General features: G+C 40.8%; 3 protein-coding genes across 6 annotated transcripts; all 3 read left to right on the forward strand.

Moving 5' to 3' along the window:
* The first annotated feature begins 364 nt into the window (after positions 1–364).
* On the forward strand, positions 365–29340 carry SNX6 (sorting nexin 6). Of its 4 annotated transcripts, none has more exons than XR_010614069.1 (15): positions 365–434; positions 595–642; positions 6340–6444; positions 7250–7360; positions 8984–9105; positions 11108–11231; positions 12227–12322; positions 13638–13743; positions 16213–16288; positions 17575–17614; positions 18788–18874; positions 19813–19972; positions 21008–21093; positions 25843–26182; positions 27462–29340. XR_010614069.1 is itself a non-coding variant. In XM_065686312.1 (14 exons), exons 1-14 carry the CDS (start codon positions 429–431, stop codon positions 25758–25760), a joined length of 1185 nt encoding a protein of 394 aa, XP_065542384.1. In that variant the 5' UTR covers positions 404–428; the 3' UTR covers positions 25761–25836. The 4 variants fall into 4 exon arrangements, 2 of the variants coding, with proteins under 2 accessions (XP_065542384.1, XP_065542383.1); XR_010614068.1 differs by having other exon boundaries at positions 402–434; positions 592–642; XM_065686312.1 differs by lacking the exons at positions 25843–26182; positions 27462–29340 and adding an exon at positions 25746–25836 and having other exon boundaries at positions 404–434; positions 592–642.
* A 222-nt stretch (positions 29341–29562) lies between these two features.
* EAPP (E2F associated phosphoprotein) lies at positions 29563–35036 on the forward strand. The gene is made up of 6 exons (XM_065686313.1): positions 29563–29706; positions 30165–30346; positions 31389–31487; positions 31831–31954; positions 32805–32924; positions 34441–35036. The coding sequence occupies exons 1-6, from the start codon at positions 29633–29635 to the stop codon at positions 34703–34705; spliced, it is 864 nt and encodes a 287-aa protein (XP_065542385.1). The 5' UTR covers positions 29563–29632; the 3' UTR covers positions 34706–35036.
* A 2491-nt stretch (positions 35037–37527) lies between these two features.
* On the forward strand, positions 37528–42000 carry SPTSSA (serine palmitoyltransferase small subunit A). Its single transcript, XM_065686317.1, has 2 exons — positions 37528–37713; positions 40752–42000. The coding sequence occupies exons 1-2, from the start codon at positions 37611–37613 to the stop codon at positions 40853–40855; spliced, it is 207 nt and encodes a 68-aa protein (XP_065542389.1). The 5' UTR covers positions 37528–37610; the 3' UTR covers positions 40856–42000.
* Positions 42001–70578: the final 28578 nt, after the last annotated feature.

Here is a 70578-nt window from a genome sequence, read left to right on the forward strand (position 1 = left end):
TGCCTGTTGTGCACGTTTTCAGGGGCTCTGCACACTTGCTCTCGGTGTGCAGAGCTGTCGGGGTTTGTACACGTGAACAAAGCCGCTCTCCGCTCTGCAAACCGCACACGAGAAACACCCACCATCGAGGCGCGGACGCACTTCGAAGGCCAGGCTCCGGGCGGCCGCCACAGCCTCCGCGCAGCCCCAGATAAAACCGGGCCGACAGTGGGCCCCCCCCCCACCCCTCGAGCCGCAGGAAGGGCCCGGCTCCCGGCCGCGCTGCGCGCCCGGCGCCCTCCCCTCCGCAGCCGCCCCCGGCCGGCGCAGGGGGGGCAGCGCCGCTCCCTCGCGAGAGGTGCAGCTCGCCGCAGCCCCGCCCCGCCCCGCCTCGCCTCGCCTCGCCGCCGGGCCGCGGGCGGGCGCGCAGCGCAGCGCGGCGGGCAGCCATGATGGTGGGTCTCGGGGCGGCCGCGGTGCCGGGGCGGGGCGGGCGCGGGCGGCCGGGTCGCTAACCTGTGCGCTTTGTCTCCCCCCGCGCCGTCCCGCTGCTGGCCGTGCCCCTCCGTGCTCCCCCGGCCCGCTCCGCCTCCTCCTCCTCTTCGCCGCCAGCAGGAAGGCTCGGACGACGGCCCAGATTTCCTCTCGGAGGAGGACCGAGGTGTAAGTGCCGCGGGGAGGCGTGGGGGACCCCGGCGCCTGGGGGCTGGAGGTGGGGAGGGCGGGTTAGCCCCTTCCCCCGGGGCCCAGGCGCTGCTGCCCGGCCCGAGCCCACTGTTGGGTACCCGGAGGGAGGCGGGATGCTTGGCGGAGGCAGGCAGCCGGGGCACGGGGTGTGTGTCTCCCGGGGTCTGCGGACGTGGGTATAGCACGGCCTCCCCCTGGGGCTGGTGTCCGTGTGTCTTGCCGTGAATTTCTCATTGTTCTGTCACCCGAGTTTTGGAAGGGCAGTTCTTCCGTGCTTCTGTGGGGCTGGCCTGCGAGGGGATGTTGTGTCTGTGCTGGACATTCACGTCCCCTCTCTGTTGTCCTTCCCTGCTCTGATGTGGGCCCTCTCCCTCCGCACACCCCCAGGTTGTCCGGTGCTCCTGACCAGGCTGACCAGCCTGGTGGAGAGCACCAGGTTCCATATTTATTCCTGAGCCAGGGCCTGTGTGAAATAGCCCAGCTCTCCCCTGCCCTCTCTTTAGGCCCTAGGGGCTCTCCCATAGATAACAATGGGGCATTTACAGGCACACGCTGCATAATAAACTCTTTATTGGAAAGAAGTTCTGTCGCTGGGACAGGATGCCACGATTATGTTCCTTACTGAGAAAACCTTTCCTCTGCACTGCTGTTTCTGGCCTTCATTTCTCTTCCGACTGCTGCATCCATCTTTCTTTAACTTGCCTGCCTTATTTAAGCAACAAATCAGCTAATCTAGTATAACTTACTCAGACTGATTGCCCCTATTGGTTAGAATCTTAAGAAAGAATGACTGAGCCAAGGTAGGAGAGCAGCTTCAGGGTTGCCTAGGCTGTTGCTGGTTATTAAAAGTGGCTGCATCTAGTACATTGCTAAAAATACAAAACCTGAAAAAACACTATGTTGGTATATCCTGTTGTCATGCGTGCCATACTCAAGCATCAAATATAATGTGAAGTATTAAGCATTTTTTGACTGTATATATGTGGTAGGAATTCAGTGTGTTTTATGTTCAGCTTATGGCCAGAAACTAAAAAAGGAATTCAAATATTGTGTTAGGCCAGTTCAAGTCACCGTAGAGCTTTTGTCTTTAATTATACAGCTGCTTAGTAAGAATACTGGATGAAAAAGAGAGAAAGTGGAAATTGTCCTTTGAGCATCTTCAGAACAAGGACTGAAGAACTTGTTATCTATGGAGTGGTATTTTACATAGGTTATCCCTGGTGTATAGCAACAGACACTGAAGTGTACAGTTAGGTTGTCTTTTTACCTGAAGGTGCAGGTAGAACATAACAATGCAGATTTGGTCCTGTGTGAAACGTGTTTGTTTGTTTGGTGGTTGTTAGTTTTCCCTCTAAGGCTATGGGTAGTCAGAGTTCACAAGGTACTTTGAAAGCCTTAAGAAATCTCTTAGCAGTCTTGTTTGTGCTGTTGGACAACTTACATCATCTCAGTTGGCCAAGTGCAGCTCTTCATTTTTCTTCCCCTCCCCCATCTTCATCCAGCACTGAGGAATTGAACGAGAACTGTGTCCTCCTCCTTTCGCTATTTTTTTTACGTTGCTTATTTTCAGTCACTGGGGTTTTAATTTTCTCACTGCTGTGTAAATCCCTGGGGTTAAAACACAGGGTATTTGCATGATTTTGATACAGAAAATCTAATCAAAACCAATACTGTCAGTCTGTTAATGAATGGAGTTGCTGTGCTTTAATCTTCAAACCGGTAACTTTTTCTTAGCAGTAGTAAAAATAAGCAACTCCTCATAAAGTGTTTCCCTCATTCTTATTTGTTGTCTTTCTCTGTTTGCAATTAAAAAAGGAGCGGGTCACGCCTTTATTTGAAGGCATGGATGGCAAGTTCTGGTTAGAGTAATAGAGCTTTTCGTTTTGAGAACAAGTATTCTTTCCTCTCTAGAATTCAGATGTTGCTATGATCATATGATTCTAATTCTTCAGAATCATTTTGGTCAGCTACAGTTGTGTTAAGTTTAACATGGGGCAGTGGGATAGAAGGTGGGCTGGAAATTATGCTGATACCACATAGAACAGTAATTCTTAAACAGTTGTATGATACCATATGGAGCCTTTTCTGGAGAATTGTCAGAGCACTGAGAATCATCTTTGAGGAAGTAGCAGTGGGTGGTCTGTAGAAGGAACTTACTATAAATGGTTTGCATAAAATGAACTTGCTGGAATTGCTTTTCTGAATCTGGCTTAGGAAGATACTATTGAGTTCGCTTGGAGTAACTCTGTTCCTATTGGGTTTTTTTTATGCTCCCTCTGCTGTAAACAATACATGCTTTGAAAGGTGGTATAGTGTTGCTCTACTGGTATTGTCCTGTGTCTTTTATATAGATGTAAACTTAAGCCGACTTGGCTAATGCTCTTGTCTAGTCATTCAGGGAAAACGAGCTACCCCTTGGAACAGGTCTGCTAGGAACTTAATGCTGTGAAGACACTGTAATCTCTTGCTGTAAAAGTATTGTTTGTTTCCTTGCCTTGTGTATTTATCTGCCTGTAAAGAACCCACTGAAGGAAGAGTGCTTTTTCTCTTAACAGTTTTGAAAGAACTTAGAGTACAGAAGTTACTGTTGTTAATGGACGACATTAGCTAGGAATGTAGGGTTTGATTGTTTCTCTTGTCTCTACCAGCTTCCTTCCATTACCATTTGAAGTATAATTGATGCTTGAGCAAGAGCTAAATCCTCTCCCTGCATTACCTTCTTTTAGTACTCTAACATTGCTTAGCCCTTGGCTTCTCGTGTTTCCAAGACTCTGAATAAAACTGGGACTTTCTTGGTATTGCATAGGAAAGTGTAAAGCACCTAAATGAAGTTAGCTTTTGTTTTGCGAGTTGTTCAGCATGGGTGTAGACTATGTATCTAAGCATAAAATTACTGTGCCTTGTTGTATGTATAAGACTGGGAGGGAAGGGCAAAATACAAAGGGACTGTATCCCACCTCCATTTTTTCCTGAATTGAAGGTACTTCCATTTCCGCTTTCATCCAGATTAGATTTTTCATCCAAATTGGGTTTTGTAGTGGGGTTTTTTTGGTTTTTTTTTTTTTTTTTCATTTTCTATTCTTTGTGACTAGAAAACCATGGTGGCGGTTTTCTTGTGGAAGGTAGTGATGAAGAGATTGCTTAAGTTTGTTGTCTGATGATGTTGTTTGTGAATTTAATTGCCAGTAATACAATGTGAACCATTGTGCCCCATGAATACATATAGTCTTTCAACTTCCTGATTGTCTTTGACACCTTTCGTAAATGCTTCATTACCATTGCAGATGAAAAGGTTCCCTGTTGGCAGTCAGGCTACACAGCATAATTTAACATACGATTAAACTCTTCAAAACTGTTACAAACTTAACTAGTATGAATCAAATAGTCCTTTACAGTTGTATGTCATGAGTGAAGTTGTCATATTTTGGTTCTAATTTTCTCAGCACTGGTAAGCGTGTTGTTTCTGGAGTTGTGTATAGTGCATATGGCCAGGGTCCACTGCGCTAGAGACTGCATACACATTAGTGACAAACTCGAACAGCTGTTACACTGAAACTTAGAATTTTGTATTGTACCAGTTTTTAAAAAAGGCGGAAAAAACCCCACATTGGAGTGGAAACTTTTGTGACCTGTGAAAGACTAGAAGATCCTTTTGGATAATCCAGATTATTTGCTGAGATTATTTGGTTAATGTATCCTGGGGGACCGGTGAAAAACAAACAGCACCTCAGACAGTGTGGCCACTACAAAGCTTTTTGCAAGCTGAAAAATGTGATGTCACGGCATAAGGCAGACATTGGTATGTCAGATTATATTTTTCTTTCCTAAATTAGACGGTAAACACATTGGAAACTCAGTAGGAGCTAGGAGATTCTGCCTCTGAGAAGTGATCTGCAATGGATCGTTGCATGATAATATGCCTTTGTGTGAGGCTGTGACCCCCTAAACCTTGGAAGAACAAAACAAAAAGCGATGCCTGAATCATGTGTCTGAGTATGTTACTGTGCAGTGGTTTTAATGATTTCCAACTTTGTTGTAAGGAAAAGCTATAACTATTTGTGTAATAGCTGTTGAACTGTTATATTTTGCTAGTTTAGCAGAATATGCTAGACCGTATGATTTCAGTTTTACTTTAATACATTAATTCTAAGATATGCTAGTCTGGTTGCTGCTACATAAGCATTGAGGTTAACAAGAAAACTAGAATGGGTGCTGACCACTGTGATTTAAGATAAGGATTAAGATAACTGGTGGAAAACAAGATGTGGCAGTTGATGCTTCTCTCCTAGTGCTGTTCAGTCAGTGCCTTGAAGAGTTGCCTTCTAAATTTGCTCATTTTGTAACCTTTGTACTCTTGTGTTGCTGATACTTAAAGCATTTTTGTACTTGAGTATTGACTTCAAAATGCAGTCCTGAGAAAGCTTGTGAGGAAAAAGTCTTTATCCTTGTGTATCAAAGTATTTTTATGCTGTAGAATGTAATGTAGAATTTCTAGAAAAAATGCAGCATAGAATAAAACACAGGGTCTCAGTAAGGAGTAGGCCTCAGGAGCATGGCATTGAAACTTTCTTTTTTGACACTGATTGGAGAAGATTTCAGAGTTAGCCTTACTACTTATAACAGTATTCTGAAGGTCTGTTGATCATGATGATGAAATCGTCATGGGACAAACTGCTCTAGAACAGTGAGGGTGCAAAGGTGGGGGGACTCAAATTCCTGGTTGGGGTCTAGATGAGGTTAGTTTCACCAAATACTGTTGAAGCCTTTGTCCGGTTACTGCCAAACATTGCAGTGTTCAGTCATCTTCAAATTTTTCTGCATTTGACCATTGTCTCTCTCTTTTTTTCTTTTTTTCCTTTTTTTTTTTTTTTTTTTTTTCCCCCAGTGCGTCTTCGGTATTATTCTGTGAGACAGTTCGGGTTTCATGTCTTGTGGGAAAAGAAGTGTGTATTCCTTGCACTTTTGCCATTACTCATGCTGTTCTTGAAGAGATTGAAATCTTAGTTTTAGTTGTTTGTGTGTTGGGGTGTTTTATCTGTGTGGGAGGGTTTTGGTGGGTTTTCATTTTTTTTTCCCCCAGAGAAATATTTCCAGAGAGATTTAGGTCTGTGAAGTTCAGGATATTTTTTCTTTTTTTTTTTTTTTTTTTTAAAGCTTTTTCAGTATGTCATGGGAAATGTTAAACAAAAGAATAGTGTTAAGACAGTGTGAGTAAACCATGCCTTTAGTAGCTCTTGCTCCTTTGGAATATAGGACCACTTTTCTCCCATAATTACCTTTACAAGTACATTTATTTACAGCAGGTTGTCAGTTTGGGAGAGTAGGGGGAATGAAGAGAGAAATAAATAAAAACACCTGAACTTGCTGCTGTCTGTAAGTATACTTTGACCATATCATTACTAGCAAGTTAACGATACACAGAAATAAAAATAGTGTGCTAACAAGGAGTATGGTAAAGGAAATTGCTTGTGTTGTCATTGTATGCCATAAGGAGTACTACTGGATTTCTTTTTCTGGTGGAAACTATCTTTTAATGTTGATTTTTTTTTTTGTAATCTTCAGTCTTTTATGGATGTTCAGCATTGCAGGATCAGAGTTTTTCTCAAGGGAAGAATATGGGAAATATAATTAACTTTTTTTAAAATTAAGCTAAATAGATTTTTCTTTGTTTAGCTTAGAGCAATAAATGTAGATCTCCAGACTGATGCTGCTCTGCAAGTGGATATCTCAGATGCACTCAGTGAGAGGGACAAAGTGAAATTCACTGTCCATACAAAGGTAAAAGCTTGGGTTTGTACAGTGAACAACTTCTTAGTTATATAGAAGAGAAAGTTTATGTATTGAAACAAATGTAGCACAATCTGGATGAAGTGAAAGGTAGCTTTATGTCGTGTTTAAGAGACTGTGTAGCTGCAGTGCTGAAGTTGGCTAAAATTTAAGGGGTTAAAAAACTGTTTAGAAAAAAATGACATTCCGGTTTTTGTACTGTTACGTTGTCATGCCATTCCCATGCTTATAAATTGGACTTATTGCAGGTAGAATCTTTAATATATCTCAGTATACTTCAGTGTAGGTTTTTTTTCTTTGGGTTTTTTTTTTTTTTTTAGCTTAACTGTGGTTTCAGATACTAAAATGTATTTCATAATGGAATTACATTCAAGACCAAGTTTTAGTTACTGCTTTTTTTATGGCTTTTTCTTCCTTAGATTTAAATGTTTATTGATTGCAGAATCACAAAATAGTTGAATAAAATTTCTGGAGATCATTTAGTCTCATCTCCTCCCTCCCTCCCACCAGTTAATTGGGTGAACCAGAGCTCATTGCTCAGAACTTGTCCATTTGGGTTATGAATATCTCTCAGGGTGGAGGCTCTATAACCTCTTCGGGTAGCTCATTCCAATTGACTGCTGTGCTAATAAAGATGGGGGTAATTACTGTTGTATGAACTTTGCTTTTGGTCAAATCAATACTTGCATGATTGGGTTATTTTTATTTTTACAGAGATATTCTGTTGTTCCTTTAGGGTGCTTTTCCTGTAGTAATGGAAACCTTTTCATTATTCTTCTTCCTTTTTCCTTTTTAGAGTTCCTTACCAAATTTCAAACAAAATGAATTTTCTGTTGTCCGGCAACATGAAGAGTTCATTTGGCTTCATGATTCTTTTGTTGAAAATGAGGACTATGCTGGCTATATTGTAAGTATTACAGTTCTTTTGGTTTAGGTGCACTGTTTTCTATAGGATGTATCTAAAGTACTTGTGGCTGCTTTTAAATGCAATGGAAGTGGCAGATGTTCGTTCCTTCTAAAATCAGATCAGGTGCTCTTAATACTTCATTTTATGCAGTTACACAAAATTAATGGTTGAAGCAAGGCTGGAGGAAAGTTAGTGTAGTTGTCATACTTTCTTGCATTTCTCTCCAAAGGACCAAGTAGTTTAATCTGTATCCAAGTATATCTTCAGTCCACCATGCTAAAATTGTGGGAGATAGGTGAACTGTATAACTTGGTGGTATTGTTTTTGCAAGCTAATGTTTAACCTAGTTACAAGTTTCATGTTGCCTTTGTTTTAGTTGGAACGGCGGAGTACAGTAACTGAGCTGTAGTGATTACACTTTTCCAGTTTTCATGATGAAGATCAGAATCATTTCACCATAAATCAGTTGGAGGGGAAAAAAAAAAGGCAATGTAAATAGCATCTAGAACTACAGAGAACCTTAATACACAACTGAACAATTTATGTTTTGAAGTTTATTTCAGGCCTCTAGGGAGCAGATGTCTCAATATAGTCACCTTACAATGCTGCCTATTAAAAATGAGTGCTGTTGGTCATACTTTGATTACAAATAGTGATTTTTGTCATCTTTATGTGAAAGCTAGGTATTAATTCTGTTTGGGCGAGAGTGTGTCTACTTATTCACAAGGTAAACATATTTCTAATTGACATGGGGTACATTATGATGAATATAATCTGTAATGTGTCATACCATTCTTGAGCTAGTCTTTTTTTAGTCAGAAAAACTATTTGAAGTGACTAGACCTTCAGTGTGGCAATAACTAGTTTCAGACAGTTGACTACATTGATGCCAGATTTTTGGTTTTTTTTGTAACACGTTAATGTAACAGACAAATACTGGTGACATGAAGTTTAAGCATAGCTTAACTTTGTTCTGTGTCCCTTTTCTTACGGCAATTGAGGATTAGTTTGAATGCAGTGTTTTCTTTTTCAATCTTAATATACTGTATTACAAGATTAACATGGAGACTTTTTTACTGTGTGCTTTGTTATTTCAGCAGGTGTATCTTTAATGTCAACAGTGCTGCAAGAAAGAACTAGTGCCTGCAAACAATATGGAATGGGTTTTTTGGTTTAAAGTTTTGGGGGGTTATAAATGGATGGTGTGAAAACAGTTGTGAATTAATTTTTATTTTTTTCTTTAAACAAGAAATATTCTTACCAAATAAGCTAAACCAAAGCCAACTGAAAAATAACGATTTCAACTTTTAGTTCATTGTCATGGGAAAGCTAAGTATCTAGGTATTGTTTAGTTTCTCCAGTTATTATCCATTGAAGCCGTGAATACATTAATAAAGTATTAACTAATATTTTCTTAATCTTCAAGAACACTTGGCCAGAATTGGTATAGTAATGCAGCATGTCTAACTCATGAATGAGGCACTTTATCCATGAATGCTGTAATGAGTGACGAAAGAGAGCGCCATGTATTAAAAAGCTGCAGGCAATCCACAGTTCCTGTACTGAATGGGTGTTGTTTGACTGAGAAGAAGAGCAATTAAAAGAAAACTGATTCAATTCCAGATTCCACCAGCACCACCCAGGCCTGACTTTGATGCCTCAAGGGAGAAATTGCAGAAACTTGGAGAAGGGGAAGGATCGATGACTAAGGAAGAATTCACCAAGATGAAACAAGAACTGGAGGCGTATGTAAACTTGGTTACTACTTTATTCTTTTTCTTATGTTTCTCAACTTTTAATGCTGTCATGCTAGTTCATGTTTCTGATTTCACTATAATGGTTCTCTGTGAGTTATAGGCTTGAGAATCCAGTTGCTACATAACCAGGGTTATCTTAGTGATCATGATCAGAGCCATCAGGAAAATTGTAGAAATTTCATGGAAGATCTTTTGAAGCAGGAAAAAAAAATTGGGCTGTTCTTGAGCGTTCTTTTATAAGAAAGACTAGTTAGATCCCTTTCTTCACAGAATGTATGCAAAGGGAGGAGGTAACCTCTATCTTAGTTCTGGTCTTCCACAGTTTATAAGCAGAGTGAGACTTTTAAGGTTTATACATGTAGTGACTGAACTAGGGAGTTTTGGATGTGGTTGGTACTGCAAATGTGGATGCCAACTTTCTATTCCCCAAGAAATATGAAGATTACTGGAAAATACTTTTTTTTTTTTTTTTTGTCTTCTGGCACTCCCTTTTTCTTTCTTTTTTTTTTTTTTTCTCTTGCACAAGGAGAATGTACTTCCTCAAAATAGTATTTTCCTTTACTGTGAATTTAATATGTATTGGAATACCAGCTCTAAAGCATTTTGTTTCATTCTGAGTTACACAGTGAAGTTTCTCCTTGCTTCATCCACTTTCCTTATCATGCATTCACTTCTTTGATCTTTTTCCTGTCATTGGTTTCAGTTTTCAAGTGTATATTTACACTGCTTCTAGACTACTGCTATTGAGAGCTCTGAATTGGCAAGAAAAGTACATAGAACTCTTAGAACTGCTGCTTTCTCTCCAAACTCCAGCTGCTGTGAGCAAATGTCTTAAAAAGCTCTGTTACTAGTGTTATGTACACAACATAATTTATAGCAGAGTAGATATACACTTCATATGCAGAAAACTGGAAATTAGCAAAACACTATAGATTTTAAAGAATCTGTGGTTTTCCAGCGGCCCTGATCATGATTCTCTTGTGGTCTGGTTAGGGGTTGGATAACACAGAAAACTTTGGGTTTCTTCTACTGCCACCTCCATCCTCTGCATCCTCCTTTTTTGTCTTCACTGAATGACTACTACTCTCACTGAGATCAAACATCTCCCAACACTGGCCCTGCTGGTTTGCTGGTATGTAAATCTTAACCTCCTTGCACATAGTGGAAGCAAAAGTGTTAATTATCATTTCACCGTTTGACCTCAGAATGGGGAAAGAAGCCCCTTCCTCATTTCTAGACAGGTTCTATCTTACTGAATTTCCAAAGCAAAATGAATTCTAGCAAACTTGTATTGATAAGAAAGCCTTCCCATTAAATTACAAATGCTTTAATCTTGAGTTGGCTCAGCTGGGCAACTATGTGATTGTCATGGTTAAATGTGATTTTTTTTTTATTATTTTTATTTATTTTTTTTGTTATACCTGCCAAATGCAGCACTTAATTCCGCTTTTAGAACCACTATGAAGCAAGACATCCATGTAAGCTTTGTCCCCAGAGGCTAGGTGCTTTAACATGGAATGAAAGACTTCCATCTAAACAGCTAACAAAACTACAAGAACATTTAAATGAGTAAGGAGGGTGCAAATAGGCAAGGGGATGGAGATGGGGAGGAAGGAATTTGCACATCAGCTATATTGTGCCTGTTGACTGTATCTCAGTTTTTCTGTTTTTGGTGAGTTGGGGAAAGGACGATCAAATGAGGTTACACTTTCAGCAAACCTATGTTAGCTAGCCCTAAAAATCAGAATGCATTTGTTGTGCCTTCATTAAAAGCCTCTCTGTAATGTGTTCAGGCTTCTGATTTCCCACTAGTATTAACATTGTACTATTTATTTATGCATATATCAAATACTGGAGTGATAACCTCTACTACATCAGCTTATAATTTTGTAGCCTTACTGAGGATCCTTTAAAGATGCTCACTAGGCTTACCTGAAGCTTAATCACTTTGTGTTTAATTCTTATGTCTTGTCTTGTTTCTTGTTTTCAGTGAGTATTTGGCAATATTCAAGAAGACAGTTGCAATGCATGAAGTATTTTTGTGTCGTGTGGCAGCACATCCTATTTTGAGAAAGGATTTAAATTTCCATGTATTCTTGGAATATAATCAGGATGTGAGTATTGAAAACTGAATTGCTGGGAAGAGAAATCAAGATGTACTTTTATGGTAGGATGGAAAATTGATTAAGAGGGCTTTACCTCCTGGAGTAAATGGCATCAATTCCTTCATTCCAGACATACTTGTATCATAAAAGGTAGAAATTCATTTAGGCTGTATGCGTTCGTTTTCCTGCCCCCTGGAGAACCAAATGCATTATGTGCTCTAGCCTCAGCTTCAAAAATACTCATGATAATCCAGTATGTTTTGGGTTGGTTGGTTGTTTTTTGTGGGGTTGCTAACAAAACTAGAGATGATTTCTAATGAAATGTTCTGATAAGTAGAGCCTTTTTGTTAATAATGTAGGTGAAAATTTATTCAGTTTTCTGATACTGGACTACTGTGGGTATCTGCATGTTACATACTGAATTGCTGTCTAATTTTTGAGATAATGGAGACTTACTGGATTCATGATGACTGGTGTCAGTGATTGCTCATATCCTGCGAACAGTTCTTAGTTGCTTTTTAAAATCACAGAAATTGGCATTAAATGTTGAGGAAATCATTGGAAAGACTGGCTCAACTGAATACATGCGTAACTTCAAAATATGTTACAGGGGATCCTCTTGTTTCTTGAGGTAAAAATGCTTACTGGTTTAGGAACTCAGTTTACTTAAACTGGGCAAATTTAGATAGACAGGAGGAGTCAGAGACTGAAACCAACATGTTCAGTGCACTGAGGAGTAAATGCTTTCATAGAAAGTCAAAGATCTGCCATTTGATAAATACTGTATTATTAATAACTGAAATGTACATCTTGCACCTTGGTGTGATTTGTAGGTGCTAGAATGTTGCTGGGTTTTATGTTGTTTTTTGTTGTTGTGGGTTGTTTGGGGGGTTCTGGTGGGTTTGTTGGTGTTAATGCAGAGTGTAAGACTATCTATTATTTTTTTTAAAGCTTCTGTTGTCTCCAGAAAATGATCCAACTTGATAAATGAATTTGTTTTTCAGTTGAGTGTTCGTGGGAAAAATAAGAAAGAGAAACTCGAAGACTTCTTTAAAAATATGGTTAAATCAGCAGATGGTGTCATTGTTTCAGGAGTAAAGGTGATTACTGCTTAATTTGTCAAGATTTAAAATATATTAACTTTGTTGTCCCCTTTTTTTAATGAAGCAGAATTTTACATAGCTACATGAAATGGATTTTTCTAGCAATGTCTAACTTAATTCTTAAGAGGCAGAGTATGGAAAGGAACCTGTAGCCCCAGATGCAAGATAACTGAGAACTGTCTGAGGGCTTTCAATACTCTTTCCCCTGATTTATAAAATTAAACCATTTTTAAATCCATATAAAATTGATAAACTGTGTTTTTTTTGTTCTGGCCTGTCATTTTATATATTTGGAAAGCTTTCCCAACTGCTGCAACTCAGAAGTTACTAAAACAAGTGTGCATTTTACCAGCCTTGTAACATCCTTCTACCGTGTCAAAACTAAGAGCAGTGATAAAGCTGGCACTGTTTTTCCCAATAGATACAAGAATGTAACTGAGAAAAAAAAAAGCCAAAAAAGAATTTTAATGAAAATTCCATTTAATTTTGACTTTTCCAAAAGTGGAAAGATTGGTTTTGTAACAATCATAAATTCTGCAGAAGATTATTTTGATCTCCTTTCTTCCTAGTGCTTTCAATTTGCAAGCCAATTAGAGGAGCTGAAGTTCCTAGTTGTAAAATCTTGAGTTTTGGAACTGCTGGGTAGTTTCTGTAACTGTCAATTATGACTCGGAGGAAAATACAAAGTCCGAATAATCAGGGGGTTTCATAAGCACATTGTTTAAAGCCCATGTTGCAGGCTATTCCATGGTAATGAGCATCTGTGCTATTTTAGAGGTTTTTAAAAATAAATGTAAGTTAAATATCTACAGAAAATATTAAATTTTACCTCTGTTACTAACTTGAAAGAAATCTGTCATCAAGATCAGCGTTCCTGAGCTAGGAGTTCATATTGTCTCTGCTGTGACTTCAGCATCTGTGCAACTGGGTGTCTCTCTTTCCCCTGTCCCCCTTCCCGCACCACCCCCATTTTTCTAGGTAAATGTCCTTTTATTAAGTACTTGACATTTATTGTATTTTTCTGTCATGAAAGTGGTAGTTAACAGTTAACCTATTTCCTTCACTTCAGGTTTAGCTATTTAGACCTTTAAGACAATTGGTATGAATTCTTATTGAGTTCTTATTAAATTCTTAGTAAAACTTCAGATCATAACAAAATAAATGAGGAAGAAATCAGTTTACATAAATGGTGTTTCAAACAATAAAAATAGATTGCATTTCATGTCACAGCAACAGCAATATATGCAAATTTACTCTGCAGTTGCTCTGTACAGAGTGAGTGTAATCCTGTTTTTTAACTTGTTTTTTGTAGGATGTGGATGACTTCTTTGAACATGAAAGAACATTCCTCGTAGAATATCACAACAGAGTCAAAGATGCCTCTGCCAAATCTGATAAAATGACAAGATCACATAAAAGTGAGTTCTTTCTCCAGGGTGAAAATAACACTGGTTAAAATGTACAGAAGTGGTTCATGAAGAGTAGTGATTTTTAGGTTTTGGTTTGCATGTAAAAAGTGAATTAATTTCTCCAAATGTAGTCTTCAAAAAGCCTCAAGAAGTTTAATCTGACTTTTATTTAGCCTTTGTTGTAATAGACTAGATGGAGTAAGAACAGCCTGATGCAGCACTGAAGATATCTTAATGCTTCATGTTGTCCCTCTGGAAGAGAAACACACTTTCAGTAATAATATTTTTTCAGAGTCTGATTCTTAGTCTTGTATGTGGTGGTCTGCAATATAGCAGTATGTGTGATTTTACGCCCACTGAAGTTGCTCTTAACTGAATGAGCTTGCATTCATCAGAGCGCAATTTCTTGCCACACTAAGCATTGCATTACCTTGCTGAGCAACAAATTCCTATTTGGGCTCTTAGTTCTAGACCGGGAAGTCAGGTTTCCATTTTTCAGCTTTTTAGAATGGAAATGGGAATGTGTACATGCAGTAGCTTGATTTGCAGGACCCCTTTTCTTACTGAGGCAAGATTTTCCACTTAGCTTCCTGAGCTGAGTGCTGGCTAATGTGATTTCTGGAAGCTCAAGATGGTCCTCTAAAGTGCAGTGCATTTATTTGCAAAAATGGGAAGTCTTTGTTTTAGGATTACTGCGTTTGGTTTAGGATTACGGTGGTTTGAGAAGCTTGGAAAGTAGCTGACCTTTATTGCCCCTGACTTTGAGCTTTTAGCGTTGATAAATCATAATTGAACAACTACTAGATTCCATCTACTTTCTTGGAAGTTGTGTGTGATTCATAGATTCCATCTTTGCTATCTATGGTAACACAGTTCACACAAAACCAGGCCACAAACCTTTTGTGAATCTTCATTGGTAAGGACTCTAAATGGATATTGAATGAGACACTAAACTAAGAATTTACGGAGCTCTTCAGATGTTTCTCTTGCTGTTGTATGAAGAATGAGTCTTCTGTAGCTTTAGTGTTTATGTTAGGAGATGGAGAGAGTCATTTATAGCTTAATGAATTACTAAGGGACCCTGTGTCTTCATTCAGTTCCCACCCAGTGTGGCTTCTGGTGTATTGTTTGCTTTCTTGAAATGAAAACTGACCTTCATTCGTGGTAGGTAGGTGCCAGACTTTAGGTAGTGAGAGAGTGTTTCACGTTGGTTGTAGAACCAGGAGAATGGTTAGAAATTAGGTTGTAGAGGATGTGATGGGAAAGGATTGCTCAAACTTGTGGCAAAGCTGCACTGGTTTTCAAGCTCAAATCACCTAGGATGTTTACTGGTAACTTCTATCAAACTGCAAATTGAGAGAAAGGGCCCCTTTAGGAATTCTGGATAGTGGAGTAGAGCAATGACTGGGAAACCTGTTTTGGAAATGGGCAACCTGTAGTAAAAGTGTAATAAAAAAACCCAAACCCATGTAAGTGTGGATAACTTACTGACAGATAGCTGCAGGGCTTGCAAACACTAGCTTCCTCTTTCCAGCAGAAAATCTATTTTTACATTTAAATGGGAGGAATAGAAGGGGAGATTAATGGCTTCCTAATACCATTCTGCACTGTAACCGACTTCATTGCTTCCCTTGGGATCTATGAAGTAATGAATTGGGAGGCAGGAGACCCACTCAATCTGTTAAAACAAGGTTGTGTTATTAAAAAAAAAATAAAATAGAATAATTCTGCATGAAGGCATATAAACTTCAAAAATCACAAGCCAATGTATTTTCCTGTTCATTGCTTGGATCTGTTAATGTTTTCATCATCCACTGAGTTTATACTAAGAGCTTTTCAAAAAAGCCATCTGTGCAAAGATTTTATGATTATTGTATAGTAATACCTCACTAGTAAAGTTATGCAGCCTTCTTTATGAACCCTGCTTCTAATTTCATTGTTTAAAATGCTTTAACACTAATGTTATTTCAAACAGTGATCACTTTTTCATGAGGTAAGGGTTTCCTGGAAATGAGGTATGCACTAGAAAGTGGTGTGCATATAGCACTGTATTGTGGTAGTTAGGAGTCTGTATTCAGTTTACTGCTCTCAAGCACACAGACTTACTCTTCATTATTGTTGGAGAGTGATTATTTTTTCTAATAGCTTTAGACTTCAGATTCAGATTTAAATTCAGAGTTTAGCCATTATGTTTGTACATCTTCCATCAAAATAAAGCCTAAGTTGCACATAAATTTACCCAGCAGGTACTAATTGTATTAAATAAATTACAGACTTCACAATTTGATGGGAGCACCATGTTTGTTGTGTGAAGTTATTCTTCATAATAAATAACGTGATCGGAATTTTACTTCTACTCTTGTGTTATAGCATGTTCCTTTTAGGAAAATATCTCTGCCTGGAGAAAGAGAGCAACTTCAAAATTTTCAGAGAGAGGAGGAATGAAATAGTAAAACTAGTGCTTACTTGTTTTTCTAGATGTGGCGGATGACTATAATAGAATTGGTTCTTCATTGTACGCATTAGGAACACAAGACTCCACAGATATATGCAAGTAAGATATTGTTAATAACTTACGGGGGAATTTGCCAAGTAGCAGTCTAAATGGTGGCCTGCTGGGATCAGTAGTTCTCTTGTTATGAGAAAACCAGAATGTATTATGGTTATATCACATGAAGAGATTTTCTTCTCTAGTATTTATTTTCTGTAAAGGCTGCTTTAATATTTTTGCTTTACTCTTTGGAAAAAAAAATGCTGGTTTTTGCAGTTTGTAGAAAATAACACGGATGAGATGCAAAGTCATCATAGAATAAGAAAAAAAGCCCAACTCACCACACTTTTTTTTTGTAAGCATTTTAAGTGCTTTGACATGTGCAGCAAGAACAGGTCGTGGGCTGAGTACACTGACTTTTGTGGGTGTTTCCTGCACCAACATCTTGAAAAGTAGTTTTGCTGTTCTGGCAACTTTACTGCAACTTTCTTGGAAAAGAAAGGGATCTACAGAGATCACTAGAACTCTGAAAATAGAAGAGGGTCTCTATGTACAGCTGTTTGTCCTTTTATCTCTCAGTGGTTTACCTGAATATGAACTTTGATGTATCTGAAAGTAAAACTTGGTTCACTCGATTAAAGATGCTGATGCTTGTGAAAGTATACTCTTAGTAGAGTCAGTGTGGTGACAGACAGGAGATTGGTATGAAAGGTAACTAACTTATTTTCAGTAATTTACCTGAATTACCATGATACAGTTCCAGATCTGGTGATAGCTTACATAGCAATTACTTTGATAGTACTGAGATTTGATGGGGTCTGTTAGGAATTTTGCCTGACTTGTATTGAAACAGTATGATTTGACTGTAATTGAGTCTGCTGTCACACTGAACCCTTGTATTGTCTCCTGTGATAGCAATGTGCCACATTGTTGCTCAGCCTCCCTGAATTCCAAGTTGGCTGTGCGTCATGTTTACTGTGTGCTGAAAAGCACATTCAAATCTAAGTGAAAGACACTTGGTAATAGCATAGGTCCATTAACCAGTGTGGTGGTGGTTGGGGTTTCATTTACAAAAGCATAAAGAATCCCTGAGGAGTTGTGCAATTATTCTTTGGTAAAAAACATCTATCCCTTATGCTTTTGTCCCTTATCTTTTCTTAAGTTGTACAATTCCCAGATGTTTGAAGCGCTGCAATTTGAAACCATTATGTTCTCAGAGTTCTGTGAATTACAATTCTGAGCAGTGCCTTTACAGACTTTATTGCCAGATACAGATTATATTTTGAGTTCTAGAAAGTAATTAGACTGTTCAAATTAACGTTTTAATATAAGCTGTTTCCTTTGTGCAGGTTTTTTCTGAAGGTATCAGAGTTATTTGACAAAACAAGGGTATGTACTATGAAACCTTTTTAGATACATTCTTTGTGTACATCCTGCAAGTGGCAGGACATCTTGTGTCAACTAGATGTTAATATGTGGATGTCTTATGGATTCTTCCATATGAAGCATTTAAGCAGTGTGTAGTAGGGAGTGAAAAAGCATAAGATTTCAGTCATACATTTTGTAAGATGATTGATCTTTACGACTCTTCAGACTATTACACATTTCTAAGCAGTCTTCCTTTCTTCTATGTAATACACTAGTAAAGCTGCTGTTCCTTTAAAATGCTTCGATACTTGTTATTGGTTTCAATACTTGTTATTGAGTTATCACAGAACTTGCTATGGAAGAAAAAAAATAATCAGGAATGTAATCCTTAATCAAAAAAATGGTAGTCATGCTGCTTTTTTTCTGGAGCCAAGATCTGTTTCTGCAGTTCTTTGACTCAAAAATACTACTGCTGATGCTCCTAACTAGATTTTCAAATATTTTATTTATTTTGCCTTATTTGTTTGGCTTAGTAGAGCAGGAGATGCATGCCATGTATCAGGAAGACTTTCAAATACAAAATATGTACATTTCCTAAACACAAGCAATTGTATCTGTATAAGTACATACTTTAAAGAAAATTAAGTTAACAGAATTATTTGCTTGACCTAAAATGTCACCTCTTTGATTAAAATGTTCCTGCAGACTCTGTTTCTAAATTCATAGAAATGTGTTTCAAATACAAGCAAATAAATGGTCCAAGAGACCAATGACCTTAATACATGCAGTTACACAACTAGTCTGCAAAGGTGCCTTAAAAATTTGTTTTCCTTTGATCTCAAAAACAACACAACTTCTTGCGCAACTCTTTGTACTAGGTAAGTTTTTGTTTCTCTGCTGTCTTTCTAGTATTTGACACATACAGTTGCAATTTGGAAGAAAGCATTCATTAAAATAGAAAGTTGTCAGTTACTGCTCGTGTGGTTGGTTTTTGCTTCAGTTTTAATACAAAATCATAATACTGCCTCTCATGATGCATTTTTTAAGTATTCTGTCACAAATACATCATCTTGGTTTTTGAAAAAGACAATCTGTCATGTATTATTATATATTTTATATTTATTTACATCATACAAGTGAATACCTAAGGTCTGGATGTTTTTAAATTGATGCTTTTACTTACTGTTTTTCCAGAAAATAGAGGCCCGGGTATCTGCTGATGAAGACCTTAAACTTTCTGATCTTCTGAAATACTACCTACGGGAATCTCAAGCTGCTAAGGTGAATTTATGGGCTTTTGTTCAGTGCAATAGTATTATTTAAAAAAAAAAAAACAAGGGGGGGAGGGGGTAGAGATAAGGGAGCATCTTGAGAAATACACAGTAGGTAGGTTAAAATAGCTGCCACCTCTAGCCTGCAATTTATCCCTCAAGTGTAAAACCTGGATCTGTGTTGTATATAAGGGGTAACAGTGCATTTGCTGGCTGCGAGACTGCTTGGAACTGGCTTAGAACTGTGGATCCACTTATCAGTGCCAAATTGTGCAGTATAATTAAAAACAATGGAAGATTTGTTGGTGAATTTTTCATGTGTTTGCTGCTTGTAGACTGTAAGCAGTTGGGTTTTTTTTTTTTATATTAAAAGTGGATGTTCCAGATGATCTGCAAGTGCTGATACAAAAACACGTGGGCCAAAATTGATATTCTATACCTACAGAAAATTTCATTCTTAATGTTATTTAATGTAAGGTAATTAAGTAATATGACAGAATTAGGAAGCATTTGACAGAAAATGTGTGTAGTTGGAAGATCACAGCAATAACTGTTGCACAAAAAATGCTACTGCTATTTCTTGGGCCCTGTGTATATTTCAAATACATAATCTAAATGTAGTTGGTTTCTAATCTAAGAAGCTGTGAAATTTCCCGTGATTGCCCTTTCTTAGGCTTTTTGGAGTATCATCTAAGCCATCTGTTGCTAGCCTCTGTCAGGCAAGATGTAGACCAAACAATATTAATGTTGCATGTCTCATTTGGTATGGACATTGCTGTGACTTGCAGGATAAAATAAAGTGAATGCAGATAATTCAGTAGGAGCTGAAATACAGCAAGAAAGACTAAATCTGATATTTTCATATATATATATTCAGGGTATACTAAAATTGTTGGGTAGATTCTTGTAAACTCTATATAACCTTTATGTGCCTTTTTTTTTTAATAGGATCTCTTATATAGAAGATCTAGGTCACTAGTGGATTATGAAAATGCTAATAAGGCATTGGATAAAGCACGGGCGAAAAATAAAGATGTACTGCAAGCTGAAACTACTCAGCAAATATGCTGTCAGAAATTTGAGAAAATTTCTGAATCTGCAAAACAAGGTACTTGGTGGTCTTTGATTGTATGTTACTACTTGAAAATTAACAGATTTTAGACTATGATTAGTGAGAATAAATTTTTGTTCTGTTTCCTAAGCAGAGCTATTATCTTTGAGTCAGTATTTACTTATCTTAGGAAGTTGAAATATTTTCCTTTGGCTCCTCACAGCTCCATTAGGTAGACCAAAGTCTAGGTGCAGATTATTTATTAACCACTCTTTTTTTAGTATTTATGCATGGTAATTGCTAGCAGTAATGGCAAGCCTCATTTTTTAATGCATTGTTGAAATTCCCCCTTTGGTTTTATGCATTCTACTGTGAAGGCAGCAGTCTGTCACAGAGATGATACTACATACATGATAAAATGCTACTACATGATAAAAAAGGGAGAGACATGAAATGAGATTTCACTGAAGTTGCAGATTTACAGTGGCTCTAGAGAAAAGGAACCTTGTTTACGTGTTGCCCTTTTCCTGAGAATTTACTTTTTTTTTTTTTTTTAGTCTGAAATTGTTTTGAATTAGTAGTCATCTAGCTCATTAGTTGTGGCAGATTTGTTAAAGGCTTAAACACCATGCTCTTCTGTTTTTATCATTTAAGAGTTGTTTGAACCTATAAATCTTGCCTAATGATTCCTATAAATGAGACAGTGGAGAATGAGTGATCCTGTTAGCCACTAAAGTATATGCATAAAGCATACGTGCTAATTTTAGCTTAGTGTCTTCCCTAAAGACTTTTACATAAAGCCTTGGAAGAGCAATGCACATGGAATAAGAGAATTAAATGTTTAAAAGCACGCACATTGCAGTTTTCTTTCAAAAGAACTTTGTGTCCACAAAAGGTTAGCTGGAGATGAGGAACTGCAATGATGATCTGCTTTCATCCAAACAGCATAGCAATATCTTTAGCCTGGCATGTGCTTGGGTTTTTTCCCTGTTGTCTTCTCTCACCCTTTGCTTATCCATCCTGAAGAAAGTCTGTCAGCAGTTCAGGGCACTAGCATAATACTGTTAATGAATACATTTTTATTTTCTACAGAACTGATAGACTTTAAGACAAGAAGAGTTGCAGCATTCAGAAAAAATCTGGTGGAACTAGCAGAACTGGAATTAAAGCATGCTAAGGTAATTGTGATCCTTTTTGGCCAGTATTTAAATTATTTTTAATATTATATACCTGAATAACCAAAGCAGTTACATTTGTTGTGTGATATGCACTTCACTTTCAGGAAGTGGAATTCAAAGGTAGGCACCATCCAGAAAGGTGAACTTTCTTGAATAAGGGGGGCAGTGGGGAAGCACATAGTTGAAATATCTCTGAGGGACTGGTGTGTTTGAGGTGCCTTTGGAAAACTCATCTCCTTGAAGACAGTTTTGGCTTCAGTTTTATGTTTCTCTACCTGTTTTGATACTTAAAAAGGCAAAGTTTGAATACCTGCCTATTTTTAAAACCCCATCTTGCCCATTTTACTGTGAGATAAGAAGTGGTTTCTCCTGTTGTCCAGATGTTGGGGACCTGGTGTATAGGATAGGGTAACTATTAAGTACGAGATCACACAGGAAATATCTGAAGTCAGATCAGTGTTACTCTGTTTTTTTGAACCTTTTTGCCTTTAAACTCTAAAATGCTAACAAAAGAGGAATATTGCAGGTAGCCTTTTCAGTAAAATAATTTTTTGCAGGAAAAAAACTAAGGGGCATGTACTATCCTTAAATTTCACAATATATTTGATTCTTCTAATCCATATGAAATTATTGGGTTTGGTTAAATGGGGTTAACTGCTCTGGTTTCATAGACAAGTCTGTTACTTTGACAGTCCTATACGAGGAGGTGGCTTTCTTTTAAAAAGGAAGTTCTTTATCGTTTCTCATTATTATCATAAATCTGAAAGTGTGTTGACTACTGGCTTTTGAATTAACTCAGAATGTATCTGTTGAAAGGACTAGGTAAGAGTGTATAGTGTTGCTGAGTTAATTTGTTACTTCTTCACACTCCTTTCAGCAGTGTTGCCAGTGTCATTCTTCATTCTGCCAAACCCATTGTTTGTAAAATTAATGCACTATAAAAAGGGTTCTTTTGGGGACATTTTTTTATCTTTGTTAAGTGTAAGTTCAGCTTGATGGGATATTTTGCTGGTAATCAGTAAGGTTTGGAATACTCTAAACCCTGTTCATCTGAAAAAGGAATAATGTGCTATATCAGAAATTCAGGTATATTTCCCCTGGAGTTTTCAAACTTCTCATAATACTTGGCACTATTCAGCCTTCCTATTTCTCTGTATGTAACAGTTGTCTTTATCCAGGCTTGAGTCTTCCAGAAATCCCCGTGTCTGGTCACAAATGTACCAGTTACGTGTTTTAGTGAGATTAATAGTCCTAACAGTCATACTTGCCACAGTTTTTACTGATTTGCTGTTACCATGTTTTAGTAAGGGAATGAATCCACACCAGTTATGTCTTACTTTAGTTATTGACTCTTCATCATCTCTTGTAACTGACCCTTGCTGAAGTCCCCGTGTGCCCTCAAGTAGAATGTTTTGACAATGTCTCTATCTTCTAAATTATCTTTAAAGAATCATTGTGTTAACTTTCTGTACAAGTCAAAATCTCGTAGCAATATTCTGTTGAATTTTGAGAGCCAATAACTGCGGAAGGCAAAGGGAAAATGGTTGATTTCTGTAGCTTTCAACTTCCTTGATACATGCTTCCTGATGTCCTTAGTTTACCTGGAAGAGCTTGAATCATTTTTAGCCATTCTTCATTTGTCACCACAGTCCATGTTTAAGATGGAGGTCTTTAGATAGTCTGTCCTGTCTCAGTCTGTGACTTGTCTTTGTCTTAGTAAATTTACTAACAAGGAGTATATAAGTCTATATTAGAAGTTTTGAACTGTAGTCCTGGTTTTGAAGGTAAACGTTTTCTTTTTACTGAGCCTTTTCACCTACTTTGCTATGGAGCACTGTAAGATTCACTAGACAGTTTAGAATATTTAAAGCTTTACAATATAAAAGGCCATTTGGACTAAAAGTGAAGCTTTTTGAAATGTTAACAAATACTGAATGAAAAGATAGTTTGTTTCTCACTAAGTTTGAAAGTTCTGTGTTTTCCAAGCCTGTGTTTCGTATTTATTCAAGGCAAGCTACTACAGATGGGTCACTTTGGTTGCTGTGCTTTTGTTTCTACAGATTTTGAGTTGGATTATTACAGAATTTACAAGTGCAATAGATCATATTTTTCAATTTTATGTAATAGGAAATTTTATTATTAACACTATAACCAGTGTATTTGAGCACAGTCTTATGGATGGGGTTTTATTAGTCAGTACAGTGTATTAAAGGATAAAATGGTTTGACGGAGACTTTCTGAGGTAGTTCCGTGAAAGGAACAGAGAAGATATGAAAAGACTAGTGGGTTATTTTGAGGTAGGGGAATATGAATGTTTCTTCTTGTCCCCGAGAGGATGTTTTTATAGTTGTTGCAGTGCAAATCATGAATAGTGCTCCCACTGAAAAGAAGCCAAGTGACCCTGGTTTTGGCTGGGCTAAGCTGGGGTGTTTGTAGACACCCGATTCATCTTGCAGTAGAGTCGAAAGAGGGCTGATGGAAGCAAAAAGAAAGCTGCTTTTTCAAGTAGGTAATAAATTAAGGCAGTCAAATTAAAAGCTCCCTGCTTTTAAGGTTCTGGACAAATGACTTTGCTTGATGCTGTGGCAGTCCCTGTCTTCATGCTTTTGCAGCTACAGGAGGCAGGTGAAGTTTTAGCAACCCCAAACTGGGAAGTGCTTGTCTTGTCAATGGCATGTGAAGCACAGCACTCCCAGGCTTTACAGCATTATCTGTTACTCGGGTGTAAGTGCGCTTTCCAGCAAAAGTTCTAACTGGTGAGCAGGGGCTGGGGGCAACAGATAACACTGCTGCAGGTTTTCACTGCAAGTCTTCTATTGTGGTGTTTTGTCGTTGGTTTTTTTTTTTGCTGGAACAAGTACCTCCAGACTAGATGTCATGCAGAGGTATCTGTCTCTGAAGCAGTCTAGCTTCTGGACTTGGAGTTGCTTGGCACAAAAAGCAGTGGGTGCTGGAACTCACCTGAGAGGCTGTCTTTGGGAAGAACTCAAGTCACAATGAAGGCTGCTACGTGACTTACTGTTAAAAGTTATTTGCTCTGTGCAGAAAGAACACAAATCCCAAAACAGAGATAGCTGCACCAAAAAAGTCAAAATGACCAAAGTATTGGCACAAGGTTCAGAGACACAGCTTGCATTTCCTGAGCTGTGTCTGGCTGTATGGCTGTAAAAGCCTGGAGGGTGATAGGGAGATCAAACTGTTAGTAAATCAAGGACACTGTATATCCAAATACTAAGCACAGTTATGTTTATAACACTTCCTTATAAAATACTTGCTAGTATCTTCTTGTCCTTTCCTGATTGCAGCTCCAGCCTTTTGAAAAAGCTAAAGATTAGACTGTGGGTTGACACTGCTTTAAGTTGATGCAAGTGCAGACTGCTGCCAGGAAGGATGATGATGATGCATAACTCTGTTCCTTTCACTGATGCTGGCACTATTATGTGTGCAGCTGTGTACTAAGATGGAGCTAAAAGTTGCTCTGTTTTTTTCTGAGCTTTACTTTCAGTCTTGTTTTCACAGCATCCCTTGTGTCAGAACACACAGTTTTGGCTGGGAGGGTCTGGGATTAAAAGACAGCTGCTTCTTAGCAGCAGCATGTACCCTAGATTTACTTAAAATAGCTGTCAGACTGCAGCTTCAGGTTCTGCTTGGTCTCTGACCTATACTAAACAGATCGATGCTTCCTTTTTAGGGCTGTTCTGTCTGATTATCCCCCTAGGTAGTGTTTAGCTTCTGTTTTGCTAGCTCTGTGTTTGTGGCTTCATGCAGCTGTAGCTAATGTAAGACATGATTAAGTGTTTTGACATTTAGTGCAAAAGCTGCATTTAAACCTATTCAGTATTTTAAATGGTTGGATTTTGTGGAATTCCTGTGTTGGACTTCATGTTCAAGAAGGGAGGTTTGATAGTTGGTGAAACAGCTAAGGCTATAATCATATACTTAAAGCATTTGTAGCCATGGCTATACTTTTAGAATCTTTTGACATATGAATTGTAACTGAGTAAAATAGCTGCTTCCCTCAAATAAAAAATTCTCTTTCCACAAATATTAGTATTTATGCTCTTGCCTTTGTGGGTGTTTTTTTGGAAAAAGAATTAGTTGTGCTATACGTGCAACAGATGTCTATTTGGAACTGAAAGAAGAACAGAGTAAGCAAAATCCAGTGCTAAGGGATTTGGTTATATGCTTTGTCAGTAATCCTTTCTTTCTAGAAAAAATGTTTCTGTCACGATGGTTTTGCCAGTAACTGTAATATGTAGAGTGTAGGAGACTGAGTTGACAAGAAAGGCTTTTCTGAGTCTGAATTTATAGGACTTTCTCAAGCTATGTGATGTAAGTCAAGTATATCAGATTTTGCAGCCAGAAAGAGTAATAGCTCACAGCCTCTATTTTCCTTGATTTATTTGAATTTTAAGAAGGTTGTTCTTGTGAACTTTGTACATTTGATCTAATGAAAATGAATGATGTGCCTGTTTGGAAAATTTCAGTAGACTGGCTGGCTAAGTCTAGAAATGACTGATGTGTAAAGGATGTCCTGGTACCATCTTTTCTTTAGGGTGCTACATAGTGGCCTGTGAACTGCAAATATACTTCCTGCTGCTGCTGAGCTATAAAGAGATGGCTGAAAGATCACTGTCATGCTTTTGTTATAGGTAACTTGTGCGTAGTCCACAGGTGTACGTCAGACTGAAGTATTTCATTTGAAGACTGAAGACTTCAGACTGAAGTATTCCTTTTTATTCATTACAGCCAATAATCAGCTTCAGTAACAGAGGCCTTAGATTTATGCATCCTCTACACAACAAAGATGGGCCACCAAGTCCCCATGCATTTCACATACATTGAACTTGTTCATCTCGCAGAAGCTGTTGAAGCCATAACTGAAACTGATGTCTTCTGGATAAAACCAAAAAGGATTCAGTAGGCACAACTGGGAATCTTCTGCTTTGAAGCCTTTAATTTAGTTAATTGCTTAAGCTGGATTATAGGAACCTTAATGGGGAGTTGAATTACTATTTCTTACCTTTCGGGCTGAGGGACAAGTGTCCTTCACTTCCACAGGTCATTTGGAATGCTTTCAACTGAAAAAGTATGAATGACAAATTCTTTAGTACTTGTGTAGACTGTTTATCAAGGCCTTGCAAATCACAGCTACTGATTAATGACATGCTTTTGTCTGTTTGAAGTTTCGGATACAAAGACTTTTTAGAAGGAAGCCATTTCTCCTGTGTACATAACTGGGCTGTTATCATACCTGTACTGTTCATTCAGACTGTTTTGTTCCTGCATTTTATCTGAACCTGATAGGAATTACTCTTCACACTGTCAACAGCCCAACACTGTTGCTTACACAGAGCTTTCAGATTTGGGAACCAGTCTGCTACAGCTATTTGATAAAGTGATCTAAGCATAAATGAATGCATGAAACAATGTGAATACCTGGTTGGGGGAGGGTGGTGGGGGGGTGTTTTTTGTGGGGGTTTTTTTGGGGGGTGAGTTTTTTTGTTTGGTTGATTTGGTTTTGGGGTGGGGAGGGGTGGGGTGTAACTGATTGCTTTTCCTGGAAAATAAATCCTGGCTTACTTGTCAATCACATACGCTTAATCGACAAGGGTATCTTTTTACGTGTCAGTTCTGTAAATTCATTCAGAAATCTGAAAGTCAGCCTGTATGTTTTTATGGTAGAATCAGAATGATTTAAATAAGATTTAAAGTTGATCTACAGGTGTCTGAAAAAAGGGGCAGAACTTGACATTAGACGTAAAACTTAGTTAATGTTGTGATAATCTCTTTGAGAGCTCCGGCTCTAATGGCTGAACTCAACTTTGATGGCTAAATCACCTGGCTGAGCACATAGATCAGTCTGTCTTTAAACGAGTCCTGGAACAGAGCTATGAGCTTAGATGGATCCTCTCCTAGTGAGGAGATCCTGAGTGCTGTGCACTGGTTAACGCTTCTTGGTGAATTCAGTATTCAGTATAACATATAAAGACTTCTGCTTCGGGAATAATATTCAAGTGACAGAGTAATGGCAATACTATGTAAAACATGAAGATTTTGTAACTTTGAACTCCATTGCTCAGAGTGTTCTGCAGTCACTAGTTTTTGTGATCAGACTAGATCTTTAGGAAGAAACATGGAAATGCTTATTTTTGAATCTCAAATTGGCTCCATTTAATTCCGAGGCACAATGCTGCTATGTTCCAAAACTCTTTAAGATAAAAGTTCCCTGCACAAATATTTCTACATAAGCTTGATGCCTGTCAGTTCTCCTTTAGTGGTGTCACTGCTATTTGAAAACCATCTTCTTTTGTCACAAGTGTAAAAAAAGTAGGGAAATGTGGTCATGTTTTCCTTTATTTTTACAGGGTAACTTACAGCTGCTGCAGAGCTGCCTGGCAGTGTTAAATGGTGACACATAAGCTACGCTCCGTCCTCCCACTGACAAGGGCTGCCCTCCTCTGGATTTTGTTTTCATGACTTTAAATAGGCATTTACAGTTCCCTGGAGAAACATTTGACAAAGTGCATATAAAGCAAGCTCCTCCTTTCAAAAGAATTAAAATGAACACCTGAAAGTAGCTCCAGACTATATGAAGCAACAGCATACTTGTTATACATACATATTCGTGTTTATTTAATCATTATATGCTTTCATTGTTCAGAAACCAAATGCTCATTTTTTGCGAAAATAGCCAATATAATTATGTTCATATTATGAATACTATGATACGGCTGCCAATCTTATTTACCTTTGTAAGTACTTTCTGAAGTTAACCATTTGAAGCACATTGTTCAAATGGCCTAAATATTACCATTAGATATTTGAATATTGTTACTATAATGGCATTGTATACACTGTCTTAGTTTGTTTGGGTTTTTTTTTTTCCCATGTACTGATATCAAGAAACTTAATCTTTTTTTCAATTGTGAACATTTCTTAGAAATTTTGGAAAACTTTGTGTAACCTTTATAACTATGATTTAAAAAGAAAAGCAAATGCGTTAGTATGTTTGCCTTAACTTGTAGACTAATCCAATTGTTGTAAAATAAACCATGAAATCAGTGATTTTTCTAAAATTATGCAGACATTGTATCATCTGTAAGCTTAATATTTTCTAGTAAATCAGATTAATTTAATTAGCTTTTTCTCTATTCATCCTGTAAAACCATTGAGCAAGTATTGGATTGGTCTGACACTACTCGCCCAGTAATTTTTCACTTGCATTCTCAGGTTTATCTGTTTGTCTGTGACTTTCCTATCCAGTGTACTTAAAATTGTTTTGAGCTTGGTGGCTGACTGTAATTTCTTTCGCAGAATTTCTTCGGCTTTTCAGAGAACTTCTTGGGTTTCTTTCCAGAAAGGGGAAATAAAGTAGCAGAAAGGAGTTCAGAAAATGGGCAAGATATCGATGAAAGGTAATACTGCCCCACTTTGGTACAGGTAAGGAGCTTCACTTCGGAACAGAAGTGAAGGTATCCAGTAAAGGAGTGCCTGGAAAGGATCTGCTAACTGGACTTAAAGCTATCAATCTGGTTTTTTATCTGTTGTATTGCTTTGTCTCTCTTAGCTGAACCATGAAACTTTTCCAAGAGGTGCTGTTCTGCTGTGTAATTTCAGGATGTTGTAAAATTAGGCTTTACTTGATGAATTGCTCTTCACAGTGGGATTCCTGCTTCATGTGGGTTTGTAGACCTTCTATGGAGCAGCAGAATTTTGGGTGAATGGGATGTTTGGAGGTGCAGATCCATGTAAGTCAATGTCTCTGTGATTACAGACTCCCTGTACTGCCGCATAGACGTGTGTGGTTTGGGGTTGTGTTGCTTTTTTTCCTGAACAGGGTGAACTGCACAGTGTAGTATGCTTATTACCCTGCTGCCTTGCACATCGGAGAGTTTCAGAGGCAGAGACACTTCTTAGCTGAACATGCTGTTTGCCTTGTGCGTCGAGTTGTGTACGCATAGCCTCAGACTTTGATTACCAGTGCCCAACAGCTATTAGCGACTCACCTGCTATATATAACGTTTTCCAGCAATTGCTACTACACTAATACTGTGCTGTTCATCTTCCAAATATAACAGGTATAATTCCTAAGGAACTCATCTATAAATAGACTATAAGGGACAAAGATTGCAATGTACATACAGTTAACAAAATTGTAAATATTTTAATTAGGATGTGGGAACAGTTTTTAGATTAGCCCTCGCTGTTCGGTGTGACTGGCTCATTAAATCTTTTTCAAGCCTCTTGGTATCGGGTGTGTCTCTTGAGGCCCCGCCTCTGTACCTGAAGAAACGTATTTCAAACTCGGCCCAGGGCTGTGCAGCTCCAGAACAAAGGGAAGCGCCCCACTGCGCCGGGCGGCCGCTACCCACCGCGGCAGCAGGCGCGCTGGCTGCCTGGCTGGCCGGTAGCCGCCGCGGCTGACCCCCGGGCCGACGCCGGGGCGGCCGGAAGTCGGCCGCCGGCAGCTGGCCGGGGCCCCGGAAGGGGCTGGGCCGGGCCTGGCTCCAGCGGGGGGCGGGTGCCGGTTGCCGCCATGAGCTGCCTGCGGGAGGAGGACGACCCGTACCTGGTGGAGGAGCCCAGCGACGAGGAGCGGGCGCTCAGCAGGTGGGGGCCGGACCCCGCTTCCCTTCGCTGCTCGCTGTCGCCTGGCGTCTCCAGGCCGGGGTGTGGGCAGCGGCCGCGGGCCCGGCGGGGTGGCAGGCGCGGGCGCGGCGGGGCCGCCCGTGGGTCGCGGCAGCATCGATCGCCGCAGCGATCCTGGCGCGGTTGCCTTCCCTGAACCCGGTGTGTTTACCCCTGGTACCGTGCGGCCGCCAGTGTGTGAAGAGCTCCCTGCTCCGACACGGAGCCGCGCTGAGCGCAGCCTCGGAGGCAGCCTGGCAGGCCGCGGCCCGAAGCTCTTCTGCATCCAAACCAGTAATAGAATATTTTAATAATATATTTCCTATAAACACATGAGTGCTTCCCAGTGCGGCCACGCAGTTCAGGTGTTCGTTCGCTGTGCGACTCAGTGTTGTAAGCTGTTTGTAATAATTTGGTGTGCAACCCTTCCAAATCCGTAGCTCAGAGGATGAGGTGGATGTGCTCTTACACGGCACTCCTGACCAGAAGCGGAAGCTGATACGGGAGTGCCTGACTGGGGAGAGCGAGTCCTCCAGTGACGATGAGTTCCAAAAGGAGATGGAAGCGGAACTGAACACCACCATGAGGACTATGGAAGGCAAATGGCAATTGCCAGAAATGGGTAAATCACGCTTAACATTCACTTGCACGTGAAATTGTCAGTTAAGTGGTGCCTGCATAAGGTGTGAAGTTAATGTATTATTCTTGTGGCTGAAGGGTGGGGTTGAGGAGGTGGTGACAGCTAAGTACTGTATTGAAGCCTACAGAAAAGCCTTAAAATGGCTGATTGTGTCTGCAGAAGATACTCACCAGGTGCCATTTCAGTGAGTTGAATGTTTCATAGAATGGTTTGGGATGAAAGGGACCTTAAAGATCATCTAGTTCCAGCCTCCTGCAGTGGGCGAGGACACCTTCCACTAGACCAGGTTGCTCAAAGCCCCAGCCAGCCTGTCCTTGAACGCTGCCAGGGATAGGGCAGCCAGAAATTCTCTGATAATGCAATATATAATATCCATTCACATAATTTATTTTACACTTGTCTTTTCTAGCCAAAATAATATTAAGTCATCGTAAAATGCCTGAAGAAGTTTGCACATCTGCTTTAGAAAGATGACTGTTATCTAGAACTTAAAATTATGGAGAATGTTTGTACAGCATTTAGATTCTGATTCATCCCCCCTTGACTTTAAGTACTTAAGCAAGGCACCCAGGCCAGGATCCTAGCAACTCTAAGCCCTTCTCTTTTAATCAATGGAAAAAAGTCTGTGAAACAATGTGCCACAGCTGTATTTCTTCCTCATGACTGAAGATCTGTGGGGTGTCTGGGATTGCATCGGTTATATAGGGCAAAGGCAGGCATATTTTATGTGGTGTCCTCAATGTCTGAAGGAGTGTACCTCAGGAAAAACTTTTCTTTGAGCTCTGCCTGAGGTTCATCTCAGAGTGAGCAGCTTTGCTCTGAGGGAGCACCTGTAAATGAAATGACATAAGCAATGTGGATGATCAGGATGTGGGAGTAAACTGGGAGAGCTATTACTTAACATAACCAGGTAAAGCAGAGCACTTCTAGCTAGAGTAACTTAAAAATGAAGGTTGGTTCTGGGCTGTGTACTTGCTGTCCTTTTGTTGGATTGTTCTTACCACTTCTCTAATTTCACACGTAGGTACATCCTCCAGTTCTGGACAGGCTGGACCTGCCGGCACTTCAAAATACTATGATGACATTTACTTCGATTCTGATTCAGAGGATGAAGATAAAATAGGTAAATGACTGAGGAGAGGAGAGAGGAGGACATCTTTACAGTAGCACTCTCAGATCATGTACAGTCTTCTTGAGGCGTTAAGGGGCTGTTCCCGAAGGTGGCCTTTTGGGGAGAATTACTAGCCTGTATCATCTCACTGTAGTTCTTGCAACTTTATGATGTGTGTACGTATCCCAATGTATGTAAGGTGTGTTAATGCTTTGGGATGAGGAGAATGAACTAGACCCTTAGATTTATTGCTAGTATGAAAAAAGGAAAGTTAAAAACTGGTATTATCATTACTTAAGTAGAGAATCGTCATATGTCTGATGGATGTAACATGCGCTTGCACAAATCTTTCCAGTTACACAGGACATCCGGAAAACCAGAAGACACCAGCAACGTCGGATTCTTTCCAATGATGAACTGCTGTATGACCCAGAGGAAGACAGTAGAGACCAAGAGTGGGTAGACTCACAGAGGAGGGGGTAAGAGACCAGAATAAGTATTTGAATTGTAGGATGCTTAACATAAGCTGAAAAATGTAAATGAAAATGGTAAATATGGAGAAAAAGCTCATGCTGTCAAGTCCATTCAGTGAAAATATTTTTATTTAGAATTTACAGCAGGTGAAACTTAAAAGCCTGTAAAATTTTTGTGTGTATGCAATGGAAATCGAGTCTTCAAAATTACACCATGCCAAAAGTTGCAGTTTTTTAAAGCTGGAGACATCCTAGTTCTGCAAGCCAGCTTTGTCAACAAATCTCATCTAAACAACTGTGCACTGGATGAAAAGGTTGTGAGGTACTTTGACTGCTGAATTAATCTCTATTCCTGCTAATTCTTGTGGTTTTAGTTCTGGAAAACTTTGATTTTTAGCAAGCCACAAAATGTTCAGATAAAATAGGAACAGCACAAAGCTGCTTTACTGAGGGGTTTTGAAGGGTGAAGTAGAAAATGATTGTTGCAGGAAAAGTAAAATTCTCCGCTTAAATCTTACGAAAAGGATAATATTAGTATATGTTCCCTGCACTTGAGGGACCCACCTTGTCGGAGGAGAGGGTCATTAGGCACAAATTCTTGTTCTGGATATATTTGTCTCACCAAATGAAATCCTTCCTACAAAATAAATGAAAAGATATTGGTATAGTTTTTCTCTGGTTTATATATTCATGTGCTTTGAGTTACTGACAAAGGTGTCCAGAAGGAGACGAGTATTAATTTATTAATTGACATATTTTAACATAAAAAAGGCTTGACAGTTGAATTGATATGCCTGACAGCAAGGGCATGTGGTATCATTTGTTGTCTCTGCTTCCTCCTTGCCCGAAATGCTAGGTACCGTAATCAAAGAAGGGTGCCGCAGCAGCAGCAGCAGAAACCCACAGCTGTTCCAAATAGTGATGCTGTTTTGAATTGCCCTGCTTGCATGACAACCTTATGCCTGGACTGCCAGAGGTAATTAATGAACAACAAAGGGTCTTTTTGTAATGTCTTTTTTTTGGCTGGTAGTATTTTTATGGTACTTAATTTGATAAATTGATTTTATCGATTCTGTATTGCAAGGTGGCACTAACAAAGAGAAGGCACATACATGTGAATCACATTTAGGGATGAATGCTATTTTGTAAGGATGATCGTCAGTTTAACCTGCAACATGGAGATGAGGAAGAACAGGGAAGAACTTCAGCCTAGTGGAGAATGTAAACTATTTAAAAAAAAATCACGAAGACTAAACAGGCAGTCGAGGCTGATTTTTTTATTTTATTTTTTTAGTATGTTGCCTTGCTATTTAGATGTGTGAAATTATTCCAGGTTATTTTTGTGTAAAAGTGCCTTGTTTAGGGGAGGACTAAGCAAAATCAAGACAGTGTAGTCTAGCTTGGTTTGAGTCTTAGCAGTTGTGGTTTTGAGTACAGTTATATTTAAAAATGCTTGGTAAGCATTTAGGTGAGATTCCTCAGTGTGTTTTGCAGCTCTCCAGTATCTGACTGCACTGCAAAACTAGTTAGTACTGTGAACCTGTGCTAAGGAGGAGCCTCCTGCACTGGGAGAAAATGAGAAACAGATGTGCGATGAGGAGTAAATGCCTCTCATTTACTGAGTATTTTTGGTGATTGAGGATGAAATTCACAGAAGCCTAAAATCATCAAAGTACTGGGTGCTGTTTCTCTCTCTCCCCTGTGCTGGCTTTAGGTACTGCTTGACCCTGTTCTACAGTTAAGTATTTCAGTTTGCTAAGCTGGCAGAAACCATATGGTTTTGGTGTCAGACTGGCCTTTGTGGGTTTAATAAACTGAAATAACTCAACCCAGCCTTATACAAGCAGTAAAGCTAGCCAACATCGAGACAGGATTTCTGCAGCCACCTGTTATGTGGGCTTAGGCTGCTGTAAAACTGCAGCCTGAGGGACCTGGTGTTGAATTGAATTGAACTGCAGCCCTGAATTTTGTTACATACTCCAGTTACACAGTTGTTACACTGATGACAGCTGAAACTGTATTTTATATTTCATTATAGACATGCTATTTTAAGTGTGGTGTGTCAATGCTTGTTATTTATAAATAAGGAATCTCAGGCTTGCAAGACATTTTAGGATATTGGTGCCAGTAGTTGAGTCATTTGCACTCACACCTTCATGATCTTGTGCCTACTGTCAGCTACACATAGCAATGCATAATTCTGTGGTACTCTGAATTGTGTCAACCATTGTACTCCGGGGTGTTTATTTCAGCAATAACCAGTGTGTTTTTTAAAATGCTTTAAAAACGGGACAGATGGCTGCAATTCCATTTTTTTTTTTAATGATTTTTATAGTTGTGACTTTCGTGTATAAAACTTCATGTTTATTCAGTGTTCAGCTCTTTGACATGGTACTTCCTGTATTTAATCCCATTTCCAGTGACGATAACAGATTTCTTGGAAGCAGAGTTTTACCAATAGTATGACTCACATTTTCTCCCCTTCTCCATAGACATGAGTCTTACAAAACACAATACAGAGCCATGTTTGTGATGAACTGCGTTGTTAATAAAGAGGAAATTCTGAAATATAGGAAGAAGTCAAAGAAAAGAAATAAGAAAATGAAGCACAGCAAAGAAACTACCTCTCTACAGTCAAATCAAGAAGAGGAGGAAGTGTATCATCCAGTACTGTGTACTGAATGCTCAACTGAAGTGGCAGTAATGGATAAAGATGAAGTTTTTCACTTCTTCAATGTTCTAGCCAGCCACTGCTAATGTACAAAAGCGGGGGGGGGAAAACCCTTCACTGATATAAGACTGTGTTAGAAATGCAGGCATGTTAGCCTTTTTTAAATACAATCTTCTAAGTGTACATTTTCATTGGAGAACAACTAAACTTTGTGCAAAGTTAACGAAGGGAATATAGTTCACAACGTGCATTTGAAAGCAATATTATTCCACTCTGTCAGGCGGTTGCATCGTTGGGGATTTAAAATTTTGTAAATACAATGTAAGTTCTGTATATTATGATCATTCCCTGTATATATACTATTCATTAACTCAATATATGTTATAACTGCTGCTTAGAATAAATACTGTATAATAACTGGTTCTCTCTATATTGGTCATTTCTGTGGCACATGGAGAACAACTTTCTGGGTATTCGGCTTCTTTACACTGGATATTCCTGGTAGATCTGCGCACAGGTAGGTTTGATAAAGAAGGAATTGTCGTATTTGGATTTTTGGCCTATTAAGATCTCAAAAATGGAAACTTTCATTTATACAGAGTGGAAGATTAGCTTATATTGAGTTTGCTGGCATGGATAATTTAAATCAAGTATTAATGCTTAGTAATGCAGTTAAGAGCGTTAAACATGTATATGTATATGTATATGGAGAAAATACTGGACTTTTCTTTCTCGTGTCCTTTTTCCTTACAGTGACACATTTTAAGAAGAAATTTATGGTCAGATCTGTGATCATAGAGCTAGTTCATATGCTTTTTCTGTTTCTTTAGTATGTTTACAGCTTTAGGGAAGCATAAAGAGCTTTTGCTACTTGATATTTAGATACCATGCTTAGTCTTTGATGCCAGTGCAGCGTTAACAATGTCCCTCTTTTCCTCTGAGCACGCTCCCAAGAGGTAAACTCTTGGGTTTTTTATTAGTAAGCAGTGTTTCCTCTTTATAGGTTGATACTGTTTTAACACTCTGAGCAGGGCTCTGTCTGAAAAAAAAATCTCATCTTTATGCTTTTAATAGTACTAGGAAGAATTTGTTACGTGTGCTTCGAGGAATTGTCAGAAATATTTAAACTTGGGAGGTAGGAGCCTGAAGAACATACTTCCTCTGTGCCTGGGATGATAATAAAATCTTGTGACTCACTGGTTACCTTTTATCCGAGTGTTCAGCAGCCACCTGGACAGTTCTCTTCTTTGTCAAATGTAGGTTAAGTTTCTGCTGCAGGGCATGCTGTCCTCTGGGTAGCTGTCTTCCCATTCCTGGTGAAGTGTGAAGGCTCTGTTGTAGCTCCAGGTTAAGGGTCTTTGCACTGAGCTACTGGAAATGTGAGCATGTGGGAATGTATGTAGTTCAAGGGCTCAAATGTCGATGTGGGTGCAGCAGGAAGAGCTGTATGTGATGGCAGTCCCTAAGCAGGGGTAGAATGGAGCTGGCAAAGGAGGGGAAACTATACAGAGGAATACTGTCTTCTTAAGGGGCTAACTAGCAAATAAACTTGTCTTGTGAGTATGTGCTGTACTGAAAAGACATAAGGGGCCTGGTGGGTTAGGGTAGATTTTGAAGCTGGCATGCATCTGGATACTGCCTTTCCTCTCATCCCTTTCTTGCTGTTGCTTCTTGCTTACTGCTTGAATTGCAGAGCTTCTACTTAGGAAGCACGGGAGCAGGCAGGACTGGGACCTGTTTGCCCCACCCATGTGGATAATGTTCTTGCAGCTTTGAATGGGAGTAGTGTTATAGTTGTGCTGAATACCCCACCTGTCCTTGAACTTTGTACTTGTTTATACAGAAAGGAGGCTTTCATGATTGTATTTTCAACAGCAACACTAACACAAGACTTCTCCAGCAGCAATTGCAACAAGCAGCAGCAGTCTTGGATAGGGACAATGGCTCCTGTAGGCAGTGTCTGCAGGGTATTAATTGTGTGAATGCTGTCCTTTCTTCTTGTGCTGAAGTGAGTCTGAATAGGTAAAGTGTGTCTAAATGTCTTCTGGTTGAATTAAATCCCTTTTTGGATTCTGCCACACAAAATACTTTTTCGGTTATCTGCTGGTACCGTGGCTGTATTTTGCAGCTGTGTATGTAATGCCTGTGCCTCTTTCCTTGTTACTCATTGTACTAATGGGGCAGCTGAAGGTAGGGGTGGGGTGTCTGCAAGAACAGAATCAGGCTGCACAGTGACATAATCAGAAACATTTACTATGCGGGGTGAGTATCGATACCAGTTTCTAATCTGCGGTGTGCATGTCTGGCACATGAGGGCCTTCATGGCGACCAGTCCTGCTGCCTTCTGCTGTGCTTAGTCATGGAGCCTGAAGGTTGCGTATACCACTTTCCATCGGGCTTCCATCTCCTGCCTTCCAAACTAGAGTGCGGCCAGAGGCTGCCAACAGGCTCTCTAATCACGCAGTCCCAGGGCAGGCTCTGGGAATTTCTCCGTACCAGGCTGATCAGCATCCAGGGCAGGGCATCCCACACCCTCTGCTCTCTGGCGCAGGTGCCCTAGGGAAGCGCCAAGTTAGCGACAGTTACAGCCAACAGCTGATCTGTGGCATCCTTATTGTTCCTGCTCATAAGGGACGAGGTGAAGGTCTCATTTATCTCAGCCATGGTTTTGGGTGGGTTTTGCCCAATGAATTTTCAGCTTGCTTTCCTTGTGCTTTCCTTTCGGTGCTTCCCAGGCCATCAGTTTAGATTACCCAGGACGAGGACAGTGCTGCAGCACCGCCTCGCCTCCGCTCGGGCTCCACGGCAGCCATGTCGCCGAGCGAGGCCCGCTCTCCCGGCTCCCCGCAGTGCCGCGGTCCGGCGCAGGGCGGACGAGACCGCTGCCGCCGCGCCTCCATTTCGGGGGGCGGGTCTCGGGCTGCCCCCGCCCCGTCTCCGCTCGGCCTAGGGCCCGCCGCACGGCCGCTGGCGGGCGGGGAGAGGCGCGCCATGGCGCTGGCTTCGGCGTGGAAGCAGATGTCGTGGCTGTATTACCAGTACCTGCTGATCACCGCGCTGTACATGCTGGAGCCCTGGGAGCGCACCGTCTTCAGTATCCTTTCGCCGGCACGCCGGCGGCTGCCCTCTCCTTTCTTCCCTTCCCCTCCCCTCGAGGCCACCGGCCGGTGCGGCGGGTGCGGTGCCGGGGAAGCGGCAGGGCCGTGGCCGCGCTGAGGGCGGCTGGCCGCTGGCGGGGCTCTCCGGGGCTGGGGCTCGCGGCTCGGCGGGAGGGGAGCGGAGCGGAGCGGGGCCCGGCCGGGAAGCGGGGCCGTGCCTGGGGCAGCTGGCCTGGGGCGCCCGCAGAGGAGCGGCAGCCTCCGCCCGGCACCGGCGCTTGCCCCCTCCTAGTAGGCAGCGCTGCTCCCGGCCGCAAGCTAACGTTGGGGAGTGATCATCCCGCTGGTGCTGCTCATCCTGTCGCCGAGCACAGGTTTATATCTCGAAGTTACTTCTTTAATTTTCCTTCTCTAGGGTTATGGTAGCGCTTTCTCGCGGCTTTTGTACTGAAATCTCAAGCTTTCCGTTAAGCACTGGTGTCTTTTATTAATCCTTTGGTATTTTTGCTTGTTGGAAAGTAAACATGCACGCTGCAAAACCTTGTAAGCTTATGTTTAAGCTTATGGCGCTTTGTCACATGGCTTGTGTTAGATGAGTATTTAATCGTCCAACTGGTAAGTTTGCTTGGCTCTTTTGGAGTGGAAGAACTTGATAGATGCTTACATGAAGGCATGTGTTTAAAGACTGCTTACAGGTTGGCTTCTTTACCCACCCCTTTCAGACAGACAGTATATTCTCCCGGCTGTTGTTAAGGCATCGCAAGTATTTTTGTTTTAAATGTGGTTGTTTTGATCTTGACTTAAAATGATGTCTGATATGGATGACCCCGAGCCATCTCCAATTAATGTTGAAAGGCAAAGAGAGTAATTAACCAAAACATCAACCAAGATAAGGGTATAAGTAGTAGTGAAAAGCTGTTTTTAGTGAGATACTGGACGGTTTTGTGAAGGAGCTTGCATTTATTATATAAATGTGGTTGCTCAAGTTACAGCTGTGTGATTTAGGGGTTTTTTTACTGTGTAAAGTCAGTAGAAGTGCAGATAACTTACTCTCTTTTCTAGTATTTATAGACTGACTGTGCATGATTGTTTGGGTGGGGGATTTTACCTTCAAGTAAGTGTTCCTTGCTACCACATCTTCCTCTCTTTCTTCTGTGTCTTTGTCACCGAGGAAGCTGCATCTTTGCTTTCCCTGCAGTTATATTAGTAATGAGTTTGTTTTTTGTTGTTGTTTTTTCTCTGTGTTAGCCATGGAGCATTTTAACTTGTGCAAAGTATTTAGGTAAATTGAAGTGTGTGTGCATGTTTACTGTTATAAAACGCTCGTGTTGCAGTGAAGTAGTTGCCACTGAGCTTACAAACGTGAGTGGCACAAGTATCGCTTGCCATCCCAGGTCAGCAAAGCAGTTTTGTGTTCTCACACTGGATGCTTTCGCTGTTGGAGGGCTAGATCTGTACGAGTGCAGCGCGGATGCAGTGGCCTTGGGAACTAATGGTGTGTGGCTCTGTTGCTGTGTGCCTCATTGCTGCTCATGCTCCAGAATCAGGAGCACTGATACGGAAACAGGGATTTATGAGTTGACCTTCATTTTAGCATCTCGTATTGTATAATCTTCTGGGACTAAAAACACACCAAGCAGTTAGTATGCTCTAATAAGCACAACTAATACCTCTGCTGTGCCACAGGGAAGTCGGTCACAGAGCATGTTGCATGTGTGCTGTGGTGACTTGATTTCTCAAAGATGTGGAGCTCCTCTGGTTTCACCTATGGAAACCGAGTACTGCTGTCCAGTGTTATCATGCTTGTTAATCTCCAGTGCTTTTTATAGTGTTCCTGTCTTAAGTTTACTGAATGCAGGTAGTTGGATGAAATCAACAGGTTATTGTTAATTTCAAGTACTTTTGAATTTATGTAACCTTAAACTTTGAATGGCATAATCTTTCAGTAATCTGATGCCATAATTTCTGTAGATAAAGCTTCAGGAACCCTAAAGCTGGACAAAGGTCCAGTTGTACGTACACGTTATAAGCTGTTATCTGACTTCTCTATGTGCATTTTACAGGAGGACCCTGTTAGGCGTTCAGCTAACAAAGTAGTCATCTTAAAATTGTTTAGCTTCATGTGAAGCTTGTTTTGCAGTGTGATCTTCTAATGAGTGTCTGTTTACTTAAGCACATGACTTGAAGCCATGCTAATGCTGAGGCTTTGTGAGTGAAATAAGTTAGGTGCATGTCACAATGTTACTCATACTTTTCACTTCTCATGCGGTTTCTTTTTCCTAAATACCTCCAAACAGCACATAAATTGAGGTGCTTGCCCGTGAGGAAGGGTCTGAGTACAACATGTGGGTGGAGAAATGAACCAGATAATGTAGTGACTTAGAGCCTGGAGGACACTGGCAGCTAGGAGTGGATGTGAGGTTTCCTGACTTCATTGTGCTAACAGTACAACTTTCACACCAGATGTGCTCTGTGCATCATGAATTAAATTTATTAGGTCATTCTGTTCCAAGAAGCTGAGGTCGGTCTCTAATGCTGTGTGCTTAAAAATGAGTAGGACATGCACAAATAAAACCTCTTACTCAGTACAGCTGCTCCTATTATTGTGGTTTTTATTTGGTTTGTTGGGTTATTTTTTGCAATGGTCGACTTTTTTTCTGCTTGGCTGAATGGCGCTGGCTTTTGCAAGACTTGCTTAGCACCTAGGATGATGCATGTAAGAAGCTGTATATTCTCAGTGCCCATTTTCTGTTCTTCCATCACGCTTCCCATACTTTGGCCTGTCCTCTCGTGTCCCTGATAAGGCAGTGGATAACTTGCAAGGCATCATTCTGTAATTCAGGTCATTGCTGAAACCAGTGTTCTGTTTTTTTGGTGTTCAGGTGGTTCTTCCAGTCTTTAATTGCTAAATACAGTTGACCCCATCTGATTTAAACATGTGGTGTTGTAAGATAGTTACCAGGAAAATTTTAATGCTGTGTGATGTCTAATGCACTTTCTATTTCAAATGCTCTTTTCCTCAACTGTAATTCAGATTCCATGCTCGTTTCCATCGTTGGAATGGCACTGTACACAGGCTACGTGTTCATGCCTCAGCACATCATGGCAATATTGCACTACTTCGAAATTGTGCAGTGATGAAGAGCATATTTTCAAGAAGTAATCGGGCTTTGAAATCTGGTCTGCGAAGAAGAAGAATGAACATCTTACTTTTAACAAGACTTCTACTGATGTCAGAAAGACACAATTATGACTCTGAAGACTAGCAAACAAGATATGTAGAGCAGGGACGTGAGATGTCCCCTATGTTGTGTTCATTTCTTTTAGTTTTACAGGATAGGCCCTTGAATAGGAGTTTTGTCTACTTTAACATTGTGATTGTACTTTAATATCAGTATTTTCTTAACTTTGTGACAGTTTCAATATTGCACTGTGAAAGCTTTTCTTAATTGTAATTTTGAGTAAATCTTAATTGCCTTCTATTTTTAATCTGAAAGTCATCTTATTAAATGGGGCTTAAAGCTTTTGCTATTGTATGGTATGTATTTGCCTGGATATTTCTATTAATGCGTTTTGTAAGAAAATACATCTAGATTCATATTAGAGACATGAATATATTCGTCTAACGCTATTTACAGAAGTTAGTTTGTACGACTGAACTCAGGTGTACTGTTTGCTGTCCGAACTTTGTTCAACAGTATATTTGTGAGTATCACCTACATTTGGAATTAGCAATTGCTTCAAGTTTCTGTATGCTACCTGTTGGAGGAGGGAGGGGAGATGAGGCATTGAGGCAGGACGAAGACCGTATTCGTTATGTTTGGAGTAGTGCCGTGGTCTGGGGCTTTATCTAGTGGCGGGGAAAGTACTTTTCTTTACTGACAGAGGCCCACATATGGCTTTGGAATAGCACTTTAAATCAGCCCTGTTTTTCTAGCTACCAATTCAATTGTACTTTTACAGGATGCTTTATTATGTCCCAGTGGTTATGGTTTCTGCTAATGTTCACTCAACAGTGTAACTATGTCTGGGTTTGAAAGGGGTTTTCTATTGCTGCTAGTGTTCCAAACATGTTCTCGCTACAAATGACCAAAACATAGGGGCTTAAATGGACTTGAGTTACAACTACAGCAATAAGTAGCTGAATACTTAGCTGAAGTCCTGTCATTTTTTTAATAGGGATTTTTTTCAGTTTTGTATTCTGAAATGTAAGATGGTGGCAACTTTCCTAAGTGCAGGATTTTTTTTGTTGTTGTTTAAAAAAATAAAAGTTTAAAAGCAGAGCTTTGATGCAGAGCTTTCTTGGAGAAGTTAATGTGTTTCTGAACGCTGCTTGCTTTTTTCAGAACTTTCCAAGAAGGGATAAAAGATACTTGACCAAAGAATTGTGATGATTTTTTTTAATGGCCCGGTAATAATAGGTACTGTTATATGTTTTATGCAACGTGATTTATTGAAATCAGGAGTTATATCCAAGTTGTACAACTAAATTGTTCTATAAAGATACTGTCTTTTAGGGGTATTTAATTTTCTCAAATGCATACTTAAGAGAAAAGCGTGGGTTCCCCCCCTGTATTTAAGAACTTCATATGTATTCGATTAAAAACTCCATTATCATCTTGGGAGCTGTAAGCTTCTTAGGTGAACCCTAGCTTTACTAAAGTTGGTAGGAGTCTCCCAACTCCCAGTAAGTGCCTTCACTTATTAAATAGCTGGATATCTAAACATAGTAGGTTTTTGGGGTGGTGGCTTTTGTGTGTGTGTTTGTGTTTGGTTTTGTATGTGAGTATTTTAAGTATATATGGAGATAACGATAGGTTAGCATACTCTTTTTGAAGTAAAGCAGCATAAATTCCTGCTGTTGATGGATCAAACTGGTACTGCGATGTTTATTTCTTTTGAACTGCTACTGTGATTGATACACATCTGCTGAGAAAGGGTTTTAGTTGTATGTGGGGAAGCCCTTCTGTGTGGTGGCATTAGGAACAGTAAACATAACTTTTAATTGTGAAAGGTTTTATAGAAGGGCTTTGGTATACTGACTTATCAGCCGTCTGCTTTTTGTTGAGAGGGGAAAAAAGAGAAACCATAACCTTCAGTTGTGTTACGTTGGAGTGCGCTTGATCGATATCGTACCTGAATTCAATTTGTTAATTTCAGTGCAGCCTTTTTCAGCATTTCTGTTTTTAATTATAAACCAAGACTCTCATAGTCTTGGGCTGTTCTTTTAGATTCTGGATACTTTGTTAAAGATGGAATATTTTCATTAATAAAACACTGTGTGTTACTGGAGTTTGAATTTCTAGAAGAAAGTTTCTGCAGCGTGTCCTTTTCCTAAAGTTGACCTAGTGAAGAGATGGTTCAAGGAGGAATAATTATGAAGCAGAGTAAGTTTTCTTTTTTCAGGTAAGAGTGTTGATAGGGATTTAATTAATCATTAAATTTGAATAATAGATGAATCAAGGCTGCCAAATTGTTTTCCCACTGCAGTCTGCTTTATTGTCATGTTAGTTAGGGCATCATATCTACCATATGACAGAAATGTGAGCTTTTTCTGTGCCAACTGGAGATGGAAGGCAGCTTAAATACCATTTGGTAGAGGTAGCTGGTCAATTACTGTCTGGAGACAGTCTGGAGATGGAAACAGATCCAGGATCTGTGTATGTATGTGTGTCCTGGGTCACCAGGACACCAAATATATGTGTATACACGCAGTAAAACCAGTTTATTTCTTGTCAGAGATTATTGTCTCGTAATTAGTTTAGAGACAGGCTGTGTTACTGTTGTGTTTTGTTTTCTGGTTTCTTAACTACCCTGTGAAGGAAATCACCACAGAATCCTGAAGTGACACTTTCTTGTCAAAATTTAGCGAGAAAGCCATTTGTGCATTTGTGTTAATACTCAAATAGGTGTGAAAGGTGCGTGACATTGTAAGGATGTGTCTAATGTTATAGATGTGCACTGTGGTAGTGCAAATTGGTGTAACTGGTATGGTGTGAAGTGTTGCCCTGTTTCATTCAGATGCAGTAATGAAGTGTGCATTATAAATACTGAAGAAGTGGTATCTGCTGTTGGCTAATGACAAATAGAGTTTTTACTGAGGTGAAGAGGCAAAACTTGGAAGAGATCTGATAACATGGGGTTAGTGGGCTGTGCAAAAAGATGTGGAGACAGCAGCTACCCTCTGAAATGCTAGAGCAGCATACTCTGGACTGGGGACCCCAGTAAATGTTTTCGGTGCCAAGACTTCCTTTCACCTGCTAATTTGCCCATGGTTTCTGCAACTGCTGTTGTAGGAAAACAGTTTCTCAGTTTCTTCCGCTCTTGCTGACCTGTTATCCTGACACCAGTGTTAGTTTGGTTGGTTGTTTTGGTTTTTTAGGTCAAAATCATGAAGCTTTCTGAGTGGCTGGTGGTTTTTTCTCCATTTGGTCTGCTAGGTCAGCCTTAGACAGTAGTCATCACTGAGCACAAGAGCTGCTGTCTTCTCTGCCTTGTGTCTGCGTAACGGTGGTTTAAGCAGAAAATCTGGCATCATAGTTCAGAGCTGGATTCAACTTCCTCTCTGTGTAAAAGGGAGAGATTAAATTCTAGATCTGATCTCGATTGCAGTGTAGAATTTCAGCCGAAACCTGTCTGCTTTTTGTAACCTGTCATCACAAGATCCTCAATCCATCTAAACGGTCTTCGCGTGACTGAAGACTGAGAAATTACCAACATGCGCTCTCCCTGAGAGTTTACCTGGGTAAGAGTTGAGCAGGCCTTGATGTAAACCTGATTCAAATGCTGATCTGATTTCTAAAGCATCATTAAGGTTGAGCTTTTTCTTCACAACAGTTTTGCAATGGCAGCAGGCGTCTCTCTCAAATGTCGAAGTACTTACAGTTAAGTAAAACAGGGAATTACGTTATGCAATACTTTATCACTAAATGTTTAACACAATAGGTAGGCGGCCTTGGCTGAAAGTCAGACTGTGCCCAGGTTGTGTTGCTGCTCTGCCTCTTTGCAGTGCTCTTGTGGATTCCATGAGCCATCCAGCATGTACATGTAACAAAATTTGTCTTTTTGTTGGTGGACTTCTTGTCCTATTAAAAGAAAAAAAGTAACCAACAACCCCAAAACCAGACTAAGGCACGGGCTAGCACTTTATTTTGTAGATGGCACTGCTTATTTTGATAGTGAATAAGATGATGATATATATGTACAATTTATAAACTGCATCTGTTTATAATATGAATGTACAGAGGCATGCTTTATTTTGGAGGGAGACTTGTCGAGTGTCAGACTCCTGTTTTGTACTTACAACTGTTCCCTTTGTTTTCCTGTTGCTAAGGTTTGTAATCCCACAAGCATGTAACTGCTTGACATTTTGAAGTCTGTTACAGATTCTACTTTCTTGCGTGGAGAAGACCCTCTCTTAATGGCATTCTTCATTCTGCAGGAGTTTTTAAATGAGTTTCAGCTATATAAAATTGGGTCATTATGTAAAATCAAAGGGAAGGTGCATACAAGTGCAACTGATACCAAAGACAGACTGGTAATGAAAATTTTGTTTATGTTTGAGCAAGTGACAGGACAAACTGAGGGATGAAAACTCTTTTACAATGCCTCTGGTTTCTGTGTAACTTAAATCTTTATAAAATTGTTTTTTCTAATGTTTTGAATAATGTAGGAGTTATTTCTTTAAACAGAAAGTGTAGCTTTGTTTTCAAATCTGAAGCTGATCCCTGTGCCAAGCCCCAAAACTTACTAGACAAAAGAAAGTATTTCATATAAACATAATGGTTGCCAAGCTAAAAGAGTTGGTTTAAGAGTGGATAATACTAGCCTGGTGATACAACTGCATATTAGGCTGTGTGGTTGGAATGTGTGGACCCATGGGTTTTTATCTGGGTTGGAGAACCTTTATGCCAAAAAGGCACCTGCTAGCACTGGTAGGATGTGACAGTGATTTATATATTTATTTAGAGGTTTGGAGTGATGGTGTTTGGGATTAGAGACTAAGTAATCATCCTAAAGGCTTTACTGTTGCATCTCGTGTTACATAAACGGATGTTTTGATGAAATAAACTGATGGAAAACCCTGCAGCCTTGACACCTGTCTTAAGCCAGACAGATAATTGTGGAGCAGTAATCACTAAATTGGATATAGGACATGCCAGCTGCAGACAGATAATCATGGAGCAGTAATCACTAAATTGGATATGAGATTTGCCAGTTGCAGCTACACACCAAACGTAAGAATCTTGGAAAAGGCGGTGTGTCTGTGCAGGGAACAGCCATCCTTTGTGTTGGCGATTTTATGCCACAGCCTATTACTGGCTGAAACGTACTTTTATAGGTTAAAGGAAGACTCTCTTTTTGGTTTTTTGTTCCTATTTCTAAACCTTTAAGGGTGTGTGCTGTGTACAGTATTAATCTTGTCACAGCAGTAAGTTTCAGTAGGCTGTATTATGTTGGGGGTGTTTTAACAGTAAAAAGGTGACTGATTTCATAGATGGCTCCTCTAGTCTTTATTGCTTGAAATAAATAGCAATAAAGACTTCTAGTCTTTAGTGCTTAGAAATGAAGCATATGGTTAATAAACAGCTTACTACTATCTTCCCACAAAAAAGAAGAACAACCAAAAACCATAGTATTATATTTAATCCTGTTAAACATTATCTGGATAACCTCTTTAATAAAGAAGCCCAAGATTCATTTTACAGTTGTAGCTGGTTGCATTCTCATTAAAACTGACAGTACATGGATGTAAATCTTCATAAGCCTGCATGTTCCTGTATGAGCTCCTTGCTCTAAGATAAATCTGATGGTTGGAACTAATAGATGATCACATTTCACTAATATTCATACGATTACAACATCATGTCTGCCACCTCTGGTTTTCATTCGTGCACACATCTGCAGATGGAATTGTCTTGTCATAGCTTGCATTTTATGCTTCCTGTAATCTGAGATGGACAGTGTATCTCAGGCCCGTATTTCACAATGACAAGATGTACTATGAAGCTCCCAAAAGAATTCTTTGGGGAAAGAATCGTCTTAGCAATGATTGATCTAGATTTGCCTTTTTGATGAAGTTTGTTTGCTTGCTATCTTGGGAGAAAAAGTAAGTATGATCAGATAAGAATTTAAAGCAAAAATCCTCTGGTCAAAGTTTGTGATCCTCTCCTGCTTCTTTAATGATTAGCTCTTGTCTGCTCTTTGTTTTTCCTTCAAGCTATTCTTGCTTCGTATATTTCAAATAGCAAGAAATTGATGCCTCAGAATACATTTTACAGTGTTGCTATTTAATACATACCGGTAAGGTTACGAAATGCTGGAAGATGTCTTTGCATAATATTCTTACTGGCATAACAGGATTGTGCTATCAGATCATCTGCGGAGTTACCAAAGGCACGCTAGGTCTGATTTTGAGTACTGTCCTGGGTTCAGCTCCTTGAGAGATGGGGAGGAAGAAGGGAGGGATGTGAGTGAGTGGCTGCATGGTTCCGAGTTACTGGCTAAGCTTAAACCATGACAAGTACCTAGTTACAGGTGTCAGACTCTCGTCAGCTTATTCTTTTGCTTATGTTACTGGCTCAAAACTAACATTTGGAGAGAAAGCCCCAAGTATAAGCAAAAGGTTTCCATATGTAAGCAAGGTGCTTGTTAGTGAACTAGAAGGCTGAAGAAGAGCACACAAGAAGTGTGAAGAAGTAAGGACAGGCTGTAGAGGAGATGCGTAAAAGGATTGCTTAGACAACCAGATGGCCTTATATGATTAAATGATGACTTACTTATGTGGATGAGGGCAGTGGTGGATGTTCGTGTACCTTGACTTTAGAATGGCTTTTGACACAAGCTTCCAGAGTGTTTTCATTTGGACTGGAGGAGGTATAAGTAAAGTGAATGGACTGTTTGGTGGCTTGAACTGGCTGGACCACTGGGCTCAAATCAATTGCTCGCTGTTCATTTGTAAGGTGGCTAAGAGTGGAATACTCTGTAAGGTGATACTGGGTTTGATGTTTAGTATCTTTACTAAACATCATCTCTACTAGTATCATGACCCTGATTATTACAGCATTCCTCTATGAGGAAGGGAATCAATATGCTGAAATATAGAGCCGGGGTTCAAGATTCAGCTGACAGAAACCTCATGCAGTTTGATGAAGAGAAGTGCAGAACTCTCCACTTTGTTGAGAGAGAGCTGGGAGTTATAGTGTCATGTGCTGAATGTGAGTCAACAGTGAGTTTACAACACAAATACATCAGTCTGTTTGCATAGGAAAACATGGCCACCGGATTGAGGGAAATAATTATTCTCTTCATGCTTTTGAGGCTGTAGCTGCAATACTGTGTCTGGTTTGGGACTCTTTTGTTCCAGAAGCATGGTGAGAAACTATCCAGAAGAGGCTACAAAGATGGTTAGGAGTCAGGAACAAGTTTCTTAGAGCAGTTGTGAAACCTCTGTCCTTGAAGGTTTTCAAGACTTGGCTGGATAAAGCCATGACTAACCTGATTGGAACTACTGCTGGCAGCAGTCCTGCTTTCAGTGGGAGGTTGGACTAGGTGATCTCTAGAAATCAGTTTGAACCAGCTTTTCTATTGCTCCTGAAAGACTAATGAAGAAGGCAGGTGAAGGAGTGATACCAAAACGTTTACATGGATCATAGTAACTACTGAAGCAGTAGGCATTAGGAGAATTATACAGAACCTGAAGTATTAGGAACTTTCAGGATGACAAAGTACAGGGAATGTGTGAGATGACGATGGTGACGTGGTCCCAAGACGATCTTTACGGCAAGATTGTATTTCCCTGAGTTCTAGTATTAGCCAATAAGAAAGTTATAGTTAATGAGACTGAAAACACTAAAGAATACAGAGTGCTATTTTCTGAGCTTGAAATGAGAAAAAGAATCGGGAGGAGCATGTGCTGCAGTATTTTGAAATCTGTTTCCTATAAAACTGAACAGCTTATGAGCTGGGCAGAATTATTTACCGTCTGATGAGCTGTGTTTTCAGAACAGGTGTCTCATACACTCGCCCCATGCCTTGTTGTTAGTACATTCTTAAGGTGATCCCCCCTACCCCTGCAATGCATGTTCCAAGTTGTCTTCTGGGCTTAAACATTGATTTGTCCATATCCACAGCTGGGGGACTTTTATACTTGAAACTTAGCATGTCATAGGCATGAATGGCTGCTGTTAAGAAATCCAAATGTCTCATCTCCATTTTCAGTGAAGTATTGTTTCTGGAAGAGAACAGAGAGAAGAATCTAATTTCCACTAATTTAGTTTGAGGCTGTTCCCTGTAGAACTTGAAGATGATAGCTTATTTATGGGAGCTGGTTGCTCTTATGAAAGGCCTGAAATTGTAAACCAGAGAAAACAAGCCTGGTTTTGCAGTCAGTTTTCGTGGAGTGATTTGTTTTCCTTCCTTTTGGTTATTACAGAGTTGCTGTCGATGTTGTTTGGTGAATTCCCAAACAACGTGTGGTTAAGGACTGTTAAAAAGGAATGCTTTGTTGTCTTCAAGTCCCGGATCTTCCTCAAGAAAAGCCCCCACTTTGTAAAGAACTTTTTTCTTTGTAGGTGTCAGAAGACTAAAAAAGTGCCACTTAGTGCCTTCAGTCAGAGACTAGACCTTTATTTGATGTCCTTTTCTGGTAGTTGAAAAGGGTGGAAAGGAGCTTTTGCTCTTGTCTAAAGTAATTTTTAGCTTCTTTGGACTATAAGGGCTCTGAGATACTGACAAAATGAGGATCTTAATTTCTCTTGTCAGTATGTCTGTCTTAACTGGTACAGGACATGGATACCCTTGGTAGCTGAGGTTAACACCAACTTTACTTAGGTAGCTAAAATGCAGTAGTATGGTGACACATCTCTGGGAACCTGGCTTCCAGTCCTTGCTTTCACATCCAAATGAATTTAGGAGAGTATCAGGAAGACTGTTACATCCTTATTAGCACATGTCCAGGCTAGGTACCCCTTGATCCACCCTATGTGTTTGGACCCAGATGCTTCCAACTTTGCTTTACAGCTGAAAGACTGAATATTTCACTTTGGGAATGAGAGAGCTTTCCCACTGACAACTGATGTATCAGGGTAACTACCTGATCCCTGCAACCCCCCCAGCAATAACTTGAAACTCAGTGACTTGTTTTGAGTGACAGCACTCAAGGAATTAGAGCTTACCTCTATGGTATGGGTGAAGCTTGTGAAAATAGTCCCTGCTCTCCATTTAATTAGCCTGTTTGTCATACCAGCTTGATGTACTGGTATAACAAGCCAGAATGTCAAGTGGATTACAGACATCAAACAACTGCTATGCTTTTAAACTAGCTGTAAGTTTAAGGTCTGTAGTCAAATCAACCTTCCTGCAAAGCCATCAAGCAACAACCACCCCCCAAGAATAACCCTTTGCCGAGAATGCTGTTAGTGAGCAGAGAGTTTGCACTAGTGAAAATTGAATGCCATCCATCTGTCTGGAAGTGGCTGATTCCCCAGCTGTTCCCAGCTGTGTGCTTTTGCAAAGCTCTGTTAGAATTACAGATTCATTTTGGGAACTGCTAGCACAGCAAAAAGCAGTGCCTGGCCTTGAAAAGAAGGCCATCTTTGTGATCAGTGGGTCATCTCCAGTTTTGGGAGCCAAAAGATCTGGTTGTTCTTGTCCTTCCATGCCTTTTCAAGATGCTTTTTGCATGCATCATATGCTTGTACAAATAAAGGAACAAACTAGGCAATCTGTTTGCGGGGTGGGGCTGTTACCCTTCCGATTATGAAGATTTTCCTCATTTCTAACCACGGTTCTGCTCCCATCTAGGCCTGTTGCTACCTGTCCTGTCCACCGTGTGCCAAAATGACTGATTGTTCCTTTTCTCTTTGCAGCAGGCTTTTAGATACTTCAAGGCTGGAGGGATGAGGCAGGGAATTAACAATCTCCTATAAGCTAAGGTGCCTCAGATCTTTTCTGAAACTGGATGTTATCTCATCTGAGGCCTTATTAGTGCCAAGTAAAGTGGAAAAATTGTATCCTGAAAGACACATGCAATAATCCGGTTCATACATCCCTGTCTGATGTTTGCCTTTTCACAGTGGAGTTATATTGGCTTGCCTTCCACTTGATATCTATTGCTTTCCCATCCTCTTAGGGCTGTTACCTCACCAGACATTTTCTGTCCCAAGGTCATTCAGTTGGATGTTGCTATGAAAATTTAATGCTTGATGTAAGCTCCTCCTCCATTTGTCCCCTTTTCCCAAGTGCTTCTCCAGTTTGTTTATTTTGAATTCTGTTTGCCATGCAGTATACTTGCAGTTCTCCCTGCTTTCTCATGTGCAGGTTTAATAAGGTTTATTCCACTGTCCAAATTCTGAGTGAAAACACTGAATGTAGTTGGAAATGGTGCAGTTATCCACCTCAATGCGTCTTTCCTTTTTGACAGGGAACTGTGGGTAATTACCCCTTAGGAGCAGTGTCTGATGACTTTTGCAGCCATCCTATGGTGGTTTGATCTAATTTTTGTTTCTGCACCTTGCTTACAAGATTGTCATATTAGGTGACATCAGAGGCCTTTACTGAAATCGAGTTTTGACATCGATTGCTTCTTCCCTGTCCGCAGGCCAGTTGTTCTGTTGCGAAAGGAAATCGGATTGGTGTGGTGTGATTCATTCCCTAGCATTCCTCTGCTTTAGTACCCTTGGTGGGTTTGCAGATGGTATGCTTGATTCTAGTAAATATTCTGGTAATTCAACATAACAGGTTTTTAATTTCCAACTCCTCTTTTTCCTCCATTGGTTAGAGGTGCAGTAGATTTTCTGTCTGCCAGAAATTGCCTGTGAGTTCTCCAATATGACCATCAACACCTCTGGGATTAATTCCTCTGGTTGTTGTTGGTTGGTTGGTTGGGGTTTTTTAATTATTCTAGAACAAAGAACATTATATGAACAAATATGCAAAGGATGGCCAAGTTGTCACAACATATTCTTCTTATTGGGGCTTTTGGGTTAAAAATTGTCTTGGACTTGTGCCATTTTTGGATATTTTTCTTTTCCGAATTCCTATTCTGAATTTCCTGTTTTTCTAGTTGCTGAAGAATTTGTGTTAATGTCCCTTTCTAGTTAACATCTCACTTTATCTTGCCATTCCTGATTTTGCCCCTAGGCACTCCTGCCATTCTCTGTTTTATACTCATCTTTAGTAATGTGACCTAGATTGTTTTCTGTACACTTCTCTGTTTTTATCTGAGGTCGATGAAGAGCTTTTTGTGATTAACTCCTGATGTCGTCCAGACCTCGCAGCATTCTCAAAGGAAAAGGCAGAATGTTTTATTCTCTTTATCTTACCTGTCCTTCCAGAAGAAATACTGCCCGTTCACATGTGTGTGATAGGGAAAAGCTGGTGGCCTGTGGATGAGTACCTCCTTGCTCCTCTCCTGTATGCAACATTGACTTATACAAAGGGATGGGAGGAGTAGATGTAGAAGGGAAGAGGTGCAGATCAGTTATTAAGAAAGTGAGGACATGTGTCATAAGGCCACTGAATATGTAGCAAAGAAGAGCATGTGGCCTAATCAATTACAAATCTTGATCATTTCTGGCTGCCAGCCCTGCAGCTGCTGGTTGGCTGATTGGCACCCTTCTCCCCACCCCAGGGATGCGTCTTAGGCATCTTAGCAAATGTATGCAATGTCTGAAGAGGAATAAAGAGTGACTGTGAAGTATGCTTGGGAAGAGATAGTAGTACCCACCCCACCTCCAGAAAATACTTTTCTTTCCCAAAATGTTGTCCTTCCTGGCAGCTGTAAGAAGTGTGCAGCATTTGTGGTTGGTGAAGCTGGGAGAGGGCAGAGCTAAGGTTGAAGGCTTCAGAGGCTGGATGTGTTCTTTGTGGAGCAGGGGAGAACTGGAGATAGAAAGTGGTGGTGAAAGATAAGGAGGGCTGGCTGCAAGGAGGGCAGCAGGGCATGCTGATCGAAACCCTGAGCTAAACACATTCTCTGTAGGGCTCATCCTCAACCTGAATAAATGAGGCAGTTCAGTGTTATTTAATGCAAGCGTATCTATCCAAGGCTACCTGATACAGGTAATGAAGCTGAAGGGAGATGAGGGTCACAGCATGTCAGTACAGCTGGTCTTTGAAGTGGAGAGCAGAGCTTTGCACACTGAGGCTGGGAGAATTGAATTTAAAAAAGCCAACAACTTGTACAGAAACGCTGGGTGGTTTTCTGATGGTCACTGGAGAAAGCCCCCTTCTTGGTGACTCAAGGGAAACTGAGTAAGGAGAGAGGAACAGGAGTGTAGGATGTACGTATTCTAGCAGCAGATAATTTTGTGATGCTTCTTTGTCTTTAGAGGATTTTGTTTGGATTCTCACTGGGGAAAATGTTGTAGCTTGTTTTGAAACTGCGCTGTAGGTGACAGTGGTATAGCCTATCACTTCAGCTGCTCCTAAGAAATGGTGAAGCCCATTGCCTTCACTTGGCTACTTCCTCTTTCCACTTAGTGCGCACTTGCTGCAGGCTCAGTGGTGCTGCGGTGAGGAGCATCCTGGTTTGGACCTCATGAGCCCCACGCCTTGATGGTGATAGCATAGCAACAAGCTGTGAGTGGAGGGCAGGCCTCTGCTTGTCTTGAGGCAGTGCTCTTCCTTTCCTCCTCAGTTTCCCAGTTATCTTCAGATAGATAGTGCAGGGATTAGGTGACGCTGGTGTTACAGTACTAATTAGCCTGGGCAATCCCAGCCACATTCAAGTCAGCCGGACTGGTGTCACTGATGTGCCAAGTGTTGTGATTTCACCTCCGTGTGTCTGAGCTGTTAGGAGAGATCATGCAACCTTGCTGTATTGTGTGCTGAGTGCAGTGTATTTACCATTTATTTGTTCTCCCTCTGTAAGTGGGTACTTGAAATTCAAACCTTAAGCCAGCTAAATGCAATGGAGCTGAATAGTTGCGAAAAACTTGTATTTCCTGCACTCAGAGTAAATGCTTCTGTAAAGTGAACTTGGTGCTGGTGAAGTGTGGTGTCTGTTTGGAGGCTCTGAAGTGAGAGATCTCTATCCTCAAGGCAAATCAACAGGGAACTGCTGATGCAAAATCCTTGGCTGAACAGCTCCATTCTGCATGGGACTGAGAACTGCAGATAGCCCGGGCTGACTACAGTATGGGGTATAGTTCAGTCTGCGCCAGCACAGAGCGGATCCATGTGAGATTTTTTTACTTCTTATTTAGGACAGTTAGGTACATTGAACTACATTGAACTTCAGTGAAGAATAAAATTAAAATACATTTTCTGATGAAAGTCCATTTGCTGCACTTTGTAATGAGTGTATCTCTGGCAAACTGCCTAAAAACCCTGTCACGGTTTAGACTGCACTTTAGCCTGTGCTTAAGACATTTGGGTAGACAAGGCTCTTTGCCTTCCCTTGAGAGATGTTCAAATAGGACCTACTTCCATTAGCTTTATGATACTGTTTCAGACCTCTCAAAGCCTTATGAAACTCTACCTCATCCTCAGGTTGCACGTTTATTGCACTACCAGCTCTATGCTACACCACTGGTGATGGTGTTATCATCACTCATCAGCACCAGAATGTGATAGATGAGACTGGAGCGTGCCCTGCAAAATTAGGGAGAAAGGTTTCCACTGCTTACCATCTTCTGCAGATCAATTCCCACTAACTTTATATGGGGAATTTGGCAACAGCTGAGGGAGTGGAAGGTAACCAGGGATAACAGAATGAAAAACACAAGAGATTTTCAATTCCTGCAGGCATATACCGGTGCGAAATTCAGTCTCTTTTGATGTAATGAGGGGCTGAAAAGGGGGTAATCCAATAATAAAATCACAGAATGGTTTGGGTTGGAAAAGACCTTAAGATCATGTGATTCCAACTCCCCTGCCATGGCAGGGATGCCTCCCACTAGCTCACATCGCCCAAGGCCCTGTCCAACCTGGCCTTTAACACTGCCAGGATGAGTTTCATGCCTCCTTTCTGTCTACTGATACTAACTGTGTTCCAGGTTGTGTTAAAGCTGGAACCTCAAGCTGAAGAGTATTCAAAACTTTACTCCAAGGAACAGGCATTTCTAAAGGATGGAATAAATGTGGATACTTCGTGTGAACATATCTGTCGTATGTACTTCTTGGCTCTTACTGGCCCGTGGAAATCCAAGTATTTCTTAAAAAAAGAGGAGAAAAAAAAAAAAAAGTCATTTTCCTAATGCGTTATATTTTGGAGATAGAAACAAAATTTAAAAAGTTATCAAAATTATATTAACAAAATTAAAAGGTTAATTTAAGAATTAACCTCTTTTATCATAATTGGTGAGTGATTGGCAGTGGTAAACATCCATACATCTTAATTTAACCCGCTTTTGGTAGGACGATAGGATGATTCAGTCCTGACTTGAAGTAAGGACCATTTTATATGATAGTGTCTTGAAAAACTGGTAATAACCTGAAAGATGGGGTTGCCTCGTATTGGATGTTCACGTGTTGCTCAGTGGAAGCTTGTAATTACACCAGTAGCACAAAATGGTGATTATTAATTGTTGTTTTTAATAGAAGCCACTAGATCGATAACTGCAATGGCCATCTGTGGCTGAAGACAAGAGGAAACTGGATTAAACCAAAGTCTGGCTCACAAAGTGCTTCTGAAGGGAGATGGAGCCTTGCATGAGGCATTACTGACTCCTGCTTCCCAGAATCTGCTTCTGAAGGCTGTGGCCTGGCTGTAAAATGGGCAGCTGAGGAGGTGGGTTAACTGGACGTGCTGGGTAAGAGCCAGGCCTGTTCCCATCAGTCTGTGCTAGAGGGTGTGTAGGTGTCCACAGCATCACGCTTTGCTTTGGGAACCGGGGCACTGACTTTCGGATTTGCACTGGCTTATCTCAGTGTGTGTGTGTATTTTGTTGTTGTTTGTGTTGTTGATAAGCAATTTCTGCACTCTGTGAGCACACTACTATGATATATCCTACCAGACGCCTGTGGAAGAAAGCAACTTTGCTGTGCTCTGGGTATCTTAAGTCTCTTCTTATAGTCAAGAACCTGAAATAATTCTTTGTCTTTAGGACATTACTTCTTATCTGAGTCATTGCCGCCACCACCTCGCTCACTGTCCCTCATCAGCCTCAACTCCCGTTTGTTTTCCAGAACTGGCTCCAACTAATCTTTGGAGACTGGGAAGCATGGTTCAGTGTCTGTGCTAGCCTCTGCAGGTCCCAACCCCTGGCCTCGGAGCCAGACCTGTAGTGATGTTTTCCTGATGTTTGTGAAGGGTGAGAGGTATGCTGCATACCTACGAGGGTGGTGGGTTAGAGATCTTTTTATTATGGGTGTAAGTACTTGTGGTCAAACTTGGGTAAGGAAGCACTAATGAGAGCCTAGGTGACAAAACAATAGTATAGAAGTACATAGCATTGCATGGTAAGGAGTAGTACTGAGATGAAGAGTAAAAATCCTCACTTCTGTACTGTGAGTTCAGGCACAGAGGTTTTATACGCTGTCCTTAATTGTGCTTTTATCTCTGCCTCTGAAAACCTCAGCAGGTAAATATGGAGTCAAACAAAGCTCTGAGGGCGGTGGAGCTGAGTGGGGATAGCTTGTGCCCACAAATGTACTCGGCTTCCCCGCAGTGGGGGAGTGTGGTCCCTGTGTGCTTTCTTCTTGTGATGCACAGAGACCAGAAAGGTTTTATGATTGTTTTCCAGCTTGTGGTTTTAATGAAAGCTTTGAAAACATAGTCTTGTTTATCTTTACTTAAAGCTGACTTCCAGACGCTTACTTTTTGTTTTGAATAGCTTATCTGCATGGAAAAAACTTACTATGTTACAGTGGGACAAACCCATACTTTAGGTGGCTTATGTTTCGAGTCAAATCTGGACATAGCTGCAGTGCTTAAAGGGTAGGCCTGAAGGTAAGTTAAACACAGTATTCCTTCACGTCTCTCCCCTCTTCTTGATCTACCATAGCTCTTGCAGTTGAAAAGGAGGCACAAGGATGACTGCCTGGGCACAGCACAGAAGGAAATACTCTGATCTCATCACCACCTCCATTTTGCGAATATATCCAGAGCACAGCAGTGACAAACTGCTACTTACCCAGTTCCTAATTCCCCCCAGAAATGTGTTACATGCCAAAGTTTATCTGGAGCCTCCCATGCCTCATTTTGGGGCCAGGCATTAGAGACATTAACTCCCCGCTGCTCCTAGACCTTCTGTGCATCACAGCTGGAGTTTGTTTATATTGCAATTCAGTGCCAAACAAGGCACACCCAAGCTCAGGCTCTGCACACAGTCAAAATCTTTAATAAACAAAATGAGTTTAGGAAGATGACAAGACTGCTCTTTTCTGTTGTCCTCCTGCTTTTCTTCTGCTGTTGTCCCTCTTTGCTCTGTCTTTTCCCTTTCAGTTCATGCGCTGGTTTATATTTATGCCCTTTCTGGTTGTACTACAGGTCTGTTTCCTGGTTCATCCCATTTTCTTAGCTTTTGGCTGGCTATCTCTTCCTTAAGGCTTTTGAGGCAAGGACATCTGCATTTTAGGTTATGGATAATATAGTGTCTGTATTTATTACGCTGCTGTTCCGGTTTTATTTGGTTTGATTTTTAACATACCCTGTGCAATAACAACTCTTCCTGTTTGCTTATGCAGCTGTCTTTGATCTTTCTCTACATCTAGATTTACACTTGTGTTGTACTTATTTGCTGAGGTTGTTTTCATACAGCAGCTGCAGATAGATTGGTTTGAAAAGAAGTGTGGAGTGCTAGTTACAGATTACCTAGGAGCTCTGCTGGTGAGCCACAGTCCAGTGTGTTGCTCTGGCTTCGTCTGCCATAAAATTACTCCCGATTATGACCTCCTGCTTACTCCAGCCCACAGGTTTTGTATGCTAATGGAAATTTCCCCTCATTGACAGGGAAGGCTTGTACAGACAGGCTGTTGATTCTTGTTATCAGAAGCATTTGGTATGGGGAAGCTTTATATGTAGCTTTCTATATGTAGCTTTCAAAAGCACATGTAAATCGTAGCTCTGTGGTGAAACCTGGTATGTGTTTTCACCTTTTTGTTGGCCACCAACAGTGCTTGCCTTTAAAATACAAAGACCAAATGACTTGTACAGCTGAGATGCATCCCATTCCATATGGAAAGGCTCTTGTAGGTTCAGCTTTTGCTGTCATACCTGGCATGCAGAGCACAATGACAGCAGCGCCCAGGTAACACTGTGCTAGTGTCTGTTTTCTTTGGTCTTACCAGCCCAACTGTGCAGTGATCTTGGCTTCTCTGGGCCCATCTTTAAAGCAAAGTTTTACCAGCTGTGGCTTCCTGATCCTTTGGGATTACTGTGGTCAGACTGCTGCTTGGTGGTTTACAGGTCTCCCAGCGGGGGGCTGATGGCAGCACTGCCTTCCTGGCAGCGTATGTGGAGGGACCTGGCTGTGGAGAGGGTGTCCAGGACCAGTGGCCCCCAGCACCTCTGCTGCTGTCCCAGTAGGTGAGGAAGCCTCTGTCTGGCTCGGGTATGCTCCTATGACACCTCTTATTGCAGTGTAGCTTTAGTCTAATCTAGCAGCTATTTTACCTGTCTTCTTGATCTTAAGCGCTCCAGCTACTCTTGGGCAATCCATCCATATTTGGACAGAGCAAACTGGTATGTGATACTGTTCTACCTTGTGGTGAGTGCTTTTGGTGGTGAGGTGATTTTTGAGCACCCTGGCCAGCACAGTGCCCCTTTTCTTTTTCCCTCTGCTCACAAGTGTGGCAATTTACTTATGTTTTCTGAAACAGTCTAATGATCAGTGTACAATGGTCAAAACCAGTGAGACTGCTGTGAAGGGAATGCAGCACTCACTTCTTTGCACATTTGTGAGTTTTTAAGTAAACAAGATGTTTGTTTTGATGAATAGGAAGGGGGAAAGTCAAGTCAATGCAAGGATAGCAAGAGCTGAGATCCATAGACACAATGAGGCTGGACATTGCCTTACTCATCTTCCACCCAAGTGTGGGACCAGCTGTGTAGATCAGCAAGCATCATCTGCTGAACTGAAGTCTGTCTAACCTGAAAGATCCCCAGTAATGGTGATTTCATAACATCCCTGTGCACCTCCTGGATTTTGTGATGGTCATGGAGAAGGGAAGCAGACGTGGGTGAACTGTGCCTAGAGAGTGCCCACCTCTTGTAGGTCTGTTCTGTGATCCCTGGGGCTGGGTGCTGATGCTGCACATGGGTAACCTGGATGCAGTGCTCACATCATGCACCATACAGTTAGCTCTCAGCACTGCGAGGAGAAGGTTGACTCTGCACTGGCCAAGCTCCATGGTTTTAGCTGTTTGCTGTTTTGTGAACTTAATATTGAGGGACAGTTAGCTCAGTAATGGCGAACCTCACAGCCTATCATAAAGCTGATGTTCTGGAGGCCAATAGAAAACACATGCAAACTTGTTCCTTGTCAGCATAATAGCAATAATGAAAATACAGCGTCAGCAGTGTTAATTGAAATTGCAACAAAGCCAGGTATATAAAATACAATGCAATAATCTACAGCCAATTAAGACGCATTGAAAAGTGACAATGAACTGAGCTACAAATGATTACAAAGCTGCAAACTGTGTGACAGCAAGATTAGTTTGTTTGTGTTAGTACATCACTGTGTTTATCAGGCTGGCATGAATGGACCATATTTGTCTGAAAAAACAGGCAACCTTTTCCTCACTTTGGCTCTGGTTGTTGATTTGTGTCTCCTGAATGAGACCCACTGTTTTTTCAGGTGATGGAAAAATATGTATAATATTTTTTGCAGTTTCTCACATGTTTACTTTGCTAAGATTGTTTATATTCAGAGTAATCCCCACCCCTAGGTTGGATGGGACGTACAGGAAAACACAAAAGGAGACAGTAACCCACAACCTTTAAATTAGATTCATCTCTTATAACTCTTGAGATGTAAAATATATTGCTTAGGTGAGGTGCTAAGTTTCTGATAGTTCTTGCTCTCTCCCATATATATATATAAATTGTCTCCTTTCTGGTCCAGGAGATAATTCAGTCATCTGAAACTGTGCTACAGGACAGAGCCATCTAAATGATGGTGGAAACGGTTAATTCCAGTGTTTCAAGGTTAGCATCATCATGCTTCTGTCTCGATCCCACGTACAGTTCATAAGGATTCAAGTCTTTTAAAATGGAACATGACAGCTGTGACTTGTGGCTGGTATATCTTGGCATTTACCCTGATGAGATTTTTGTGACTCATTTGGGAGCAGGCTGAGTTGCCCAATGTTCAGTTGCTGTACCTCTGAGACTAATCCTGATGGGTCAATTTCTTCTTGAAATAGGTTCCTATACAAATTGTTCCTGTGCAAAGTCACTCTGCACTGGGGTGACTTAATGAAAATAGCAATGGGGTACTGGGCCCACTCAGGGGTAGGTGCCATGAAGACTGAGCTCCTCTCTGTTGATGTTTTGCCTCATGTGTTATTGCTAGGAAAGAATTCCCTTGATAAAACTCCAGGAGATACCAAAACTATTACTTGTCAAAAATATGTGAGTCAGTTGCTCATCAATAAATTCATCTAGACCGCAATACTTGTCATTTCTCCAGAGTATTGACACACCACAGTGAGCAAAATGAGAACAAACTCATCTTTCCCAAGATAAACCAGGAACAGAAGAGCTCATTAAATGGGCACCTTGGATGGTAGGTTAGCCTCATTGCTTAGTCATATAAGAGGTGAAAAAAGAGCTCTTCCTTGTATTGACATGGGCCATTTTTTGTCATTGCAGCAAAACTGAATCCGTTATGGAGAAGCAGTGTTGCTGCTAGGCAGTTGTTCAGGCTGTGAGTGGTCATTAGAAGCATCTACTGCTGGTTTTCCTTCATTTGAATCCTGCAAATCTTTATTTTACCCCTCTTTCCCCAAAAGTAAAAGTGTGTGATTTGACCTCAGGCTTCTGCTTATTACAGCCTTCTGGGCTTTTGTCTCTTTGCTTATGAATCAAACTCCATCACAAATATCTGCAGTTTTAATGCTATGGCAGTAGCACTCTTGGCATGTTGTTATAGCAACGGAGCATACTGTATATCTTAGAATATCCCATGTTATATCACTGAAATAAAATATTTTGTGCCTTATCAGGTACACAGTATCTGTGTTTTTTTTAAAGGGTATATTGAAGCACCCATCTTCTTTCTTAGGTAACAGCCCCGTTTCATTGTGCTGGCTCTATACTTTTCCTGGGTTTCTAATGATCCATAACATTTGTCCCAGAAACACTCCCGTTGCTGATGCATCCCTTTTATGATGGAGCAAGCAGAACTGCATGTACTTCTCCGGCAAAGAATGAACAATTGATTTATACATAGCAGCAAAGCAACCACTCTCTCCTGGAATAAATGTGTGTAGCAAAATAAATTAATGTTTAGAATTAAAGCTGATCAAGACCAAAGGAGAGAGAAGCTTGTCTGGGGGAAGATGGGTTGCGTGGCCAGAAGATCCCATTATGCTGCGAGTTACTGGGATGGAGCAGAAGTGATGGCAGCACCTCTGGCGCTCTGAGTGGGGAAGATGAGGAGATCATACTGGTCCTTCCTGACTCTTCTCCATCCTACAGCGACCACGGGATTTGTTTCTGCTCCAGCTCGGGGTGGGTTTTTTTTGCAGTAAGTCTCCTGGCTGTCAGTCCTGGCTCTGTTAAGCACAACACAGCCCTCTGCTGTGTGTGAGTGGAAAGTCTTAGAGCCTGGCCTCATCCCATCTGTACCAGCCCGTTTTTCGGATGCAGCTTATAGTGATGCCCACCTCTCTCCTTTTTCACCGCAGACTGGTATAGTGTTTGCATGTTGGTTTAACACGGTTTTGCTTGGCTGGAAAAGGAAAATATCCACCAGTTGTCTCCAAAACCTCACAGGTGAGCACTCTCCTTTTTTCACCCCACCAAACACCCCCACAGCAGAGAGCCTCAGCTCACACTTGTGTGAGCGGATGTAAAGGACATTTCTTAGGTGGGGGCTGGTTTTACAGGCTGTATCAAAGCACCCTAAGGGAAGGAGGGGGAGCCGCAAATGGCGTGTTTCCATCTACAGAAAAAGCTACTTCAAAGGTGGCTTAGGTGGCTGGGGATGACACCTGGTGGAAGTACAGCCTTCTCGACAGTCTTACCATTGGCAATAGACTGTGCTAATAGATATTTGAATTTACTAACGCTTCATTTGCATCTGCCTTTGTAGGAGGTGCAATCCCTACCTGGTGGTTCTGGGAATTTTCCGCAATGGCCCATTCCCTGGTTCTCATAGTACCCCACAAGGACACTTCCTTTTTTTTGTCTGGTGGGAAAAACAAAAAAGGACAATCTATGGAAAAATTAATGGGATAGAAAGGCTTTTGAGTCCTTTGAAGAGCGCACGGGTGAATGCCTCCTGCCCATGTTCTGCTTTTGCATGCTTGTAACACAGAGATTAGAAGTCTGCAGAAGAGCAGGGGGTGGGCTAGATCACCTGTGAAGGGTCCTTGTCAACCTCAGCATCTCTTTGTTTTAGAGGCATCATGCTAAAATTGATTTAGGCAATAGAAGGAAGAAATCTCACATGCACACACAAGGCTGTGGGGGGAAAAGGGCAAAACCAAAGAAAAAGCGAAAGTTCCCTTTTTTTTGTTTGTTGCTTACACTGAAGTTATCAAACAAACCAATGTATACTCCTTGCAGAAATGAGCACAGGAAAGGAGACCCTGTTGTTAGAGAGAAATGAAGGGCTGGTTTCCAGCAAGGCACATATATAATAACGCTTTACTCTCGCCTGAACAACACACACGGCTGTGCTTTCTTCCTAGTGCCTGTCTGAGGCATCCTGAAATATTCTGTAATTCACTTCAGCTCTCAGATCTTTGAAAGGTCACATCAACAGCAGGCAGTTGTATAAAACTGGAAGTTTTTGCATAGGATCAGCAGGGGTATTTCAGGCTGGACTGAAGGAGTATTTGTAGGAATCTGCTTACAAGTTTATGTGGAGTTTGTGTCACTGATGCTGGTGCTTTTACTTTCACAAGCATTGCAATTTAAAAAAGAATAGAATATGTTGGGGGGGGGGAAAAAGAGACTGACACAATGCAAAAAAGAGACTGACACAATGCAAAAACATCCTCAGAAGAGGAGAATATCAAACCCACAAATTATTTACTACCTGGGTAGTAAGTATGAGTAACTGTTCGCTTGTACTTTCCACATCATGGGCTTTGTTACAGAAAAGGCTTTAATAGCATGCGGTGTCTTCTCTCTGAATTATGCATGACAGTGTGGTCTGAGCAGCAATCTACAGACTGCATGGGGTGCACACATGCTTCTGCCTATTCTGTTGCTCAAACATTGCCCAGAAAGCCAGACTCTTCCTCTGGCACGCACTCAGGCAAGAGCTTGATCTGACACCTGCCCCAGTAATTGGTGGACAGGAGGTAGGTCCTTCCAGATCATCTGCAAACCTGCTGTTGCTGCTGCTCCTGATGGTGGGGTGAATGCTGGAGCATCTCAGCAGGTGCTATGCAGGCTGTGTCTGAAGGAGGGAGAAGATGGAGTGTTTAGGTTGTGCTTGTGATGGTAGGTGTGCAGGAGTCACGAAGACGTGTGCATGCCTGAGGAAGGAGTTGTGGTTACGAGACCTGTGCAGGGAGAGTCTGGAGGCACGTCTGCAGCAAGAAAAACCCAGCAGAGATGGGCTTCTGAGTACTCCAGCAGCAGAGGAGAGCTCTGTGCTTAGAAAGACCTGGGTAGTCACAGGGATGCAAAGACAGTGAGAGGTAAGCTGTCAAACTTGGGTTGCCTGAGATCAGTTCATTAGCACTAACAGGACTGATGGCACGTCTGAATTTACATTGCAGGCAGATGCTGGATTTAAGTCCTGCTGTGCACTTAAGTCCATTTTTCTTTCCAGCGTGACCTCTGTTTGTGCCTTCTGTTGTTCGCAATGGTTGGATTAGCTCCTTGAAGTCTTCAGGCCTGCTCACTGATCTCAGTGGCAATGTATAGGCGTCATCTAGGTACTATTAGAATGATTCATAAACAGACCCTTAAGCTCATGAGCTAAAGATTAACTCCAGTTAAAGATGGGTCTAAATTAGAACTTGCGCTCTCAGTCCCTCCAAATTTAAAGGAAGTTTGAATTTGTGTCTGAACTGTGGTGAAGAGGTCTCGCTTCCAATCGTGTGATTTAGTGGGCTGGAAGTCCCAGTTCAGTATTTCTCAAAACATTAATTTCCTTCTGTGCACCTGGCACCAACAGACTATCACTGAATCCATTTGTTTCACAGTCATTTGAGGTGGCCATTAATAGGTGCTTTGGGTGAGATGGAAGAAGCTCTGCAATGGAATTACTGGCTGAGGCTCTTTTTTATCTTTGTTTTAAAATTTTGGATGTGGAGACCATGTGGTTTCTCTGCATTGTTTTTACTACACAGCCCTTGCTGCTCAGCATCTTCTTCATTGGGTTCAGTGGGATCCTGAAGGGACTGTGGCTCTGCTTGCTGAACAGTCCATCCCCAGGAAGTGCTTTGTTTATTCTGTGCCTAAATTATTTCGGCAACCTGCTGTTAAACATCTAGCGTCAGTCTGCATCAGAATGATACAGAAAGAATGTCTGAAAGGGAGTTTAGAGAGAATGAATCTCAGGCATTGCCGCTTTTATAGCGCATCTCTGTTCTGCTCCTGACTTTTGGTGTCTTTATTGGTTTGTTATGTGGTGTAAGTCTCTATGTGCATAACCCCCAGGGCTCTTGTCCAAATAATTGGGCAGAGTTGTTTCCTGCATAACAAGAAGACTAAGGAGAGTAATGATTTATTAGTTACCCTACCACAAAATCATTTTATCATAATGATAATAGGAAATGTCCTGGTTCTCTAAAATTAAATGAAAACTGAGAGCAGGTTTAGAACGCATCAGACGTGCAGCTGACCCATGTAACTGTTACTGCTTTCCCCCTAAAAAAGTGCAGTTCAGCCTCATGCACATTGCAACAGGACAACAGCTTACATTAATAGAGTAGACTAACAGCTGAACAATTTCTGGAAAGATGTAGCAAGTAAGATAAACACAAACCAGTGATTTTAATTATCTGAATAGCCTTATCCTAAGATCTGAATGACTTGTATTGCTGCTGTATTATTTTACTTAGCTGAGACCCACTTTTAATGCTTTGGTTAGAGAGTATCTTGTCGTAAATTCTACTTACTCTTAATAAATACATGAAAAGAAATAGTTTTCAACAAAAAACAGATTAAGCCTAATTTCATGGGAAATGCTATTAAGTCCTGTCAACAACTGCTGGCTGTTCATGCGAGATAATAGGTACCCTCCCTGGATTATTTTGCTTTGCTTTGAATGCACGTTTTGTGAAATTAGATGGAATTTCAGCTTCTGGCTGTAGGACATTATCTTGGTCTTTTTCAGCTCCTGTTTGTATCAGTTATAATAATTTCTGTTGCTTTTGTTAGGAGAAGGATCAGACCCCTGGTTAAAACCAGACACGTGTTCCTGAATACCTGCTCACAGCTTGAGGGGAAACTAGCAGTGGTTTTGACAAGAAAAACCATTATTCATCATGCCTCATTTAGCAGGCATCAAATTTTACATTTTCCCTCTGCCAGCTATTCACTCTCCCACCCCTTCTCATCAGTCAAATACAATTAATATCACCTTAGCTGACTGTTGACTTTGATTATCCAGTCTAGTGCTATTACTAGTTTGCTTTCTTGACATTAGCAAACCATGAATAATGATTTGTAACCCAGGTAAAATGATATTGCTGGCATGTCCGTATACCTGAGTTTCTATTCTCTTTTTTACCCTAAATGCTTTCCAGACTAATTAAATGTTACTAAGTTGTTTCCTTATGCTTTGACTCCCTACCAGCCTTAGTATTCCTGACCGTTTTTCGCTGAGAATTGCTTTCTGCCGTCAGCTCTTCTGCACAGTCTCTTACTGAGCACTCTTTAGAGAAAATCCTGTTTTTTGAAGCTTCTTTGTCCTTGTTGCTGGTGTACCTTCATTGGAAGTTTCTGAAGTGGTCTCCGACCTCTAAAATAGCATCTTCTTTGACATTTATTCAGCAGCTTGTACTATCTCACTTCAACAGAGGCCTGCAGCTGGTGTTCCCCACTGCTCAGAAGAACCAAGGAAGGAGACCTGTTAGTCTGGAGTAGATGGTTGCTGAGATTAAGTTATCCAATTTGCTGGACCACCTGCTCATAGCTATTGCTTCGTTTCTTCAAATACACATTTTTGCTATGTGTAGCCTGCATGCTGCAAAAGCTCCTTCGTAAGAGGTATTTGAGTAGCTGTTCAGCACAGATCAGCTCTGAAACATCATCCAAGGAATCAAAGAAACCAGACATGGGAAAGGCCTGAAGGAGTCTGGGTGCCTTTACGTTTCTCATCCTGCAGCTGGAGAAGGGTTGGTCACAGCGGTGTGAGCTGCCTGGCTCTCCGTCCCGCTGGTCTTTCAGCCAACTACAGCACCTTCCTTTCTGTGAGTTATCTGTGTTTTAGAAGCAATGATTCTTGCTGTAAAATGTAAACACTCAACGCATGTATTCAAACCTCTTACTGCGAATCAAGGAAGAGCATTTCAGTATCTCTGTTGGAATTAGGATGTTGGTGCAAAAGCCTCTCCTGAGTAATTATTCATCCTGCCCTCCTGGAAGGAGTTTGTGTAGTTGTCACGGAGGACTGTCAGGCAGTCAGGGGAGCTAGAACCTTGTATTGTTTTCTTTGGCTAGTACCTTCTTAATCTGGAGTCTACTTTGTCTTCTGCCAGCTTGCTTGCTTTCTGCTGGCTTGCAGGGTTTCATTTTCCACTGTAGCCCTGATGGGAGCACGACAGGTAGGAGTACTCTGTGGGCAATGTCTACTGGCTCTCATCTTTCTGCCTCCCAGAGTTTTTGTGCAGACTGAGTGGCATAATAATAAAATTAGTATGATTATTTGATTTTTTTATTATTACTTTTAATTCTGTTAATTTGTTCTATCAGGTGTCTTCTTGTAACCTCATACTAATGTGTGAAAAAGGCAAATTTCAATTCCTGTGTGAAAGTGGCGTGTTTGATAGCTGAATGAGCTGGTGTGCTCGTAAAACAGGAGTGGCAATATCTTGCCCTTAGAGAAAGGCCACATGTTCTATAGAGTTAAATAGCAAACAATGCTCCTGTGTCTGTTTTGAAAACAGCTTAAACTCTGAATGTACAATGCATGTTGAGCACAGCTTGCACCATATGACTGTTCATTCATTCTCTAATCAGTTTCTTAAACTGTCCTGGAATGTAAACTGTTTGAAAAGACAGATTATTTTATTGAGGCCTTGTATCTGTATGTCCTCAGCATGTCTATCCTTTTGATGGCTACCAAAGTTCTTATCACAGTAGGCTATGCTTATATTGGAAATTAATATTTAGGAAGGCTTTAATGATCTTGTAGTGGGCTTTAAACACAGTGATTAATATTCATGAATCCTTGCAGTTAAACATCTAAGTATTCATTGGAAGAGGAATTTGTTTCTCTCTTTCAAGTTGAGGCTTTAAGTGTGTAGGTGGAGATTTCCCTTTTCTGGCCCAAGGAATATCTAAGCGTTCCTTAAAAACCTGGTGGTATTGACAACATCCTGACCCTAAATGCCACACACCTGTGATGTGAGACATGCATGTCTGAACTCCCGAGGAGTGTGGAGGAAGCTGTACCCAATTCTCTCAGCTGCAGGTGAGGATGATGACCCCAGGGGTACATCAGAAAGGGCTTGGTTAGCTACTTAACTGGGGAGAGAGGGGAAGCTTGTGCGTTTGGAGCAGAGGAGTGCTCCTTACAGCTGTTTTCTGGTGTAACAAGTGCAGCTATCTTTTTTTCATCTCTCATTAGTCACTGCACACCTACTTGCAGATCCGTGTGTGCCCTGAGCAAGGCAGAAGCTGCAGGGCTGTGTAACTGCCCTGCTCTGCTTAAGCAGTACCTGGGCTCAGGACTCACTTGTTTAAACCCAGTTTGAAATTTAGCAACAGCACTGCTTGACCCGACGTAAACACAGGGCAAATCTGTGCCTGCTTGCAAAGTACATATGCTCCAGGGTAACGCGGGTGCTTGTGCCTCTGTCGTTTGTTGTCAGGCATCTGAAGTAGCTGCAGGTTTACTGGGGAGGTGAGGGGGCTGCAGGGTCCCATTAACACCCCCTGACTAACGTGAATTCCTGGTTTTGTGGCAGCACTGGCCCATCATTCACACTGTAATTGCTTCTGCCCAGGCCACTGAAAGCCAGGCACCTGATTTAGGGCTCTGGATTCTGCAAGCTGGCAAAGTACCTGGTGGTGCTGAGAAACTAAGTACTGTATTGTCCACGTTATTTGGTGAGTCTATTTTGTAGACCATTATCATTTGTATATTTTAATTTCATGAGTTCCTAGAGGCCAGAGGGAGGATCATGTTCTCACTGTGCTAGATGCTAACTGACATGTAGAAGGAGTCTTGCCCTGCAGGTCTTTCAATCTACATACAAGAAGATTAAAGATTAGAGAAATGGAAATATCTTGCAAGTACAATGATCAGATGATGTGGTAAATGTTGCTTTAGTTCCACATTAGATTTTTTCCCTTGTTTTCTTGTTATAGTCCTTTACTTTTACCATCAAAGATAAGAGATAAAGAAAGAACTGATGCTTTCCACTCCTGTTACTATATTTCACCTATGGCAAAAGAGCAACTGGCTTTTCATTGGTTTCTGGTTATTCTAGTTTATTTTTTCCTTAAGATTTGTTATAAGTATTAGCATCAATAATGGTATTTTTTAGAAATATGGTGCCCAAGGTCTGACAGAGCTAGGAGCCATATTGGAAGGATGCTCTATAAACAGAGGAATAAAACCTATTCCAGTTGGTTCAGCAGCCCTTATTCTGCTGCTTACAAGAAAATGAACTTTTTAGTTCAGCGATTGAAGTAAGTATTATCTCCTTGAGCCCCAGTCCTCTTATTTAGGGACAACAGAATTTTGCTGTCAGGAGAAGTCTGCATTTTCCAAGTTTATGGCTATGTAATGATTTCTATGCATAGAGTAGACAATATGCTTCTCTGAAGATTCTGCTTCACTTAGGTGAAGTATAGCAGTCAGCTGGCAATACTTAAGCCATTTATGAAAGGGAGTAAATTTTCTTCGTATGTTCTGCTCTCTAAGGCTGCCTATAGCTCCAATAGGTTTAATTAGTTGGTACACCTGTGAATTTAGTGAAGTGCAATACATAGGATGGGAGGCTTCAATAAGTTATATCAGCATCTGGCACTTGCCATAATGGGATGTAGGAAGAATGAAAAAATCATAGTCCCATTGAAATCGGTGATAACACTCACTGCACTCCAGTGAAGAGGACAGGATTTCAGGCCACGTGTACTGGTAAGGGCATGTCCCTGGCTTCTCTTAAACAGTTCCACCTACAGAGATTTTCTCTTATGTCCTATGTGGAAAGGATCTTAAACATAATTTTGGTCTATTATTGCTTAGTGGCCTGCTTGGGAGTAAGTCTAACAAACAATTTATATAGCAGGGAGGTGCCAAACTCCAAAGATGACCTGAGCACCACCTTTGAAAAGTATAAGTTTTCCTTCAAAACCAGGGTGTCTTGAAGATTCAGTGATATGAGTCCTTTTCCTGAGGTAAGTTTCCTACAGCCTCATCACAACTTTTGCCCTTTACTTTTTAAAAGAGCTGTAAATAGCCCCACGTTTTCTTCTGTTTCTCTTGTCACAGCCCCATCCTCTAGTTCCTCAGCCAGGACTTTCCTTGGCCCGTCTGTTTGTCATGAAGTCGCGTGTTTAAAACGATTTGGAGGCAGGGTCTGGCTGTAAGGAGCACAGCTCTCCCGGGAAATGCCTGTTTCTCCTCTCTGCTTTCCGCAGCTGGCACTAGATGGTGCTATGTTACTGAGCATTGCTTCAGAAAGCACCATCAGTTTTAACCTGCTTTTCTCTCCAACGCATGGGAAAGAGTAGAGCTTTACCCGTACTGGAAACATAGGTGCAGTAAAAAGAGCTTTTTCTAACCCTAACCTTGAGCCTTTGTCAGCGAAGGGCCGGTTCCAAACCTGAACATCATTCTAGCCCAGTCTGCTTTTTCCCTTTGTTTTACAAATGGTGCTGCCATTCCTCTATTTCCTTGGTCTGTGTGGAGTACGTGACATTGATCGGAGACCTGAGGTTACTGGTAATCACAATATCCCATCTACCTCTTTAATCTGTTCCTGTAATTCCCTGTTTCTCCCCCTCCTCCTTACATGCTCCCTTTTCTTCTTCAATTATTGGTTAAAGATATGACAAATCCCAACATCTGTTTAAAGCAATTTGCAGTTTTTTTAACAATAAAATATAAATTAATAAATAGAATTGTTAGGTTCAAAACAAAAACATCAGTATTGTCTACCCCAAAAGGCCGTACAGGCAGGCTTTTCAATGTAATGCACACAGGGCTGTACAAGGACTGTGCAGACAGGCTTTTCAAGCTTCTCCCATTTTGTTGCCTAAGTAATTGAGTTTTGTCTTGAAATGCTTCTGCATTTCTTTTCCTGAGCTTGCCTGAAGCCAGTTCTGTTGATTGCATCAATGAGGGTAAGGGGCTTTAACTGGACGTGGCCTATCCCCTGCTTCTCCTGTACGATTCCTGTCTGTTTGAAATTCCAGGCTTTGCTCCTGCAGTGAGATGATGTTGTAGGAGAGATGCTGATTTGTGTTTGGCTCAGATCAATGTGAGCACAGAGGCTTTCCTCATGCAGGTGGATGTGGCCCTGCACCCAACTGATGAAGGAGGAGGGGGAGGTGAAAGGCTTGACTAGTGTTGTCTTGAGCCTTCCGATGCGAGCGTGGCCAAACCTCT

Source organism: Lathamus discolor, chromosome 6 (assembly GCF_037157495.1).
Source record: "Lathamus discolor isolate bLatDis1 chromosome 6, bLatDis1.hap1, whole genome shotgun sequence".
In the NCBI taxonomy this organism is placed as follows: domain Eukaryota; kingdom Metazoa; phylum Chordata; class Aves; order Psittaciformes; family Psittacidae; genus Lathamus; species Lathamus discolor.

Excerpts from the sequence above, each read along its gene's own strand:
- EAPP (XM_065686313.1), top strand. The coding sequence starts at position 29,633 with ATGAGCTGCCTGCGGGAGGAGGACGACCCGTACCTGGTGGAGGAGCCC. Across the intron at positions 30,347-31,388 it reads ATGGCAATTGCCAGAAATGG|GTACATCCTCCAGTTCTGGA; the intron begins GTAAATCACGCT and ends TTTCACACGTAG. Across the intron at positions 32,925-34,440 it reads TTATGCCTGGACTGCCAGAG|ACATGAGTCTTACAAAACAC; the intron begins GTAATTAATGAA and ends CCTTCTCCATAG.
- SPTSSA (XM_065686317.1), top strand. The coding sequence starts at position 37,611 with ATGGCGCTGGCTTCGGCGTGGAAGCAGATGTCGTGGCTGTATTACCAG. Across the intron at positions 37,714-40,751 it reads CTGGGAGCGCACCGTCTTCA|ATTCCATGCTCGTTTCCATC; the intron begins GTATCCTTTCGC and ends ACTGTAATTCAG.
- SNX6 (XM_065686311.1), top strand. Across the intron at positions 9,106-11,107 it reads ATGAAACAAGAACTGGAGGC|TGAGTATTTGGCAATATTCA; the intron begins GTATGTAAACTT and ends TCTTGTTTTCAG. Across the intron at positions 18,875-19,812 it reads GGGAATCTCAAGCTGCTAAG|GATCTCTTATATAGAAGATC; the intron begins GTGAATTTATGG and ends TTTTTTTAATAG.